At 36.6% G+C, this 72,089-nt stretch overlaps 1 protein-coding gene across 1 annotated transcript; it reads right to left on the minus strand.

Annotated features, from left to right (window-relative positions):
• Positions 1 to 14,462: 14,462 nt before the first annotated feature.
• Positions 14,463 to 39,630, minus strand: LOC137010764 (neurexophilin-1). Its single transcript, XM_067373060.1, has 2 exons — positions 39,238 to 39,630; positions 14,463 to 15,260 (listed from the first exon to the last, which is right to left on the minus strand). The coding sequence occupies exons 1-2, from the start codon at positions 39,289 to 39,291 to the stop codon at positions 14,463 to 14,465; spliced, it is 852 nt and encodes a 283-aa protein (XP_067229161.1). The 5' UTR covers positions 39,292 to 39,630.
• Between the last annotated feature and the right edge of the window lie 32,459 nt (positions 39,631 to 72,089).

The raw sequence follows: 72,089 nt of genomic DNA on the forward strand, positions 1-72,089 counted from the left end.
AAATAACCCTCACTCCATCCTATTCTGGGTAAAAATAGGAAAAATAATAATTCTCTCTGAAAAACTTTGATGTTTTTCTCCAGTGTACAAATATGTACAGGTGTTTTTTTTTTTTTTCACAGTGGATGCAAAAGAGGCACATATTTGGACTCCATGTTTGATTTTGACCTCCAGACATAAATAAAGACATTTTTGTCAGAGATTTTTATCATAATAATATATTATTTAAAAATAAATACTTAGACCTTTCTAATTATTTATAGTCATAGGCTGCTTGCATGTTAACAGGTAACCCTGCATTATTATTTTCTAATTATTATAGTTAAATTTATCCTTAAATACTCTAAAGCTAACAACTTCTCATCAATATAAAAAGTCATATTAAGATAAATCTACAGTGACAAAAAAAAAAAAAAAAAATACTGAGAACTTTTATAGTTTCAGTGCTGTGTTAAATGTATTGGCAGTGAGAGTATTTAATTATTCTTATTGATTAAATACAATAAAATCAAACTATTACTGTAACTACATTTTCTACGAGTCCAAAAAGATTTGTAAACATGTGTATGTCTCTAAAGTTGTTCACACATAAATTGCACATTTTAGATGCTGTCAATACGCTAACGATGTACATTTCAGTGTCTTTGCAAACATAAGGACCCTATTTTTATGATCCAATTTAGGGCTGTCAAATGATTAATCACGATTAATCGCATACAAAATAAAAGTTTGAGTTTGCCTAATATATGTGGGTGTACTGTGTGTAATTATTATGTATATATAAATACAAACACATTCATGTATATATATGAGAAATATTTACAAGTATATGTATTTATTTATATTTTTATATAATTTATATATAAATAAAAATATTTTGTACATAAATAACATATTTCTGTTAAATATATACACTAATTTGAGTGTATTTATACATACTTATTATTTACAAACATTACTCAGACATATATTATGCAAACTCAAACTTTTATTTTGTACGCGATTAATCGCGATTAATCGTTTGACAGCCCTAATCCAATTTACATTTATTCAGTAGGGATACTCTATATTTCTATTTCAAATAAATACCATTCTTTTAAACTTTCTCTTCAAAAAGCTCTGAATGTACAGTTTCCACTAAAGTATTAAGCAGCACAACTGTTTTCAACACTGATAATAAGAAGAAATGTTTCTTGAGCACCAAATCAGTATATTACAATGATTTCTGAAGGATCACATGACACCGATTGTGATTTTGAATTGTAAATCATACCAAAAATCATACCAACCCCAACCTTTTGAATGAAAGTTTAATGTACTATGTACGTATGTATCTTATCTCTGACTTTACTGTACATACATAGTCAGTGTGTTCACCAGAAGCAGTCGTATCCATCAGTACACTCACATACAGTAGAGAAAGACAGCATGGAAAGAGAGAGACATGAGTGGAGGAAGTGTGGCCCGAGGAACTGTCACATGTGTCTCTCTGAAGGACGGCTTCCCAATAAATGTCACTTCCCATCAGGCAGTGAGGCTGTCACTCTTTCTGACTATTACCAAAACTATGCCGCTTTACCTCATAAAAGAGAGATAGACAGAGAGAAAGGAACAAAAGAGAGGTAAATAAAAATGGGGTGTCCTGAGGAGGGTGGGGGAAAATAACAGAAAAGGAACAAAATGTGGCTGACAGATAGAAGAGAATGAAAGAAAGAGATGAAGGGTCATTGTGAATGTGTAGTCTTTCTACAGATGTTTATTCAAAGAGACAATTATCTTACAAGACGGAGAGATGGACGGATTGATGATGAAATGATCAAATAAAGTATATAGATAGAGGGATGAGGAGGCAGACGTTGTCTGACTTTCTCTGCTTTCTGCCTCTTTCCTCTTAGTAATTATTTCCTTCTTTTTCAATCTTATAAATGACCTGTCTTTTTTCCTCTCTTCTTCCTGCCTTCCTTCCTTCCTTCCCTCCCTCCCTCTTTCCCTCCCTCTCTTCCATCATTTTTGTTTTCATTTATTTATTAGTTTCATTTCATCCATTTATTTGTTCGTTCTTTTTGGCATTTTGTTTGTTCTCTGAAATTCAGTTATTCATTCTCTTCATTGCATTTGTTTTTTCTCTTTTGTTTGTCTTTCTTTCTTATACTGTTTGCAATGGTACACTACTGTTCAGAATTTACTAAAAGAAAAGTTATTAAAAGATATTAATACTTTTATTCATTGATCTTTTGAACTTTCTATTTATCAAAGAATCCTGGGGGGGGAAAAATGTATCACAGTTTTCATAAAAATACTAAGCAGCACAACTGTTAATCAGCAAATTAGAATGATTTGTGAAGGATCACATGTCACTGAAAAATACTGAATATTATTAGGCGCCAAGCCCTAAAAGGCCCTGTTGTTTTCCTTAGGTAAAAAAAATCAACCTTTCAGGCACTTTTGTATGGAAGAGGATTAGGGCCAAGCAATAATAAAAAAATAAAACCATCTCGAAATTAAAGTTGTTAAATTTCGAGAAAAAACTCAAGATAAAATTAAATTAAGAGAACAAATTCGTTCAATTATGAGAAAAATGTTGTTAAATTTTGAGATAAAATGTTGAGAATAAACTCATTAAATTATAAATTAAAGTCTTTAAATTACTAATTTGTTCTCATAATTTAACGACTTTTTTCTCGTAATTTAATGACTTTATTCTCATAATTTAATGAGTTTATTCTCAACATTTTATCTCGACTTTTTTTCTCGAAATTTAACAACATTTTATCATAATTTAACGAGTTTATTCTCAACATTTTATCTTGACTTTTTTCTTGAAATTTAACGAGTTTTTTCTTGTAATTTAATTACTTTATTCTTAACATTTTATCTCGACTTTTTTCTCGAAATTTAACGAGTTTTTTCTCAAAATGTAACTGTTCAGCGGCGCTTCAATATGATGACATAAAAAAGACAGCGTATTGCAAAATAATGGCAAGAAAACACGCCTTTCAATAAGCTGCATGACGGCTGCACGCGCACACAGCGCGCCCAGTGTAGTCAGCTTCATTAACAAATGACTCTTATGAACCGGTTCTTTGGGAGTCAAGAACAGCGCAGCCAAGTTCACTTACGAATTGTTTTCCATTTGTTTGTGAATCGTAAAATTACTGCTTCTCGGCTAACTCAGAAGTCCTCGAATTTTCGTAATTTTTTGCGAGCTGATTCACCGACCGCCCGCTCCACTTTCATCATGGATAAAGGTCTTTTTGCCATCCGACGAAACGGTAACATGAAATCAATAAGAAGATCCCGATCACAGAAGATAGTTAGGTAAGAATCTAAATGTATTTTAGCTTTTCCCGATTGCTAACACCTTATAAGTGATTCAGTTGGTCCAGTTTCCCAAACCCCAGTTCTCAAAACAAAGACACATTTCTCAAAACGTTTAATGACTACATTAGGTAGCAAAACTGATGACACACCAGTCAAAATCTGAGAGAGAGCTGAATGAATAATTTACAGGGGTTTTAAACTTACACAGTACCAGTACTTTAGATGAGGGAAATTTCCACTACAGTAAACTGTAGCACGCTGTACACTGTTGTTATACTGTATTTTTGCAGATCTGAGAAATGACTGTCTTGTGTCAGAAGACCAATACACTGCTATAGTACCTTATATACTGTAATAAAATTTGGCCAAATGTGCAGAGGATGCTGAATTTAGTTTTACTGTAATTGACAGTATACTGTATTGTGGTGCATACCAAGTTCATACATATCTACTGCCAGATCAATTTACAATAGTAAAATGAAAAAAAGAAAGAAAAAAAATAATTGCTGTATTTTACTGTATCTGTAAATTTATTTTTGTATAGTGTAGTAGACAGTGAGCTGCAAAATAATTCCTGAATCCCAGTAAGTGGTATTTTTGTTACATTGTTACATGAATTGTTCTCACTAGTGTTCACTGGGCAGTGCAGTAGTCTGTGTATTTGTTAAGTTTTGTGTGTCACCTGAGGCCAAAGTTTGATTTTGTCAGACAAGAACAAGTTTTTGACTAAAACATTTTCTTTTGACCTGGAAGTTTGAGGTTTGTACAAGTTGGTGCATAGTTTTGAGATTGTGTTTATAGTTGTGAGAAAATGTTGAATTGTTTCATTTCAACTAGATTAAAAAGTTTGAAAGACTAATTTATGCTGACATGTCATAAAGCCAACTTAAAGTCTTGTTTAAAAAACATAAATAGTTTGGTCAGTTAGGCCAGAATATATTATATTATAGATGTTCTGGGTGATTGCTAAAGTGTTGCTAGGTGGTTGCTAGGAGATTCTGGGTGGTTGCTAGGCTCTTGCTGCAATTGCTGGGGTGTTGCGAGAGTTTGTAGTTGATAGGCTGTTCTGGGTGAACACACGCAGACATTCCCACCTCTGTTAATAACAGAAACACAAAAACTGTTTGCAAAAAACAAGTTTTTTTTGTTCTTTAACTTGCACTAAAATGTGATTTATGCCATCGAAGTAACCTGTGTAATATTAATAAAACTGCTCATCTCCTTTAGTGTTACAAGCTCAGACTCATTTTAAATCTGTTGATGTTTTTCATATAGTGCCTTTACTTGGTGCCATGATGGATATTGAAATCTTTGAAATATTTATTTTGGTAATGCAATGTTTGTGAACACAATTGTGTATGTCAGGCCATAAATCTCCAAAAACTATGCATGGGCGCTTGCTTTGGTGTTGCCACCCCTCATAGACGTCATGCCACCCCTTTGCCACCCTATAAATAATTTTCTAGATCCGCCCCTGCAAATAAATGCAATCTTAGTAAGTGTGGGAGACTTATAAACATTATAAAAATCTTGCAGAAACCTAAACCTTTGAACAAGTCTAGGGAAAGTCTAAGTCTTCAGTCTAGGGAAGCCTGTAACATATTGTACTGCAGGAGCTTTATACTCTATAGAGTGATTCACTTACAAACTTATTTATTTACTTACAAACCTTCATTGATTGTAGAGCACTATATACCCACTCACCTCCGCACATAAACCACACCTATAAATAAGCTCATACTCGATAGAAATCCCTTCACTCAGATATAAAATTCATAGAATGTCTCTTTGCATGCACACACACACACACACACACACACACACACACACACACACACCTAGGCTTCTTTTAGTCGAGTGAATAATTACTTTGCCAAAGGGCACAGCTATGATCCCTGGCTGGTATTTAAAGTCCCGTCAGTGAATTTAAATCACTTCCTCTGATTCACGGCACCTCACTCTGAAGTGGAGATGTCCTTTACAGCTGCCCCACAGAGAGAGAGAGAGAGAGAGAGAGAGAGATCTCTACTGCTGTCACAATGATCGACTCACGATGCCTCTTTTAGCTTTGTATGTCTGGAGGCATGTAGGTGTGGTGTGAGATGGCAGTGCTATCATAGGGTCTGTCTGACAGAATGTAAAGTTTGTCCATGTGTGTATAAAGGTTAAAATAGGGAATTCAGCATCAATTGTAATTAACACTCACCTGTAAGCACACATTCTACATTAAATTGACCAGTTGTTACTTTGATTGGCAGCCATAAAGATCCTATAGTTATGCTAATGAACTATATTACTTAGAGGGAAATGTATTACTGGAGTTCTGTAATAAATATTCCATGAGATTCTGTGAGTTACTGTACAATGATTGTACCACTATTAAGGGGGTTTTAGGCACTCCAATGTGAATCATGCCCAAGAAACATCCGTTGCCTGTTGTAAAATCACTGCGTGTTTTTTTTTTTTAATGATTCTAATGATTTGTCAGCTCACATTTATTGTCTTTTCAGCATCTGAAGTAGACCAAAACAAGCCCTTAGTTATTTGAAAGTGTCTGAGTTGGGTACAGGAATTGTTCAAGGCTTTGTTATGTGTTTGGTTGGCCTCCTCTGTAGTCTCTAGAGGAGATTTTGTCAAGCCAGATCATTAAAAACAGACCAAATCATTGATTCAAGGTGAAAGGTAGTGTGACACTGTGGAGACAAACACACATTTGTTGTAAGAAGAAAAAAGAAAAGCTATGTAATCTTAATCTATGTTTCTTCCGATGGTCAAAGGATTTTAATGGCTAATGCAATATCTAGAAACCTAGGCCAGTATAATGCTAATAAATACATAAGAAGGTCTAATGAGATTATTATTGTACCCATCAAAATTCACTAAAATGTATTTAAAAATAGAAATTATCCATTAATGAAGCTGTCGGAAGAAACTAATTTTCTATTTCATCAAAAGATGAGCTGTTCCAAACCATCTGTCAAACGATTCAAGTCTCTGGTAGGTTTTAAAAGGTTTCAGATCTTTTGACAGCAAAATTAAAATCTTCATCATTACAATTTGATTCATCTTATTACAACCATTGTGAGGTCGAGTTTTCAGAGCAATGGTATATTGTACTCTCACTGTATAATCCAGCCATTAATTGAATTTGCAAGGTCTGTGGGAGATTATTGTAATTAAATTAGAATGATTAGTTTATTCATGTCATCTTATTCTGGCCCCTGGGGCTGTTTTTCTTCTTTTACTCCTATCAGCCTCACAGATGCTCTTTCATTTTTTTTTTTTTTTTACTTTACGCCAGATCTCTCTCTCTCTCTCTCTCTCACGCTCTCTCATATTTTTTCATCAGGTCTTTGGTTTTTCTCTCCTTCCATTTCGCTTTCTGGCCAACTAAAAATCAGCCTTTACTTTCTCTCTCTCTCTTTCTCTATCTTTCAGTATGTGTTTGAGTAAATATTGAGGAAGGGTTTTAAGTAGCTGTTGGATTGTGTGCTAGTAACTTTATCTTTGTGAACCCAAGCTGTGCTAATCTCCGTTGTTGACGTCACATTCACCTATCCCTGCCTCGGCCCTTTCCCAGTGTCACGCCGATCTGGAGAAGCTATTATAAATGGCTATACATGGAAACACTTTGAATGTGTTAGTGCACAAGAGTTCTGCATTGTTCACAGTTCTGAGGCAAAATATCGTTACAGAAAGTACGAGACAGAAAAAAAAATATTCACACATATTTGAATTTGATGAGCAGAGCTATGCTAATGACTAGCCCCTGGACTCTTTTGGTTTCCAGGTAACTGCTATCCTAATTGGTTTTCATAGGTCTTCGTCGTCATACTCATCCTCTTTCTTGCTCACTCTCTTCGCCTTTCTTTTCTCCTGCATTGGACTGCTTTTCGTTTGATGCCTTTTTTTTTCCTTTGAGCATTCGAGAACCTTTTTGTGGATCCTTCAGGTTGGATCATAAACTAGAGAGAGCCCATCAATATTGATGATTCGTTACGAAAATCAGGCCAGCGGCTCATGGCAAAGGAAAAATAGCTCTCAGCCCAACAGTACTGAATTCTGCCCACTGTTATTCCCAGATTTGTCAATCTATTCCATCACGTCACAGTTCATAAACAGACAGAATTTGTGGCATAATGTCTGTTACAACAGGAAGCAATCTCCCAGATTGTAGACACATCCATCCAAACTGTAAAGATTCGTACGATAGAAGGTTTGAAAGCAGAAAACAGTACGCAACTCTGTCTCATGCCAACATGCATAATATTAATCTTGTGATTATTCTTTTCACACTGTATTTTAATGTATACATCCAAGTGACTTACTTTAATTGTGATTTATTTATTTAGCTTTTTTTGTTGCCATTTTATGCACCTTTTTATTTAGCCTTTATATTTAACTATTTAATTAGTTTGCACCTTTTTATTTTGCAATTGATTTATTTGCAATTTATTATGCAGTTTATTTTCTCTATATTGTCATATTAAACATATTTATTTATTTTTTAATAAAAAACAAAGAACAAACCAATAGAGCTTTTAACCTGGAAGATTCCGTTAGGAAGTGGACATACCATCCATTATCTTCCTCTGTGTGCCGTTCTCAACCCAAAGTCCCATCCAACAAATTTGCGCATAATAATCTGTGCTAGTTATTCACTTTAATGAACATGTTGTGTATCCTAAGTAATGCCGGTCTGTAATTGTTGTTGTGGGCTTCCTCTCATTGCGCTCCTGAGGCTGTAGTGTTATTCCTGATTTCACACCTCACCGCGTGTTTATTAAAACTCCCAAAAGAAGGGTTAGTGTTTGGCTTCATGCTGCATGGACAGATTTCATGGTTTGCAGTATTGTTTATTTAAATATCTGAATTTTTAAAGTTTCTAGATAAACTTCAAGGGTTAGTTCACCCAAAAATGAAAATTCAGTCATGAATTACTCACCCTCATGTTGTTCTACACCCGTAAGACCTTTGTTCATCTTCAGAACACAAATTAAGATATTTTTTGACAAAATCCGATGGCTCATTGAGGCCTCCATTGACAGCAAGATAAGTGCTAAAGACATATTTAAAACAGTTCATGTGACTACAGTGGTTCAACCTTAATGTTATGAAGCGACGAGAATACTTTTTGTACACCAAAAAAACAAAATAACGACTTTATTCAACAATATCTAGTGATGGGTGATTTCAAAACACTGCTTCATGAAGCTTCGAAGCTTTACGAATCTTTTGTTTCGAATCAGTAGTTCAGAGTCACATGATTTCAGTAAACGAGGCTTTGTTACATCATAAGTATTTTGAAATTTCAATGGTTCACGTAACTTTGGCAGACATCTTTTTTTTTAACTATAAGACATATAAGGTGCGCTCAAGAATATTAATTGTTATTTATATGTTGCATGCAAAAAATGTATTTCATCAAAATATGTATATACAATATACCGAAGCCCGAAGAGGCCATGCATTATTATTTTTGTCTTTTTTTTTTTTTTTTTTCTTGTGATCACTGTATTACAAAGTTGTTTAACTGTGATTTTTCATGATTTTCTTTTACCAATTTGTCTGGTCGTTCAAAGTCTCTTGAGTTGACTGGCAGTAAAACTGACCACATATTCAGAGTCACTATAGTTTTGCCTCCTTCACAAGTGTCAGACACTGAACTTGAACTGCTTTATCACTGACAGACATTGAGCAGCTTTTATATTGCACTTAGAAATGGCTTTTGTGACCTCCAGAACAAACTAAAACAAGATCGTGAAGAATAACGACTTTAGGTCGAATTCACATAAAACAAAACAAAACAAAAAAATCTGGATCTGGAGAAAACAGCTCTCCCGAGGTCACAAAATAACAAAATGAAGACAGAAACAAATAATAATGCATAGTTGCCCTCTTATCATCAGATTACATGCATATTCGTTTAATAATACAGGCCAGCTTTTAAGTGACCGTAGGCCGTGACATGATCCAAGGAAATAACTCAAACTAGTGGTCTGATGTTCTGTTATTTATTCACTGCATACATTTCAGAAATTTCAACTATCTTCTTCTTTTTTCTCTTTACTTTTTTATTGACCTCCTGTACTCCTGCCCTCTTTAGCATGTTTATATGCCCTCTTATGTTTCACTCTTTTTGTCATTTTCTTTCTGCTTTTCTCTCTGTTATGTTCTCCCTTTGCTGTCTGATGTGCTGTGGGGCGCCACCGCTGGTTTGTTTTGAATTATGTTATTAACGTTGGGTTGAGCGGGAGCTCACAGCCGAAATTAGAGCGGTTTCATCACTCTCTCCAAGGTTATCCTCAGGCAGGCTGTGCAAGAGGCCGGATTGGGAGATGAGAGGAAAGAGAGAAAAAAAGAAGAGGGTGGTTAGGGACGTGAAATAATATATATAAAGACAAAGAGAACAAAAGGGGGAGCGGACGTTGCTGTCAGATACGACATTGTAATCGTTCTGCTTTACGACGATCATTTCAGCTCATTTGCATGTTATGGAATGTCAGGTTTAATTGTGATTCTGGACAGATTTAATGCCAATTATGTCCACATTTTCAGAGAGAAAGTGAGAAAAACTTTGTAGCAGTAGACGTTTAAAGTTCACACTGACACTATTTAAGTGCAATTTATTGTATAGTTACACTGTTTCAGTAATTCTGTCACCTCTTTCTCTCTCATTCCATCTATTTCTCCGTTTCCCTATGGAATATTGCCTCCTGTTTTCCCCGCTTCTTGCCATGGGCACTGAATACAAGTATGCAAATAGAGTGATAACATAGACTTTCATGTCGTGCTCATGTCATCCCCCCTGTCAATCAGCAGTCAAAACAAGATGAGACCTGAGACGACAGTCACTTTAGCCCTCTGAGCTCAGGAGCCAAACTCAGTGCTTTCTTTCTAATTTATTCAGGTTTTTTTTGTTTTTTTTTTGTCAGATGTCAGAAAACCACAATAAATGCCACCATTGTCATCCATACACTATATCAATATGACACACACGGAAAATAAACAATGTAAAAATAGAGAAATAAATGATAAACCTGAAATGAACCAGAGAAAAGTCCACTGTATGTCTGACATGTAATACAGCTTCATCCAGTTCCCGGGAGTGTATATAGATTGTATATAGTATCTGAATTCATATATATATATATATATATATATATATATATATATATATATATATATATATATATATATATATATATATATGTATATTTATAAATATTCATTTATTTATATATGTATGTGCAGTATATGTCTGTTCAGTACATTTTGTACCACATTTCATTATACAATTTCTTGCTTGCAGAGGCTGCTAGCTCAGTTCTGGTTCTATGGATTGACCAGGTGTCCGATGCTCCATCCAAGCCCGACAGGCCAGCCAAGGAGCCTGTCGCTATGACAACTGAAGAGTTCCTCCACTTCAACTTTTATCCTTGTCTTGGCAACGCCCAGCAGTGCGTGACAGTGTAGCCTTTTTATCCCTCTTCTGTAGTCAGAGGGAGATTCTGAGTTGTTTTGGACGCATTTCCCTTGGATATAGTGGTATCTAGTCCTGTAGGAGACTGTGTAATGTATGGGTATAAACAGATTTGTAGCCCGCTTTGTGGGTAAGTAGCATTCAAAGTGGGACTATTACCTGAAAGCAATTAGAAACAAATTAAAATTGATTTCTAAACTGTACGTTTTTGTGCAGCACTGTTGTGCTCATGTTCAGCGGTTTAATATAGACACACAATAGTCAGCGAACTCTCGTACGAGAGCACCAGGGGAACACTTAATGTTCTGTTATTAGCTATGTGTGAGTGTAGTATAAAGGAGGGATCCACAGCACTCTGTGGCCATGAGAAGAGTGAAGGGAACCACTGGGGGATTGCTGAAGATGTTTCTTGAGGATCAGACAGAAAGAGAGAGAGTAGGAAAAAGAGAAGGAAGGAAGATTGTGAAAACAAGGATGGAAGGAAGAAAGTACAAAAGAAAGAATGAATGAAAATTGAGGCAAACAAATGAAAAGAAGTGAACAAACAAAAAACAGAAAAAGAGAAAGAATGATTGACAAAAGTAACATTCTTTCTGTTTCAGACAGAGATAGGGAACAGTAGGAAAGCAGGAAAGAAGATAGAAAAGAAAGTGAAAGAAGGAACAAGAAAAAAAGGATGGAAGGAAGAAAACAGATGAAAATGAACAAACAAAGAAAAGTACTTTAACAGAAGAAGGAACGAACAAATGAATGTGAAAACAAATGTCAAAGAGCAAACAACAGGAAAAGAATGAGAGACTAACGATTGAAACGAACAAAATGAAGTTGAACGATTGAAATAGAACTAACAAATGAAAAAGATTCAAGAATGAACAAACGAAAGAGTGAGACTGAAAGAAACGAAAATGAATGAAACAAACAATGAAGTCAAACGATTGAAAAAGAATGAACAAAAAAGAACTAATGAAAAAAGAAAGCGAAAGATTCCTGCAAAGTTGAGCAATTACACTGTTGTGTGTGTGCGTGTCCGTGCGCGTGTGTGTGCGCACTTCTGTGCAGGCGGTAGTGTAGTTAAGCTGCAGGAGATTAGGAAGCTCAGTCCAGACCAGCGCCTGAGGGAGAAGAGAGCAGACACTGTGAGCCCCAGTGCTCAGTTCACCAGCAGGGCAGGCAAGACATGCTGCACTGGGCAAAGCCTGGAGCACCGACAGAGGTGTTTTATTTTAAACGTGTCTGTTCTGAGAATTAGACGGAGGCAAATTTGATATGACTAGACTGGCCCAACATTTCGACATGGCTGCATGTTTAAGAAGCAATCGAGAGAGATCAAACCATCACAGTCTGGATCAAACGTTCAGTTACACAGATCAGACACAGACCTGTTAGAGGAGTCACGGGTGACTCTTCTGCCTGCTTTAGCAATTACTAGGTACAAAATAAACACTGAGAAGGAGTTGCAGGAATTTGTTTAAGTCGGATTGTAAGAATGATAGATGTAAGTGATGTAAAAATCAACTAAGTTTAATGTCTTTATCTATGATGTGTAACGTTTTTATTCAACTTCATGTGTAATTTTGGACCCTAAGCACTTGTCATTAGAGTAGGATGACAGTGTTACACAGGCTATTGTCAATGTATTTTACTGCCTCTTTCCTTGTATGTAAAACAATACATTTCAGAATAGATGGAGATAAATAGTATGTCTTTTAAGAACATGGTTAAACTGATCTATCCAGCAGGATATTTCCGTCTTTGTAACGCTCTAAATTGCGTGGAAACCCACAGGGATATATTCACCATACTGAATTTAACTTCAGGCAAAGAGGGTTTTTTTTTTTCTTCGTGGGCTCATAAAAAGCTTCTTCCCCCCAACTCTCTCGGTGAGACGACACTTTGATGTTCCATATTGTGCTTTTATGTTACTCTGTTTAGCATCCTGAGTTTGTTTTTCAGTCCTTTTTCATGATTCTTTCCTTTTCCACTCCTCTACATTCATTCTGTCCCTTCCTCTTCTGTTTGTTCCTGGTCCATCTCCTGTTAGTTTGCTCATGTTGTGTGTCACCTTTTTCCCCTTTCATATCCTCTTTTTCTTCTCTTCACTCTGTCATGTACACCTGCTCGTCACTGCAGACGTCATAACACCCACTGCTCTCTTTTACCTTCCTTCCATCCTTCCTCTCTGTCTTTTCTCTTCCCTCATTTCTCCCCCTGATGAGTTCAGTTCGTCTGGTCTGTTTTCAGTTGGTCTTGATTTGGCCAGTAACATAAAAGGTCTGCCCTTGTTTTATCTAAATCCACTTGAATTTTATATGAATGTTTTTCCTTCACAATAATTTTCAATAAACAGTGTGTTCACTGAAGGTCAGCTTGAATTTTGTTCATCTAATGTGGTCATTTTACATCCAGAGAAGACCTTGGCCAGGTAATTCTCAAAATGTACTGCAAGATCTCCCATTTAGCAGTGTGATTAAATTATGCAAAATTAACTTGTTTTTTTTTTTCCTCAACGATAAACCAGCTGACTGTGAGGGAATGTTCAGACAAGGACGAAGCAATCGTGCGTTCAGCAGAACAGTTATCACAGCACAAAGTCAGGAATCCTGACCAAACAAAACCTCTTTTCTGCTCTTCTGTAACAGTCAGAACAATAGAGCGATTGGGCTCAATGCAGACTCAACATCTCTTTTTTTGGTGCTGTATTTTCAATTAAAGTGCTTTCTGTTCTGCTTTCGTTCTTTCTCATTGATATTAAGGGGGAAGCTTTTATCTTTTTGTTAAATCTGGTCATTTTGCTCTTACTTACTTGCTACACTGCATTCCTACAGCACTAACTTTTTTTTCATTCTTTAAGAGGTGGAAAAAGGTGTCAATGTTGTATGTTAATGTCTTGTGTTGGGTTGTGTAAGCTATTATTTTTTGGAAAAATAAGCTACACTCTTAAAAAACAAAGATTCTAAAAGGTTGTTTACAGTGATGCCGGTGAAACCAACATTTCTGGTTCACTAAAAAAAAAAAACTTTCAATTAACAGTTCTTAAAAGAACCATTTTTTATTAGTGTGAAGAACATTCCATTTTAAACAACCTTTTGTGCAATGGTTCCATTGATGTGAAAGAACCATAGTTGCTAAAAAAAGAACCATTATTTTTAAGAGTGTATACCAAATCAGCAAACACTTATCAGCCTGTCGTGACCAGTATGATTCTGTATGATTTCTTGTTCCTAGGTATTAATTACAAGATCGTAACACCGGGCACTGATGAGCACAGCCAATCAGGGACTCGAATTGATGTAGCGGATCCTCCCACACAGAGCACCTGGGCCTGACCATTTGGTTTTGCATATATTTGTTTTTGCAGGTCACATTTGCCAGGTTGCTTAAGAGGTTCTTCAAGACATAAACCGCAGCACATTAAATACTGTACATTCACCCTTGGAACCACCTGTGATGTTCAGGCCATCAGGGGGTGTTCCATAACATCTCAGTTATAAGTTTCTGAAGAGTCTTTAGCTGAAGACCTGTGTGTTCTTTAAAGCCCCCATCCCAAATTAACATTTCACATTCATCTTCACATCCGTACTAGAACCGAACCCTCATATTCTAACTCCTTCCCCCATCCAGCCCTCCTCGTCCCTCTGGACAACTGCTCCCCACAGCTCTACCCTGAAGGTAGGTAGGGCATCTCGTTGTGATAGTTATAGTCTGGACAGACCTTCTGCACCAGTCGGTAGTCTGTGCTGTAGAATGAAATGTAGATACAAATGACCTTAAAGGGTTTGGAGCAGATCCAGGACACGTGGCTTTGTGTCTGCTCCTGGAAGCAGGTCTTGGAGGGGTCGTAGTTGCAGAGCGAGGTGCGTTTGCTGCGGTCCACCTTCTCGTAGTCTATGCGGCAGTTGAAGATCTTTGAGTCTTTAGGGTAGACCACGCTCTGGCGCTCCAAATCGAACTCCACGGCCTTCACCGGAGGTACCAGGCTGACTGAGATGTTCCCCTGGCCGGTGGAATTGTGACGGAAGTAGACGCTGAAGGTGCCGTTCCCATGATCCACGATCTTACCCGTGATGAGCAAGTTGAGGCGCACCGTCTTGATGTTAGAGTAGAAGTCGCCCCAGCCGAACATCTTTTTAAATTTGCCTGTTTTGACGATCGGGGGACGGCGCTTGACACGGGAGTTCCCCGACGCATCCGTGTCCGTTTTGAGGAGGTTGCTACCCAGCATTTCCCAAAATTCCTGTTTGGAAAAGGGCACCGGAGAATGATAGGGTAGCTCCATTGTGGAAGTGTTGGCGGCTCGGCCACGGCTGTGCATCACCCAGCGACTCAGGGGTGAAATCGAACCCTGAGATCCCAGAACTCCTAGAGTTTTGGAGGATTCTGCTGGGGATGAGGACTTTGACGTAGATGAGGGGAAGGAAGAAGATGACAAGTGGGTATCTTCCTGTCCTAGAGCCAGCTGGAGGAAAGAAAACAGGAGCAAGAGTGAGCCGGTGAGTGAAAGTGTAATAGAGATGATGACATTTAAAGACAGAGGAGGTTATACAGACAGGAATTTAAATAGAAACTAGATTTGTATTTCTCAAAGGAAATAGGGCTGTTTGCACAGCAGCAAACGAATGCTTAGGGTTTAGACTTTGTTTCTGCAAAAGTGAGATGTGAAGTTTATTAAAGCCAAAACAGGTCGCGCACCTAAGGCTGAAATTTGAAAAAACAAAGTCTGAATAGATTGAAATTATTGAATGTATGTTGATCTGTTCAAGCTGAATTGACTGCAAAAAAATGTCGAGAAGATGAAGAATAATAGAATTTAATAGAATAGAAAGAGGAATTTTAATGCAGTGCTTGCCTTGCAATATAGCATGATTTGAATGACTGAATTGAAAGAAGGAAAAAAAGAGCTGCTAAAAGGGAAACATCATTAGCACTTGAATCAACATTCACCCACGGCAAAGCGTCACTGACACCTCATACAAATGTCCAGGACACATTAGACTCCCGTCAACAGGAATTAATCTCTGCAGTCTGACCTGTCCTCTACTCTCACTGGTTCAAGATATTGCTTTAGATATTGCGTGGGAATGATTCGATCCCTTTATGGCTTATCTGTTTTTACAGGAGATCTGTAGGGCTCCCAGAGTTAATTTAACTAAGAGAGAGAGAGCGAGAGAGAGAGAGAGAGATTGTTAGATTTTAACGCCATCCTCAAGAAACACAGTGTTGAATAGAGGGCATTTTTATTCAAATTAACATTCATTTTAAAATTAATTTTAATATATTTTAACATTTTATTTATAAAGCAAAGCCACGAACAGGGGTTGGGGTTGGATGGAAGTAGTCCAAGAGGAGAGAAGGGTGTTAGTGTGTTCTTAGATAAAATTGTGTGTGTGTCTCAGTGTTTTTACTGTATTATAGAGAGTTGTGGAGGTGGAAGAGATGCCTCTTTATGTGGGCTCATGGATGGGTGAAGAGCCCCAGAGTGGGTGTAACTGGTAATTACGGGTTGGTAATGATCTATTTGAAACACCTCATACACAGATTATCCAACAAGAGCTCTTATACCTTGGATCAAATAGTTGGATGTGACACTTCACAAGTTTGTATGTGTGTGTGTGTGTTACAGCGTGTCAGAGAACAATGATGCTTTGATGTATTGTTTATTATCTGATGATCTCTAAATTCTGTTTGGTCTGTTTCTCTGAGCCATGGGCCTGAGCTGCATTGTATCCGCATGGTCAGGTTCAAAGCGAAAACTTCCCCAAAAGACACATTCATTTCTAGGAAACAGTCTCATGCTGTACCGAAGCTTTCTGACTTTACCAGAGACAGAACTCACTTCCAGGTTTATGGGTTGCAGAGACCTTGCGAGTTGTGGCGATATGGACCGCAACCAAGAAAATTAATTCCCACTTCCAATGGTGTCCAAGTCAACTGATGCCATCTCACACTACCTATAGTCTTGTGACCTCTGTCTTCACCTCCATCTGTTCCAGGGCATAAAAATATAACTGTGACTTGCCTCTGGAGTGCCAAGTGTCTCTAAGCCTGAGGTAGGTTCAAAGGGAGGACACAGTTTTAGTTTGATTCACCAAGGTGAACATTTTAGCAAACCAACAGTGTATTTGGATGGTGTATGTGTTTGGATGGTGTATTTCAGTGTACTACTTGATGAAAACTGATTGATTGTTTTAACAGTAATCACTTGTTTTTGTAGCAAAATAAACACTTGCTATAGTTAAATGTTTTTTAATAAGTTACATAGATTGTGTAAAGTGTTGTTTGGTTCCAACATGTCATATGAAGGAAATTACTTCATTGATTTTTCACAGGTGTTTCACCCATATTTTAAATTACGCATTGTGTTGCGTTTAAGGGTTAAAGGAAATGTTTGTAAACTTAACAAACAATGTCCTGACAGACAAGCCAGGCATGATAAACAGACATGAATGAGATGACTGATATATAGTAAGAGTGTAGACGAGCTATAAAATTGTTGTGGATAGCATATCTCAGATAATCGTGTTTTGGGAAAACTTTGATGTGAAATGTTTGGGTTCATATTGAAATCTGTGGCTTTTTAATTGGAATCTTTCAGCAAATCTGAGCACAGTTTGGGACATTGCTGTGATTATGAAATTACTGGGGTATTTTTCCTCGGACAAAAACATATAACCATTATGCTCTCAGGTTTATTCTTGTTTTCTCCAAAAACAATTGATATATTAAAGAGATTTTTCCTACGAGTAGGTATATGATGGTGGTTTTGAATGCACAAAGGAAAAACAAGGAAGGAAGGGAAGAAAGAACAGAATAAGGTATGCCTTTAGAGACCTTATTTGAAACCCACATTTATTTCTCAGCAGGTTGGACTTGGTATATTCCAACCAGAATATATGCCAGTCCACCCTCACAGTAAATGTATGCAGTCATAGTCAGTGTTTGAGAATTCTGCCTATCTTTGTGTGTGAGAGAGATCCTGCTGCCAGACTATATAAGCATGTATATTCAGACTGTGTGTAAGTGTCTGGTGTGTGTGTGTGTGTGTGTGTGTGTATGAGTCTGTTCTCACTGTCAGGGTAGGCCTGATCCACTGAGCTTAAGGATCTCTCTCTTCCATAATGTATGCTGCCCTGTCTCAACCCTGATCCTTCAGCCCACTCTGATGCTTCCCGCCCATCTCATCTCGTCTTACGCAGGCTTATTCCGGCTTAATCAGGCTTACTCATGCCTGATACTCATTTTACTTTACTCTAAGTGCCTATCTCCAATCTTGATAAGACAGACTCAGTTTTATACAGTACGGATTAGCGCAACACGCTCTGGCTAATTCAGTCTTCTGTAGTCGTGCCCGTTTTTCTTCAGGTTCTCAGTCACTTTGCTTGGATTTTGCGTGGACTTCTTTGTGCTCTATAAAAGAGGTCTCTATAAAAGAACGCGTGGATTAATAACCGGCCTTGACGAGCGTGTAACGCCTATACAGACTGAATAATTCTACATTAGCTCCGTTGCAGAGCTGCTAATCTGCTCAGCAGCTATGCAGAGCAGGTCTTGCATCAATGTCATGCTGGCTAATTGGAAGTATAAATATTAAATTGCATTATTCTGCTTGGAAACACCTGTCTTGACGAGACATTGTATTCGACATGCATATTGATGACTGATAAGTTTTGTCAAATTCTGCCTAAATCTTATGAAAGTGTTCAAGTATTATCAGACATATTATATATTATACAACTATTTTTGTATAATGAACACTTTTATAAATTACTGCTATCCCAGGTAAATGATTTCCTACATTGCTGTGCTAGTGTCGCGCACCACTTTGTGGCCAATTTTTCTGACATATTAAAATTATTTCAATATACTTTATTTTATTTCAGCATGTCTTAATCACTTGCATGTCAAGGTTTATTTTGTGATGATGACCTGCTGACTGTACTGTACATTATCCCATGTTGTCAGTGTGACCGAAAGGTTTAAGGCATTGATTGTGGATTGCATTGACACAATAGACTGCAGTGTGAAAATGATTTATATCTCAGTCTGTTTTATGGAGTCCTGTCTTACAAACAAATCTCAAAACTGTTTGTAAGATTTGCTTAAAACACTAAATTCTTTTATTTCTAATTCATTATTTCATTAAAAACAACTGACAAATACTACTGCTTATGAGTGCTCTACAGTCACACACATTCTTTTCTGCGTCCCTGCGCTGAATGATGCAATGTTGTTTTCACCAACTAAAAGCTTTGTTCTTCATCCCATACTTCTCTGAGGAGTAAACACTCCAGTCTGGATACACTTTTCTGATTCGAGTGATGTTTCTTCCAGAAGGCAGAAGTAATTCTATAATGTATTGTATGATCAGTTAATCAATCAATCATGTCCTTTTTCAAGTAAAGTTAAGATTTTGGAATGTCGCAATTCTTCGTCTCTTTGCATCCTTTTCTTTTCCAGAGCTTATTTCACTTGTGCCGCTCAAACCACCTTCCGAAATGGCACACAGGGAGGACCTGCAAGTAAATCCCATTTCTCCCATATCTCCCTGGAGAAGCATCTCAGCCCCAGATTAATAATGAACAAAAATAAAAAGCAGGTAGACATATTGATTTTAATCTATTCAGACTTCACTCTCATTTTCTTTCTCTTTCTTTTTCCTCACAGAAAAGAGGATGAATGTGAAGCAGATTCAATGGAGGAGGGGTGAGGAGGACCAACCGCACCATTACCTCCTGTTCCTATAACCTGATCTCAATTTCAGTCTTCATCTCTCTCGCTTTCTCTCTTGCTATCTGTCTCTCCTTTACTCCCAATATGTTGGGAAAAAAGTTGACTTCGCATATTGATCTGTGGCCAGTTTTCTCCAACAAGCCTTACAAGCCTTGACCTCATCAAGAGCAAGTAAAAAAGCTGAACTTTCTTTGTTTTAAAAGCTGTAACTTTGATGGCTAATAAATGTACTTATTGTCAATATTTATAGCCATAATAAGAGCCACACTATTTGCAGTACACAATGTCAGGTTTAGAATACTAGAATCTTCTAGAATAATCTTCACATGCTAAAGAAGAAATTAAATGAAAAAAGGAGAAAGACATTATCTTATTTTTTGGTGGATGGTTACTGCACATAAAAGTGTTTAGTGAAGAGACACTGAAAGCACTTCCGAGTCCTAAAATGGAGACATCCTCGATTATATTTTTGGTAAAGGAAACTTCATTTCAAGGATTCTGTTGAGAAATGTCCAACCATAAATAATAAGGAGGGGACGGTGGGGAATTGACAGGATATTATAATCCACACTACGAATCAAGTGACAAAATGAAAGCATCTCTGAATGAGATGAATTGGATTTTATAACTTCTTTGCCCTCCATGAGAAATTAAGGACATGATTCATCCAATATCACTGTAATTTTCTGCACCTCTTGACAGGGATGTTCCTCCGCCTGTTATTAATAAGATCTGTAACTAAATCAACCATTTCATCATCCTACAGACTTGATGTGGTTTTGACTACATTCGCTTCCTTCAACCACTTAAAGTGAGCAGTGCAAGACAGCGCAGCATGCTAAACACTGCGGGTGGAATAACACAATATGTTTTTTTTTTGCCAGATGAAACTCTCATGGGAGGGGAGGAACGCAGCTGGAGGCATTGGTACTGAAAGTGTAATGCTGTCTAGATTGACCAGCTCTCTAATCCTACACTCAGCTTTCATGTGAATTACGGTGGGTTGAGAAAGAAAGAAAAGGCTAGATGTGATAAACAGAGGAGGGATGAAAAATAGCTCTGTGGTGCAGGCTCAATTAGGGGAGAGAGGTTCTCTGTAATATAACTCTGTAGTAAAAGCACAGTAAATCCCATTTATTCATTGAGTATTAATTTGTATGAAGTCTTTACGCATCAGTGACTTGTTTATGGGATCCCAAATAAATTTGGACTTTAATGAGTTTATGGCGATTATACTTGCTTTGAGTCGCAAAACTTGTTTTCTAAGTATTCAAAACCTCTGTTGTTACACAAGGACAAAAAGCATAAACGGCAAAACAAATGATAACATATAGGGCCGTATTTTGACTGTTGCTAGTTTATTGACAGATGAAAATGGTCGGTGCACCAGGCACATGGTCCAAAGGGTTGTTCCTAGTCTCTTGATGAGTCATGAGTTTTTTTCAGGCATAACGTGCAGTAAAACAATCAGAGTCCCATCTCTCATTCCCTTTAAAATCCAGTTGCGCTTACACCATGGTGGATTCGCTATTTGCAAGCGGAAAGACTGAACACTTCTCCAGAGAGGAATCCTTTTATTTTTAATATCTAAAAATGTTTGTGTGCTGCTGCACGTCCCTGTGTATGCAACAAGAGTGTACGCATGTTGTGCACCCGCCTATAGCCGCATATTACTAGTGCGCCCTTTAAATAATAAAAAAAATACTGCGTCATTGACTTTAGACCAGGTATTTGTTGGTCAATGACGCAGTCGTTTTCGGTTGGCTCAAAATAGCAATGCGCCAACAATGTGCCTAAACACATCTCATTTTCAGACCAGCTCGCCCATGTGGCATGAAAATTATATGTGCGTCGGGCTGAAACTAGCAAAAAACACTTGTGCCGTGCCTGCCGCCACATTGTGCCAGGTGTATGATACAGCCCATAATGAGCACTGATAGGCATACACTTTGAACTGTTTATCACAAGTGTCAATTGCGTTGCTTCATTCTACCTTTACAATATGTACATGTGGACAAAAACAGCTGGAACATTATTCAAAATATCTTTGTGTGTGTGTTCAGGAGAAAGAAATGCTTACAGTACAAGATTGGAAATGACATGATGATGACTAAATTATGGCATAATTTTCATTTTTTGAGATTTTCAACCTTTTTTTTTTTTCTTTTTTTTTAATGAGTCCAGCTCCTGTTATTTTCTGTTTATTTCTGTCCTTCCTATTATTTCTTCCTCTAGTATTACTGTGAATTAAATATGACCAACAGAAAAACAAATATATATATATATATATATATATACAATGTTGTGTGTGTGTGTGTATATATATATTCATATATACATATGAAGACTTCAGATGCAAAAGCCTCTAAGTGCCATCTGAAATTTTCTTCTAAAATAAGCATTTTTATCAAGCTTGTATGTTTATGTTCAGTTATTTAACTTTAATGGCAATGAAAAGGACCTATTAAGTGCCATTAAAATGAAATTACTGAACCTAAACATACTATCTTGATAAAAATGCTTATTTTAGAAGAAAATTTCAGATGGCACTTAGAGGCTTTCGCATCTGAAGTCTTCATATATATATAAGCATCGAGTCGATGTATGTTACAAGAATAACTGTGAATAAGCCTAAATAAGTTATGAAAAAATAACTTTTGAAAATGTAATCACAAATGCTACCTATTCTCAGTAAATATGATGTTTACAATTTGCAAAATTCAGTGCAAAAAGGAAAGTGATTGTATACAGTATAAATTATAACATGTAAGATGAATGATTATAATGAATGAATGATTATTATGAATTAATGTTTTTCAGGGGGTTAGGGTCCAGTTAGCCCCTGCTGGTACATTCTGTAACTGCACCATGGAGTTCCTTTTGCCTTTTGTGCCGTTAGCAATGTAAGCATCTGGCCGGTCGGTGTGTTTAAAGAGACCTAATGGATGATTAGCTGGGTGATAAAACAAAAAAGGACAAGAGCACTGCTTTAGGCAGCAGATGGTAAATAGCTGAGCAGAAGAAGGAAAAAAGAACTAAAGAAAGAGCTGAGCAACTGAGTCACAGAGCTAAAGGTTGCATAAGAGGGACGGGCGAAAGGGAAAGAGAAGTAGTGAGTGAATGTGAAAGCTTCTTTAGAGGTGAGCCCATGTGGGCTTTACAATTTGAAAAGATCTGCTATGATGTTGACGAGTGCAGAGCCGGATCAGGACAGGTAACACCTCAGAATCTTATTTCACAGAAAATACAAACACAGAGGCCAGCAGTTCAGGATATGATGTAAAATCTAAATAGAGGATTGGATTAGATTCCACAAAAAAAAAAAACATCATTTAAGTTTTGTGGCTATTAGTCCACGTCTGTTAACTCTGACTTCATCTATGTGCTAATGCACACCTAAAAGTTGAGAAAATTTACTAGAAATAAACTACCATAAAAGAATAAACCATCTGTCCCACCCCAATGTTCTGTTTCAGTGGAAAACACCAGGAATGAAAAACACTCATTGAACAATTTTACAAGGCCTTTAACAGTACATGCTATATGAATAATGAAAAAAAAGAGCCATTTGGCTGAAACTGGGTTGTGTTTTTGCCGTCTGGTGTGTGTCATGTGAGTCATAGAGAATGCAATGGGGGTGGGGGTATTTGTCATTGTGGTAAATGTGACTCATTTAGAGTTATTGACAACTAGCCTTAGGTGCTTCTCCAGGCGACAGAAAGAGAAGATGATTTTTAGGGTTTCATGTTTTGGAAGCAGGGATGAAGGAAGAGTTGAAGGAGCAAAAATGGATGCATTGACAGAGAGAATAGTATACTATAGTACTGCACTCTAAAGTATGTAAACTAGTGTTGAAAAGCTTGGGGTCGATAAGATATTTTTGAATGTTTTGAAAGTGCTCACCAAATTATTTATTAGATTAAAAATACAGCAAAAACTGTAGTAATATGAAACTTTATTAACATTTAAATTAATATATTTTAAAGTGTAATGTATTCCTGATGTCAAAGCTGAATTTTCAGCATCATTTACACTCTATTCTTCAGTGTCACACGATCCTTCAGAAATCATTCTAATATGCTGATTTGGTGCTCAATTTTTTAATTAATTAAAATTGGTTAAGTTAAAAGTGGATAAATCGCTTTGTTGTTTGTTAGATGAATAATTGTAATATATATATAGTGAGGAAAAAGTATTGCAAATAGTTTACTCTAGTTTTATACTGCACAGTTTGCACATCAGAAAACTTGTATACTGTATACACACTGCAAAAACAGTATAGTATGGCTTTCCAAACATAGCCTGAGGAGAGAGAAGGTGGTAAGAGCTGGAGGAACAGCATCTCCGATAATGAAGAAGGCATCCGGAGAGCAGGCAGATGACATTCAAAGCCAGAATGAGACAGTAAAGTGAAGAAGAGAGAGTGGGAGCTGGGAGAAGGAGAACAATGCAAGCAGTTTAGAGAAGAGTAGGGAGATGACCGGTGTGGGCCTGTCAGCTCCAGAGGCAATAAACAGGCATTTAAAGCGACAGGTACACAGTTTCACCCCAGCCAATTAAAAACAGACTGGCACAACAATCTACCTGAGTCTTTTAAAGGGACAGCTACAGTGCTCTACCGAGGCCAATTAAAGAGACGACAGCATCATTTTACTCAGCAGAGCTCAAGCGACTGCATCTGGGAATACCACTGATTCTGCTGATTTATCCGTATAGGAGAATCTGTGACTGTTCTCAGTGCCATGAGGATCTGTATTCCATGGGCTCTTGTCTGAAAACGTTGAATAACGCTTTCATAAATGTTTTACAGTTGAGTAATGGGGCTTATTGTAGCTTTCTAATTAAATATATGTTGTCTCAGACTAAGGTGTCAGAAATGAAAAGAGTCCCATCAGCCATGAAAAAAGAAATTCTTAGCAACAAATATGCAAACTGTTTTTCATTTTTTCACAATATTAATTATAATAATAATGCTGTAGGGTCTGATTTTCTCAATATTGCATGCATTTTCAGTTTTTATTGCAAAATACTGAAGCAGTTGTTAATTAAATATGTGTGCTTATTATCATATTGTTATGAAAAATCTTTGTTCAAGGAAAAAAACACTTTGCATATAATAACTTGTCGTCTTTGAAGTGAATTTTTCAATATGGATTTAATTTAAGCTCCTATCAGAGGTAGGATTGCAGGCTGCTGTGGGTAACCTTTTAAAACAGCAACCTTTTGGCCTCAGAGGGCTGAAATATTCCATAACGAGTGTGTGAGAGTGTGTAGCCAGCTCTGGCTCTTTGAATCACATCTCCCCTGGCAATAGTAGAACAGACAGATACACTATTACAGAGTTTCAGACTGATAGCACTGGAGAAAGAGGTACACGTTTTTGCCTAGTCGTTTAAAGAAACAGGCACTGCAATTAATGTAAACCTTCCTGAAGGGGAGAGGCGACGTGTCCTAACTCAAATTCCTTTCTGAAACAAAGAATATGCCAGTTTGTTCCAATGTCCAGACTTGAACAGCAACATGAATCAAAATTTAGTGTAGAGATCTTACAGTCCAGTATATCAGAGAATGTTATTCTAAAGGTATGTTTTCACAATCTTTGAATCAAAATGCAATATCTTTCTCTCTCTAAAACCTTTCTTTTCTACTAATTTAACCAATGCTGAGGAAGAATAATATTCACCTATAATTTCATAGCCTCCCCCCCCGCACACACACACACAAACCAGTCACCTAATTAAAAAAGGCAGCAATAGATGCTATTTACACTAAGTAAAAATAGCAATATATTCTATTTACACTAAGTGACAATAGCAGCATTTTCTTAGCGATATGCTATTTACACTAGGTGAAAATAGCGATAGATTCTGTTTACACCATGTAAAAGTTCTTTGCAATATGAGTAAATTTTAATTAGATGCTAATATTTGCACCTCAGTATTTTTGTACATTAACAGGATGCAGTAATATCATAGAGTGTAAATGATTATATTTATTAAAATTATTAAAAGGATGCTGCCTCTCTACACCTTCCCTAACCCTACCCAATAAATACTTTTAATATTATTAGTTAGTTAGTTAGGCAGTTTATTTCCACTTTTTAGAACATTATTTTCATTTTTTTTTTTTTTTAATAATTGCCTTTCTGATGTAATATGTGATGGGAAAATGGAGAAGAACGAGCTTGGCAAAAAGTAGATTCGAACCCGCGTCGATCGCGCTAAAAGCCAGGTATGTAAGCTTTACTCACCACTGAAGACGCTGAATTCAACGCATCTTTTTTAAAACTTGAGTGGCCCAACCAGACATTGGCGGGCGGAGCTAGTGTAAATAGCAAAACACTAGCTTCGTTCAAATTTTTTGGGTCAGTAAGATTTTTAAAATGTTTTTGAAAGAAGTCCCAGTTACACTTTATTTCGACAGTCCACTTTTGACATTCTACTAACTATAAGTACCTTTGCAGCAGGGTTGCCAGGTTTTCACAACAAAACCTGCCCAAATGCTACTCAAAACTAGCCCAAATATACCCCAGTTGCATCACAAAGTCTCTTTTGCTCTCCAAGGCTGCATCAAAAATACAGTAATAATAGTAATATTGTGAAATATTATTACAATTGAAAACAGTGCCAATTTGTGGGGGGAAAAAATGTGATTTGTGTTTTCCTAGATTCCCTCTTCTAACAAAACTATTTACTGTGTGTTTACAAAACACAGGTCCCTATTCCAGTACATTTCCTCCACTATGGGCCGAGTTTAAGAAGTTAAGCACTACTGTCAGCCAGAAAGAAGTAAATAACACCAGCCACTGCATATGAATCCATGAAAGAAATATATTGCCATACTCGTGATCTTTACAAGTCTCCAAAGAGGAAAGTCGAAAATGAATCAAGGTACCTGACAAGTGCATGTCAATAAGTCTGACAATATGTCTTTAATTTGGTGGTATGATTCAGGTGATAAACTCCTCTGAGTACTCAAGGTACTGCACACCGACAAACACACACTGTATTATGTCCCAGTGGAAAGACACTGTGCCGTTAACCTGAGTGTCAAATTAAGTTTGAATATTATGCAGAAAACAATATGTATGAGATGAGATTTTCATTTTCTAAATCACTCCCTATAATTGAGGGAGAGGATGGGAAGCAGACAGGGTGCAATGAAAACTACCTCTCTCGCGCTCTTACTCTCCGTCTCTCTGTCTCTCAATAAGAGCCGTGCGCTCCTGTGTTTCCTCAGGCTGTTGGATTGAAATCTCCATCTCTAATATGACATCAATTTTTAATTAAAGGCCCCAGATCCCACTCAGATTCCTGAGTGTTCGCCGACACATTTATTTCTCTCACTCTTTGCAACAGACCTCATCCGCTCACACTGGGAGATTTCTCCTTCTGTTACATGATTAAAATCTGCAAACGGCTCTGCCCTTAGAACTAATTATTCCACACCAAGACAAGAGGCGCAAGGGAGGGAGAGAACACAAAGGGGAGAGAAAGGTAATTTCACAAGAAACAAGCCGTTTGACTCTTAATGAATAATTTATGCCGGCTTCAAGGGGGTCACAAGAGCCCAATAAGCAGACCCTTACACCCACCTATGACCTCAGTCCCAGCTACAAACATCAGTCTCTTCTTTGCTCCTCCCCACCTCTGTCTACGTGCCCCTTTACATGGCCCATCTCACTTGAACTGACCATCTGAAATTATTTGGATGGGTTCAGTTCAGTGATGCTCGCTGGATCCAGGGCTAATTCAGTATTCACGGTGAGATGGCGGCGCATGAATTGGCTGTCAATTTTTTTGCATTATGCCATATTGACAGAGAGAATGTGCATTTGGGTGCAAATCAGCACAATCTGTTCTGTGCAAGGTGAGGCAAGTATATACAGGCCAGGAAGAGAGAGGTGGGCTGGGTATGGAGAGAGAGAGTGCTTGTTTTTGTGATTTATGAGGACACAAATTTGTATAATGACATGGGTATTACACTGGTATTACGACGTAAACATGAAATATGAGGACATTTCATGAAAAAAAGCTTTAAAATCATACTAAACAATGTTTTATTAAAAATGTAAAAATGCAGAATGTTTTCTGTGATGGGTAGGTGTGGGGGTAGTGTAAGGGGATAGAATGTACATTTCGTACAGTATAAAAACCATTACGCCTATTGAATGTCCTCACAAAGATAGCAAAACAAACCTATGTATGTGTGTGTGTGTGTGTGTGTGTGTGTGTGTGTGTGTGTGTGTGTGTGTGTGTGTGTGTGTGTGTGTGTGTGTGTGTGTGCCAAATGTCCAAATGTCCCCACGATGTAATATAAACCTGAGTTTACCTACATCGTGGCTGGTCCCCACAATGTAAATTAATTAATAAAAATAATAAATGATGTTTTTGTGAGAAAATAGAGGTGTGCACAGTTTCCTGTGATGGTTAGGTTTAGGGTTAGGGGTAGGGTAGGGGGATAGAAAGTACGGTTTGTAGAGTATACAAAACTGGTTGATTGGAATGTTGTTCCAGGATCAACAAGGAATCAAAAGGATCAAAGGATTTATTTATTTTTTTAAATTAATACTTTCATTCAGCAGGTATGCCTTAAAATGATCAAAAGTGATTTGAATTTAAATGAACACTGTTTTTTTTTAAACATTCTATTCATCAAAAAATCCTGAAAAAATTGTGACAGGTTCCACAAAAATATTAAGCAGCACAAAAAAAACTGTTTCTTGAGCAGCAAATCATCATATTAGAATGATTTCTGAAGGATCATGTGACACTGAAGACTGGAGTAATGATGCTGAGAATTCAGCTTTGTCATCACAGAAATAAAATAGATTTTTTTTTTCTTTTCTTAAAATAGAAAACTGTTATTTTAAATTTGACTAACAATTCATAATTTTAATGTTTTTACTGTATTTTAATCAAGTAAATGCAGACTTGGCTGTGCATCCAATTACACTCAAACATTTTGTGCGACATCTTCAGAAAATCATGAACAAAACTAAACAAGAAAGAAAATATAATGTAAATTAAGTGTGCATTCACTTGCAATGTGTAAAAACAGACCATATTGTGTTTTATGATTTTTTTTTCTTGCCGAGTGCCAAATGCATAATCAAAACTATGTTGACATATTGGTTACATTTACAACAATATGAACTATATGTTAACTGTGCACATTGTTGGGCCTATTTAGTCTGATTTCTTAAACAAAGCCAGTTCAGAACCACTGTTCATTGTACCCATAAACATGTTGTCCTGGGCCCTGTGAATTTTAGTGATGGATCTGTGAGTGAGGTAGGATGAGGCTGGGTGATAAAGGGTGACAAAGTAAGGTCCAACAAGGCTATGTGTGGCAGCAGTGCAAGACAGTCTAACGGAAGAGGTTTGATTTTATGTCATCGACACAAACACCATCCTAAACTACATCTGTTCTCTCTCCCTTCTTCCACGACCGAGAGCACAGCTGATGTGCAAAGTAATGGGATTCTCCATAACACTATAGGACAGGCTCTAACAGGCAGTTTAGATCTCATCTATTTGACCCCATTTGCACTTGTTAGGATCATTCATGGAACACACTGAGAATCAGAGAGGGAGAGAGATGCAGAGAGCAGGAGAAAAAGAAGGGTGGGGAATGAAATTGTGCACTCCTTTGATAAATTCTCTAGTAAGAAATGTCTGGTATTAAGGGATGACTCTTGGAGTGATAACATTTCAAAGGTAAAGTATCATGAACATGATCATTTCAGTGCTGTTACTCCAATGTTTTACATCATTCAGAATGTCTGAAGATCACTAACCACTTTTTGCTCCATTCTAGGCCTGAACGGGATGTTCTTCACATCTGATATAGCAAAAATCAAGGCTGAATTTAAACTCTCTATGTCCCCAGTACATCAGTTTGACAACATTTCAATTTTTTATTATACAGTGCTCGGCGTAAATGAGTACACCCCCTTTGAAAAGTAACATTTTAAACAATATCTCAATGAACACAAAAAACTATTTCCAAAATTTAGACAAGAATAAGATTTATATAACATCTGTTTAATTTATAATATGAAAGTAAGGTTAATAATATAACTTAGAGAACTAAAAATTCAGTTTTACTCAAATTAGGGTGATGCAAAAATGAGTACACCCCACTTAAAGTCTCTGGAGCAAAGCTAAATTTTAGACTACAAATGTCTAATTTAACAAGAATTCAACCACAGGTGAGTCGAATGATTCATTACACAGGTGTCCAGCAGACAGTTGACTATAAAAGGGTGTTAAAACCCCCTTTTCATTTCATGCTGTCAGCAATGGCACCACATGGAAGAGAAATGTCACAAGACCTGAGAAAGAACTTAATTTCTTTACACCAGAAAGGTGAAGGCTACAAGAAGATAAGCAAAGCTTTACTTATCAGTCAGAATACTCTAGCAAAAGTGGTACAACAATTTTAAAAAGTTGGAACTGCAGCCATCTCACTGAGACGTCCAGATCGTCTACAGAAGTTAACATCTCGACAGGAGTGTCTTCTGATGAGAAGGGTTGAAGAAAATCGGCATGCAAGTTCACTGCAGTTATCTAAAGAAGTAGAAAGCCAAACTGGGTTGACTTTGCAGAGGAATGGCATGCATGGGTGCCGTCCACGAAAGAAGCCTCTCCTAAAGCCCAGGCACAAAAAAGCCCACCTAGAGTTTGCCAGGGCCCATGCTGACAAAGATGAAGACTACTGGGACTCTATACTCTGGAGTGATGAGACCAAGACAAATGTTTTTGGAACTGATGGCTTCAAAACTGTATTGCGTCACAAAGGTGAGGAATACAAAGAAAAATGCATGGTGTCTACAGTGAATCATGGTGGTGGCAGTGTCCTTATGTGGGGCTGCATGAGTGCTGCTGGTGTCGGGGAGCTGCATTTCATTGGCATCATGAATTCACAGATGTACTGCTCTATACTGAAAGAGAAGATGCTACCATCACTCCGTGTATTTGGTCGTCATGCACTTTTCCAACATGACAATGATCCTAAACTCACATCTGGAGGCCACTGCTGGATTTCTGAAGAACAGGGTGAAAGTGATTCAGTGGCTCCTGATCTGAACCCAATCGAACACCTATGGGGAATTCTGAAGAGACAAGTTGAGCATCACTCTCCATCCAGCATCCAGTCTCTAAAAGAGGTAATTCTTGAAGAATGGAAAAAGATAGATGTTGCAAAATATCTCCAGCTTGTTCATTCCAAACCTAGAAGACCTGGTGCTGTCATTAAAAATCATGGAGGCCATACAAAGTACTAGATGTAGTAGTTTTTGTTGTGGGGTGTACTCATTTTTGCATCACCCTAATTTGAGTAAAACAAAAAAAATGTGTAATCTAAGTTATATTATTAACCTTACTTTCATGTTATAAGTTAAACAGATGTTATAGTAAACTTAGTCTTGTCAACATTTTGGAAATTGTTTTTGTGTTCTTTGAGATATTGTTTAAAATGTAACTTTTCAAAGGGGGTGTACTCATTTACACTGAACACTGTATATTTTAATATTAATTATTTGTGTTTTACAAATGACATTATTTATTTAAGCCATAAGTATACACTTTTCTTTAGACACCAGCCATTAAAAAAACACATACTATTCTTAATGTTTTCAAACAGTATTTGTTACCAGGCTCAGAGCTAATCCTTGAACTGACAACTCGCTTAGTAATTAAAGACTTTAAAATTTCAAGAATTAAACATTAAGTGGACACCATGGGGGAGGAATAAGAAAAGCAATATAACTCTGTTTTCATCCAGCCTTGAAGGTTTCGCCAGCAGATGCCTGTGTCACACCCTAATGATGTCAGCAGATGCCTTTGTCACACCCTGATGAGGTCACTGCAATGCTCTGGTAGTACAATAACCATCTGTCTACTTTCACAGATGGTGACAGATGTCCATGCTTCAAATAAACTGGATGTAGCACTGCATCCATGAAGAAACTCATCTTTTCCCCTCTCTACAAGTCTATTTGAAGTCCAGAACCTCCTCAGACATAAACAAATATGTCCTGCTTTCCAAGTCATAATTGGTCCAGCAGATCATTTGCTTTCGATGAAAATGGATTGATTCAAATCCAAACTAGAGGTAAACCTTAAAGCATAATTTGAACGTGTTTGTGAATAGCAATAATGTTAAAAAACTCAAAAGTACTAGTTATTTTCCTTAATGTATGGAAATGCAAAAACAGACACATTTATAAACTGTGTCAGGTTCATGTAAATTAACAATGTTGGTTAATGTATGTACATACACATACATTTTTAACATTTATAAACCGTATAGACCCATCTGGAGCAGACGTCACAGTTACGTTACTTGCAGCTGTGCGCGCATAGTGGTTGCAGGAAAATAGTGGTAGCAAGTGGAGGAAAATGTGCAAAATCCACAGAATAAAAGAAAAATATTTTGTTGTGCCTCTGGATGTCTGAATCGGAATGCAAAAAATATAGTCTTCATTTTTATAGAATACCATCGCTGAAAACGCCCTTTGAAGCTAAACACAGATGTTTATGCTGCAAGTCACAAACTGGACTGATAAAACCTGCAATTATTAGTCTACTACTAAAGCATGAATTTGATGTAAACAGTAAGTCTAGATAATATTCACATATGCAGTTCATAAGGGACATACATACATAGTAGTTACAGCATATAATAATATTTAAACCTATAACATTTTACATAGATAACTTTTAAACATAGCCTATAACAGTTTTATTTCACAATTCTGACTTTTTTCCTGCATTTACGTGTTTATATCTCCCAGTTCGGACGCAATTGTGAGTTTATTTCATATCTCTGAGGGGAAAAAGTCAGAATAATGAGTATATCTCACAATTCTGTTTTTCCTTCTAAGAAATGTGAGATATAAACTCAGATTTGTGAGAAATAAACTTGTTTATTCTTTTATTCCATGGCTTCCATAGACTGCTACTCTCATTTTCTGCATATAAGTTAACATTAAAATTTACACATTTTGAACTAACATCAACATTTAACAACAGGGAATAAATTAACAAGGCACCACTTCTTTGGTGAATTAAAAGAACACTAACTTTAAAGATACAGGTTAGCAATGTTGCAGGAAAGGGGAGTAGATTTTATATTTTTACATTTTGGATGTATTATTATTTGTTAATGTTGAATGTATGTAGTTTTTTTTTTTTTTTTTAAGATGCTTCACGACCGTCACGTCGCAACCATTGCAGTGTCCAAAGAAAATTTCACATGCTCATAGTCTAGTTTGATGGCCCTTTTACTTTGCCTTCTGTCCTGACATACATTTGACCATAAACGGTGTCATTCTACAGTCAGTATGGTATATCATGTCAGCTACTGTCATAGTATAGCTGTTTGCCCGAACAACACATCTGGTTTAATATCACAGACATGACATGACATGACAAAGGTAACTCTGTCGCCCCCTTGAGTACTGAGTTTTCTAGGGGTTTTTTACCACAGTAACCCTAGAGAATATGCACTTGCGATGCATTGTGTATGTGTTTGCACAGAGTGTTTCTGGTCTTAAGAAAATGGTCCTAATCACAATGACAAGAGACTGTTACAAAGTCCACATCTTGCTTTTCTTGCTTAGTATAATGTAAGCATGATAACTACCATAGCGTTAGTTTCAATTAAGCAGTGTTTTAATATTTATACAGTGGCATTTAACTGAGATATAATTGGATGTTGACAGTAGGGCTTAATAATCTATACATAGAAGCTGTGCCATTTAGTTGTCCTGTAGCTTATCTTGAAAAGGGAGAGCCATGCCAATGATGCCCATCTCTGGGAAGGAGGTGGATTGGAAACCTTTGGTACTGTGCTTTGTGCATTGTCTGACTTGTTTGTCTTTGAGTGACTAACTTACTGTCTCAAGATGAACTGTGGGTCGATCTAGGGGACAGTCTCAGAATTTTTTTGTACAGTAAATCTGGCCAGACAAGGCAGCAGACCGTGAGGAACAAGAGAGGCCTCGTTGAACAGGTGAGTCACAGAATATCTGACGGTTTATGGCATGCAAACAGATTTTTAAGAGCTGTTTAAGCAACATTAAAATTGGACACTGTCAGACTTCAAACACTCTCTCTTTGGGTCTGTTGTGTAATGGCTTTTTTCAGTAATTTAGTTTTAGGAGCATGTCGGTCCAGTAAGAAATGTCCCTCTAAACTGAATGGGTCTGAAAACACAAACAGCTTTCACTCATATTGATCACATGCATTAAAGAAACAGTGTGTGATTTGATGTTTTGTACACACACACAGGCATACACATTAACACACAGTCTTTTAATCTTTTCTGTGTATGCCAAAAACCAAAGCTTACTGCGCTCACCCAGACAGATGGACTGGAGTTGTCTGATTTTAATGTCAGTGTTTAGTTTATTTTCCCTCATGACTGTGTATAGAAAGTGGACTGCCGACTTTGAAAAATGACATCTTGTAACTGTATTAATTTAATGAGCTCATAATGAGAATGATGCTAGGCCAATATCATCAGCATAAACGCATTTAACGCGGTAATTGCCTGCAATAAGCTCTTGACTGCATGACATTGTTCTGTGGAGAAATCACTTAAATCATCACAATCAGTGAAAGTGAAAAGAATGAAAGAGGGTGAAAAGGATGGCTGTTAAAGAACAGAAAGGAGTTGGCTACCTTAATGTGCAAGTATGGACATTTTTTATTTTATATTGTTGTGTATTATTATTTAAAATGTTTTTGTTGTTTTTATATTTTGGTGTGTTTACTGAGATGTGTGCAGTATAGATCTGTTCAGTGTATGTTCACACTGCAGCAAAATATTATTGTCACTTGACTTCCTATCGTTGTCAAGTCAAGAAGCAGCAGATCTTCCTTTCACATTGTGAAGTATACCCGAGTGATATGGATTATGGAAAAAGAAAAAAAAAGTAGGTAGGAGACTTAAAGGCTTAGTTCACCCCAAAATTAAAATTCTGTCATTAATTACTCACCCTCATGTCATTACAAACTCATAAGACTTTTGTTCATATTTGGAACACAAATCAAGATCTTTTTGATGAAATCTGAGAGATGTCAGTCCATCCACTGACTACCTTTGCAACGGCCACTTTGAAGCTTCAAAAAGTTCATAAAGTAAAAAAAAAATCCATATGAATGGTTTAGTCCAAATTTTCTAAAGAGACTTGATCTCTTTTTCTGAGCAAAAGATTTAATATAAGCTTTTACTCACATGTAAATGTCGATCAGCGAACATAAGCAGAAGCTCAACCGAACCTGTATGACGCACAAGAACAAAACCTCTTCTGGAAGCTCAAATGAGCTGCGTAACACACGAGAATGAACCTCACTTGTTGTGGAGCACATTTGAGCTTCCGGAAGAGGTTCTTGTGCATCATTCAGGTTGGGTTGAGCTTCTGCTTATGTTCGCTGATCAATGTTTACATGCGAGTAAAAGCCTAAATTAAATATTTTTTGGACTAAACCGCTCAATTCAAATGGATTAGTTTTATGATCTCTTTATTAACTTTTTGAAGCATCAAAGCGGTTGTTGCAAAGGCAGTCTATGGATGGACAGACATCTCTCAGATTTTATTATTAACCTTCTGGTGCTCTTCGGTCATTTTTGACTGAAAAATGTTACGCTTTGTTTTTTTTTTTCAAATATTTTACTTAATTGGAATAGTATGAAAATTGGTAAAGTTTTGGTACTTGCTATGTGAACGTACACACACACACACACACACACACACAAATCAAGGACATGATTCGAGAAGGTCACTCCTCGTGGTCAAAAATGACTGCACTGGAAATTAATGGGAGACAAATTTCATCTTGTGAAAATTTTTGGTACTTCGGCCAAACAAAATCTTACTGAAAGCTCATTTTTTGAGATATCAAGCTCAAATTTGGAATACAACTTGTTTAGATTTATGGCTTTGATTGTCTTGCAATTTTAGAGTAAAACATGCTTTGAAAATATATATATTTCATCTAAAATTGGAAAATAGTATTTAACAAGCGTTACCTCTGAAAAGAGATCAAATTTAAGTCTGTGCTCTAAAAGCATTCAAAATTTATGACAGGAAAATTAATTTTCCGGTCTATGCTGAAAAACTGAATAAATGGATTATAACTACAGCGTAAATATAATTTAGTACCATAAAATCTCCTAAAATTACAAAATATTATATAAAAACATTATCAAACTAAAATATAGTACATTTATTTCATTAAAAATAAAAATAAAAAATCTGTAATTTTTGACCAACACTCAAAGAACACCCTCGAAGAGGGTTAAGATTAAGATTTCACCCTTTAATTCTATCCAACGGTTGTTGATTGTACAGAGGCAGATCTGAATGCAAGCTTGCAGTTATTTGTAAGAAAAAGGCAGAGATTAAGCAGACTAAATGATAGGAGAAGTCTGGAGATTTTGCCATTGAGAAGTCAGCCTTTTCACCGCAAGATTAAGTTTAAAAAAAATGATGAAAGATGAATCATTCACAAACAGATCAATAAGATGCATTAGGTATAGGTATTTCATAACGACTTTCAGTCTATGTACTGTGTACAGAATCAAACTGAACAACTAATTAAAATATAGAAAACATCAAACAGGTCAAAATAGCAAATACATTGCTATGGTTTTCAACAGTATATGTCAGCTGTCAGGATTTCGAGATTGGTTTCTGTATTCAGTACACAGACAAAATGATAATTATGTGGATTCGCTCCCATAACTTGTAATGTGTATGTGGCCAGGTTTTAGATGTTTCCTACCTTATAAGCATCAGTTGATTTTCTTAGTTGCTAAATTCAGTCAGCTCATGGCAAAGGGCACAGATTTAATAAAAGCTCCTGAGTTTAACTAGGTGGACACTTAAAGGCTTTATTAAAGCAGGCCCTTTAGTTTCAATAAATCCGCTGAAAATTAGGGTTGATTATTAATGTGCTCTACATGTCTATTAATAATAATGGCATAATAGTGTTTAATAAGGGATAATTCATGGATTGCTCTATAATTTATCACTGTCACATGGTAAATGAATTACCCATGATGCCCAATTTAGGTGTGCGAACACATAAGCCATTTTCTTGCGTCTGACTCCCCTCAGGTTTTAAGTAATGTGGCAGATAAATGACCTAACGCCGTAAGCTAAATTGGATAATTACATTATTAGTGTCTTCCTGACGTAAAGTATGGTTATTTATCTGAAGGTATTCACTGACAGCATTCTGCAGGCCACACGAAGAAAACCAAGTATGGCATTTTAATTAAATTCCTTATAACCTTCACCTGTAATTTTATGAGTCTGCTCTTTTCAGTCTGTTTCTTTTCTTTGCAATATATATATATATATATATATATATATATATATATATATATATATATAATGTTTCATATCGTGAAGTAAAATATGAACCATTTCTATAAGACTTTTTTTTCTTTAAGCCCAGAAGATTGGTGATGCCCTGGTATGTATGCTACGTATTTCGCTCAGGACTGCCCCCCATCAAATCCAAACTTGGGTTACATATTTAAGGGAATGTGACCTTATTAAATTTCCTCTCACCGGCAGCCCCGCTCAGTTAATTACACGTAGGTGTTTTGTAATTATTCTAAGGAAGATTTGTCATGGTTATTAGTTGTCCGCCCCCTTCCGAACAGACAAATGTAAGTAGCCAAATGGGAGGCTTTACAGCAGGAAGCTGGATTTGTACTAATGCAACATCCTTAAAAAGACCCTGTATGTGGCATAATTAAACTCTACAAATAAAGCAATGCTTGTTTGTTGTTTAGATTCCTAATTCTGATATGCTTCTGTTTTTCCACTTTAATGACATCATTTTGTATCCCTGCAGAATACAAGAGGATTAAAACGTGTCAAAGAAGAAGTCATGAATTATTCCAGCTACACAGCAGATAATTGTAACACAGAGACTGCCAGAGGGGGATTAAATTTAGACTGCGGGTGTTAAGCTATAACACCCTCACAGCAGGTGCATAAAAAACAGGCACCGTACACAACCTTTGCTCTAAAGTTAAATTATGGATATTTTGCTCATTGATATCAACCATAGGGACAACAAGAGCCGTGTAAGACTCTTACAGTGTGTCAAGACAACAACTGACTCCAACCCCTACAGGAATTTTTCATTAGAATGTTAGCTGTGGAATTTTTCTCAGAGCTCTTATTCTCAGAAGTGCCATGCCTATTTAAAGGAGGCACAGATTGTTACGCAAAGTGGATTTTGAGAGCTGCTAAATAATAATAATTATTATTAGTTTCACAAGTCAGAAAAAAATGTCTAAATATGCTGTTACAGAAATCAATTTTAATTCAATTGAGTCATACCTTTCACAAATTGTTTGCCCTCACCTAAATAATAATAATAATAATAAATCATTATTAACCGCCTTGCAACCATTTTAACCCTTTTTTTTTGCAACGGAAACAACATTTTGGCAAAAATTTCCAATTGTCCAAATTATAATTTTCCTATTATCACTGTGAAGCAGTTTGTAGCAGAATACTTGAGTGTATTCATGGTCTTGCAGACTAGAGTATGTGAGTGGTGCAAAGTGAATTTTTATTTATTTTGTAATGTCATAGTGTTGTTGTTTTCTCTGGATTCGTGAAATGGCAAAATGGAAAACCTGGAGTAGAATATTCTAGACCGGCTTCAGGCTGTGCTTTTCTTAGTGATAGAATATTCCCTATTGTGAAGTATATCCTATAGTTAAACACTTACTAGACAAGAAAAAAAAAAATGTAGGGCCATCGGGAATTGATTGGATTGTTAGATTGTTGTGGTTTGCTATTGCTGTGATCTCACATGAGTGACAGGTTGTCCCGCCCTCGCGCCAGTAAACACGTAATCAGAGAAGAGAAGAGATGTCACTGCAAGTGGGAGGGGAAGTTATTTTGATTAAAAAATAATTTGTAATAAATGCTGCAATATTCCATAAGGAAAACAAGAACTGTCAATTTTGATTTCATGGTGACTTATGGTGAAATATTTTCGTTGACAGAAGAGGAAGAAGATGATGATTTTGGTTACTTCATATGAATTACTTTTAAAACTACAAAATCACTATCACACTCACAACTGAGCTGTGTAAATAAATGATTCAGCACACTTGATCATGTGATACTGCTTAAATATTTTCTACAAAAAAAAAAAGTTTTTAGCATTGTTACGTTGTGTTTTCTTTTTATCTCTCTCTTTATTCTTTTCTTTATTTTTTAAATATATATTTTTTTGGTCATGTCATCTAAATATGGCTCCATGTGAGCCTGTTCGGTCACTGGTGCTCCCTCGGAAAATTAGGATCATGACGCCCCTGAAATTTCTCACCGTATCTTTCTTTTCCCCACCGTTTTCCTCCAACACAAACTCACACAAACTACGCAGAATAGGCATGGGACCCCTTGCGCGCGAAGCGAACCATGACGTTCAAGAAAGAGTCAATACGCGCTCGAGCGAGTCCATCCAGAGCTCGCGCCCTAAACTCCCGCCCTCGAGCGCACGGCAGGAAGACGATAACGACCACCCCTTGACGCACAGGTGACGGCCACGTGAAGCGCACCACTCAACCATTGACAGAGACCCCGTTCGGTTCGATAAACACAATACTGAAACTTAATATAACCCTTTAGACCTCAAAACACCCCCGTAGCCGCTCACCAAGCACGCTGTCCCGTTGAGGAGCAGCAGGATGAAGCTGTGGTCGGAGCGCATCTCGTCGTTGTCCTGCTGTCGACAGCTCTTCGTTCAAGAAGACGCGGTTCCTCCGGTACCGTATCCAAAACAGCCGAGACTCGGTCCCATGTCCAACAAAAAGTCAAGCGCGAGCTCTCCTCTGAGTGGAATCCCACCTGCTGTCTGTCACGATAAACTCCCGCTACTTGGAGCTCGTCACATCCAAAGGTGTGTGGAAACTGACAGGGCACTTCATCGCTGCAATCTGCGTACACTTTGCTCCGTTTCGTGTTGCTGTGTGAAGGGAATCATCTCCGTTATCCGCGCTTTTATGTGCTGGTGACGGTTAGGATCCCAGTGCGCGAGCCTGACCGGAGCGCAAACTCCTCGAGCGTCGCGCATATCAGTACATGCAGACTGGCAGCAGGGCTCCTACATACGCTGACGTTTTAAACCCCCCTCTCTCTTTCTCTCTCCCTCGTCAGAGCCCCAATCATCCTTTTTCACTCTTTCTCTTCTTCCCCTTCTCTCTCTCTCTCTCCCCAAAACCCCCATCTATCTATCTCTCTGTCTTCCCTCCTTTCTTCCTTCACCCTGTCAACCCCTTCATTCCTTCTCTTTTCTAAACCTACATCACAATAGTCAGCTTCAGTCTTGTATATGACAAAATCCGCAATGATGCATTGCTTGGTAAATGTATCAATACATTATCCCTGGATATGAATTCTTTGTTCTTCCAGGAACAACATTCCTGTTAACCAATCATTACCCATTAACTAAAAGGATAGTTCACCCACGGTATATTTCTCTCCCCGCATTTAGTTACCCTCATATAGTTTCAAACTTTATTTCACCCTCAGTCACAATTGGCTTCCATTGCATCTTTTTCCTCCCATGCAGTGAAAGCCAATAGTGACTGATGCTTTCGTTCGCGTTTTCCTCAGAAAAAGAAAATAGTATATGGTTTTGGATCAACATTAAGGTGTTATATTGAATGCTATTGGATAACCTATTGATAAGTGACTAACATGCACCTTTGTCTAGGAACATGTCCTTCTCTCGTTGTGCTGACAGAAGGAGCGTCACAGGTTATTAAACCTGATGCCAGCGGTACTTTGACACAAGGAACAAGTCATTCTTATTGGTTTGTCTGCATCAGCATACCTCTGTTATCTGTTTTGGGTTATTTGGCTCTTTTTGCCATCCAAGATACTCTGCCCTCCACCTAACTGGTAATTGGCCCTGGGAGAGGCCTACTGTGTGTATTGGGATGCGATTTGTTTAGCCTTATTGATTTGAAACAGCCCGGTATCCTCTGCCTTACTATGTGAGTCTAATATGAAATTAGATCACTTGCACTATAGAGCCAACTGAGATAATTTATTTTCTTGTCTGTGTCTTTTTTGGGACCCGGGTGATAATTTCCCTCTTTTTAAATGTTATTGCTTTTCCCTCCCTCTGTGTGTGCATACTTGAAAAGTGACCTTTGACCCTCTAAGGTCACTGTGCATCCCTTGTCAAATATTAATATTGGGCATTAAAGCAGCATGTGCGTGTATGATTAAGTGGAAGTCTGTGTTGGCTTGGTGATGGAAAGGCGAGAGGGCAAAGGGTCAGATTCTCTGATTGAAACCCTGGAGATTGAGACACAAAATGTAAAGATCGAAAAGCAATGAATCAGAGAAACTGCAAAGAAAGAAAAGGAAAAAACACACAAGATCAAAGCAACAGACTGATCAAGCCATTTCTTCTCCAAATCAGCTGTTTCCACTAACATAACTTTTAATAGAGAGTGATAAAACACACACACATGCTTTCATCCATTAAAATGTGTGTATTGCTATTCATAGTGAGATACTTTTGTCTGACTCTCATGAAAACTGACAAGAACATGTCCAGGTTATATTTCACCCCAAAATCAAAGAACTAAATAAATTATGTAGTTATTTACATCATGGTATTTATTGTATATGCCTTTATGTTGAGTTAAATAATAACGCTGTTTTACATTCTGACTAATGAAAATAATGGCAATTACAAACAATGTAACATACAAACATCCAAATGCATCACTGTAATATAAATATAACCCGTTAATCTGCAGGCCTGAAATACTTTCATTCAGTACTGTTAGTTTTAATGTAAAATAATGCAATTAACTTGACAAACTACATCACTAAAATGGTCTCAGACTCATGTCTCTGTTTTACTATAACATTTTTATTTCTATATTATAAAATGCTAAATTTTCAATAAATCTTATTGGTCATAAAAACAGGCTTTTTTTTTTTTGTTATTCAGTATATACATTTACATAGATTATACATCTATATACATGTGGGGAAATGTGAGGTAGACATGTTTTATAAAATTCATCCAATTCAATTTCTTCTGCAGTATTCAAATTATGCATAAGGATGATGTTACAAGCCATGCAGAGTGTGTGCATCTGTGATTGAAAGCGATAGCATGTCTGTGAGCCTGCATTAGTGTAGGGATCAGGACTGAGGGCGTTAGTGGCTTTATCTGGTTTCACAATGCTAATGTCATTTGAGTGTGCTGTGTTGGAGACAGTGGGCAATCCACTGAAGGAGACACTGTGCCTGCAAATTATGTACAATAGAAAGGTATTTACCTCCATCTTGTGTTGATTTTTGTTACTACAGCCATGCTGGAGAAAAAGGTCCAATTGATTGTAAATGACTGTTTGAAATACTAACAACTGTCTTGCTGCCTTGGTGCTCATGATAATGTTATGTTTAATGTCTAGAAAAAATTTAACTTAAGTGAGCTTTAGAGGTGAGACTAGAAAATATTTAATGAAGACTATGCTTATGTACAGTACAGTCCAAAAGTTTGAAACCACTAAGATTTTTAATGTTTTTAAAAGAAGTTCCGTCTGCTCACCAAGGCTACATTTATTTAATTAAAAATATAGTAAAAAACAGTAATATTGTGAAATATTGTTACAATTTAAAATAACTGTGTACTATTTAAATATATTTGACAAAGTAATTTATTCCTGTGATGCAAAGCTGAATTTTCAGCATCGTTACTCCAGTCTTCAGTGTCACATGATCCTTCAGAAATCATTCTAATATGATGATTTGCTGCTCAATAAACATTTAATGTGTACAATTGTACAAAATATTTGTGTACAATATTTTTTTTCAGGATTATTTGATGAATAGAAAGTTCAAAAGAACAGTGTTTATCTGAAATCTAATCTTTTGTAACATTATAAATGTCTTTACTGCCACTTTTGATTGATTTAATGCATCCTTGCTGAATAAAAGTATGCATTTCTTTTCAAAAAAATAAAAATAAAAATTCTTACTGACCCCAAACTTTTGAACGGTAGTGTATAATGCTACAGAAGCTTTGTATTTCAGATAAATGCTGTTCTTTCCATTCATCAAGGAATCCTGAAAAAAAAGTACACAACTGTTTTCAACATTGAAAATAATCATAAATGTTTATTGAGCAGCAGATCAGCATATTAGATTGATTTCTGAAGGATCATGTGACACTGAAGACTGGAGTAATGATGCTGAAAATTCAGCTTTGCATCACAGGAATAAATTACTTTGTCAAATATATTTAAATAGTACACAGTTATTTTAAATTGTAATTATATTTCACAATATTACTGTTTTTTACTGTATTTTTAATTAAATAAATGTAGCCTTGGTGAGCAGACGAAACTTCGTTTAAAAACATTAAAAATCTCAAACTTTTGGACTGTACTGTATCTATAGAAATTTAATCATAATTACTACTTTCAACCATTTTATCAAATATCATTTTTATTGCATTCAACCAAGAATACATTCAGAATTGTCCTCTGTGTATCTTTCTTTTCCCTACAACCTCGTTCTGCCTACAAACAGCATCCAGATGGAGGCATCTTAATAGACAGGATGTTGTGTGAACATTACATTCAGATGTGCCTTGAGGTCTTCCTTCTTCCATATACTTGTTGGGAAGGGAGCATTTTTCAGTTTTCCTTTCTTAGGTTTGGTTTTCATTTTAGTAAAGTGATAAGATTTATTTATTTATTTTACATAACATATGTATTCATCCTGTACTGGTTTTATTTCAGCAGAGAAAAGGGTGTGTTTTACCTATAGCATCTGAAGAGGGCACTATTGGCTTGAGGAATATATACCAATATCAATATAAGTGACTTGAAAGTTTTCTTTAATTCTATTCTCAGCAGTTGACACAGCATGGGCTTTTTTTAAAGGTGGTTTGACATCAAACCCCAGCTCACTTATTCCAGCTCAAATTATCCTTACCAGCGAGTTGTGAATGATATGATGGTTATGTTTTGTTTTTCCAGGGGGAAAGATTGAGAGAGAAAAAGAACGAGGGACCAAAGCACAGAGAAACAGGATATAAATGAGAAAGGCAACCTGTCTGAGAGAATCGAGGTGGGCGAACCATCAGTGCCAGAAATATAATCACAGCTGCCTCTTAATGTTCAGGCAAGTTCAATTTGACATCACTAAATCTACAGTGGTACACACTCATTATGAATGTAAACAATAGAAGATGAGGAGAGGAAAAAATGTAGATCACAAATGTAAACATAATCAGTGGGGGGAAAATGCATATGATTGGTGTTTGTTTTGAGCTGTGACAAATTATGCTGAAACATACGATACAATCCCCCAACCCCCAATTCTACATAAGGCCAGCATTTACTCATACTCAGCTTTTGTAAAATGTCAAAATTACACTTAAGACTTCAGAGGAACGTGGGATGAAAAAGATAACATCAAGCAGGGGACAGATGGGACAAAAAAAGAAACATAAGCAAACCCTCAGCAAAGAAAAGCCTGCGTGAAAGACGTGAGAAAAGTGCAGATGAAGGATGAAAGAGCTGCAGTTTCAGTAAAAGGAGAGCAGGGATGAAGGTACTAGAGAGCTGGCCTGCAGAGGTCGAGTTCATTTCTCTTTGAGTTCTGGAGGATCAGGCTTCATCAGTACCTTATTCATCCTTTTTTTCTTTGTTTCTTCTGCTGCCCCTTTTCTGAAGGAGGGCACAGAATGAAAAGAAATGCAAGCTTCCAGTTTTTTGATGATAAAAGTTCTACTGAGTTTGATCCATTTGGCTGCTTTTAATTGGCAGGCTGTTACAGGTGTAGGTGTGCGATGGATGAGTGTCAGATGGAAACAACTAGGAATAATCTGTCTTGTCTGGCCGCATTTAAATGCATTCTAAAAAAAAAAAAATGCACTAAAATGCATTATGATCTTGACATATTACTGCTCAAAAGTTTGAGGTCATTAAAAAGGATTTTTTTAAATAATAATAATAATTCAATTGGTATAAGCCGATAAAAGCTATTATTATCACTATTGGCCATTGACCGTTTGTTTAAACAACAGCCGATGTTCAAGGCTGACTATATCTTGTCAATCAAAAGGGTGCGGAAAAACTTGATCAGACTGCAACTCATACTGTGTGTGAAAAAAATCTCTCGTGTTAAATTTTGTTAACTTGACAATAACTCTTTTTTTTTTTTTTTTGTATATCAAACATAATTAATAGCACCTCCTATCCAGTAATCACAAAGAGCTTTGTGCTTTGTTAGTTCTGATAAGAAACAAAGTCTCAGTTTTCAAATTCTGTCCATTTTATCACAAAATTCAAACAATAAATGGCGATTTGACGCTCTTAAATTTGACGTGACAGATCGCCTCAGTTCATGCAAACGTGCGGAGCGCAAGTTCTTTCTTCCACACAAATACAAGTTATATCTCGAAAAACATAATGAACATCAAAAGGTATGGTGAAAGATACAGTACAGCTAACTGGAATGTATCATGTCTAGTCATGTCTAGTAACTGATCTTGTAAACAGTTAAACTGTGTTTGAACCACAGAAAGGCGTCAATAAAACAGGTTGTGAACAATATGTCAGATAACGTCACATTTACCCCAGGAATGTTTTACAATGTTCAAAGTTCCTTAGTTAGCCAAAAAAAAAAAAAAAAAAAAAACACTAGAGAGGGGATTTACTGTTATATGATTGAATAAATTTGCCATGACAACAAGTGCTTATTAAAACTATACTGAGTTACAAATATTTCAGTTTTTATTTGAGTGTAATTATTTTATCTGAAAATAAATAGCAGCCTGAATACCTTTGTTGTTAATTGTTATCTCTAATAATATAGAGTAATAAATGAAGGTTCCCTGTATAGTTTGCAGCATTATTTGCAAGAGATTTTATTTCCTTAAGAAAAAAACGATCAGTATCTGCGTCAGCATCAGCCGATATCATTCTTAATAATCGGTATGGGCAGAGAAATTTAGTATCATGCATCTCTAAATAATAATAATAATAATAATAATAATAATACTTTTATTCAGCAAATTGATTTTCTGTTTCAAATAGATTTCAAATAGGAATAAATTTATCCTATATTAACATTTAACTGTTTTCAACATTGATAATAATAAGAAAATGTTTCTTCAGCAGCACATCAGCTTTTCTGGCATCATTAGATAGCTTTTTAGTAGTGGCCCAAAGATGTGTTTAACATAAACACCACTAAATAGCCTATATCCTTGTTTTAATACAATGAAGCTGCAAATTTTAGTTCTCAGAATTACTTTGTTATTACATATATGAATAATATTGCATGCAATTAATTTTTTTCTTTTAATACATACAGAATTTCAGAAACCTGACCAACTTAACCAGTGAAGACTATAGGGGACCAGCATGAAATGGGTGTGTATTTTGCCTTTTTCTCTCATTTTGAAGAAATTATTTCCAGACTTTGTCAAAGCCAAGCCCACAACTCAGCAGTGGTGTTAGCACTGTCCTCACTCGTTCACTTCCACCACATGACATTTCTCTCTCTCTCGCTCTCTTTCTGTCTGTTCTTCAAAACCTTCTGTTAGTTTCTCTGGTGGCTGTCATTTAAAGAGCACCAAACAACTTAATCAATATGACAATGAGCCAGTAGCCTCCAGCAAATATTCTGTTGGTTGAATCTGAATCCAACTGTGGGTTAGATCATGAGATGGGACCAGAGGGGCAGGCAGGTCTGTCCTCTATGGCCTCTATTGATCTCAGCCTTAAATGGACTTCAATAAACTGCATCAACATGCTAAATATAAGCACAGATGCCCACAGAAGACATAAAAAACATAGAGATAAAACTGCAATGTCGCCATAGTTATTTCATTTGTGTCTGTCTGTTTCTGCATGTCTCTGTCATTCTCTTGCTGTTTTGTTTATTTAGCTAATTATAGATTATACCATCTTATTTAGAGCCTAACAGCATCACCTTTCTGTTTAAATACATTCTCTTGTTTAAAAAGTCTTTGAGTTCTCTAACAGTGATGCCTGTCATCTGTCCTCTCCCTACTTCAAATGAACTTTGGTCTTGATATTGGAGAGGAAAGGGCTGGTGGGCCTTTTATATAATTTTATCATCCCTTCAGCATTAAAAAGATTTCTCCCGACACTTTTATGGCCTTTACCATCCTTTAGCTTTTTGTTTGATATCTAAATGCTTCAGTCCTTATTCATTGTAATTGCATGCTAATGTTCTCCTTTTGTGTTTTGCAGAAGATAGTCCTATGGGTTTTGAACATGAGGGTGAGTAAATGATTTTTTTATGAGAATTTTCAGTTTTAGGCACAAGTTGAAACTATTCTGCTAACATTTTGTTCTGTTAGCATTTTTGACAAAAGTAATAGGATCTCATGAGAGAGAGGCAGACCACTGACAGAGATGCACACATGCAGAGTAGCCTTTAGATATGCTTTGCTCTGTTGAAAGAGGATGAGAATCCTTTGATAAAGGTGAATGGGGAGCCTATTGAAATAGTTCTAACCCCTGCCACAGACATGCACACATGCACTCCGGGCCTCTGTGGAAGTGTAATTTGAGAGATCTCTGTGTATGTGTGTTTGTGTGTATTGCTCCCGCATCGCCCTTTTGCCATGATCAGGTCAAAACAGGAAGCAGCCATGACCTTCTAAAAAGGGTTAGACGCAATCTAAATGCTGACAATTGAATTAGTGTTTTCATATGTCTGAGAAAGCAGGAACCATGGCGCTTGCGATAGTTTTTTTTTTTGTTTGTTTTTTTAACATATATGTTCAAACACATCCAAAAGTCCAGACCCCACTAATTTTCTCAGGAAATTTGACCAAGATCCTTTAAGCATGAAGGTCATCTCTGTTCTTCATTTTCTGACTCTGTTATACTGTCAAAGATGTGGAACCAGACACAGTAGTCCTCATTAATACAACAGTGCTGCATGTTTAATGTCTGTCGATGAGGATAAATGGCTTTAAGAGACTTTGGTTAAAGGCGAGTGAATACACTTCATATAAAAATCAATAATCCCGGCTACTTATCTCCATCTGATGTGACTCATGCCGTTAAGGGCTATGGAGCCTATTCTGATGTTATCTCTAATGATGCAGTTTTTTGTTCATTTAAAGATGGGTACTTTGGAAAGGAGCATCTTCACTGACATATGGCTGCTTTATTATTAAGAAGCATTTTTGTTTGTTTTGTTTTGTTATATTGATTTTTTTTTTTTGTATATTTGTGTACTTATGTGTTTCAAATTGGTTAGTATGCACAGTCGGGTTTATGTCTGTGCGTCTTTCGTGGTGGGATGTAGAGGGTGGGGAAAGAGAGAGATAGAAAGACTAATGGAATTCATAATTAAAAAAAGCTTTTAGTGCAGGGAGGACCACTGAGGTTGAATGATCAGAGCAAAGCCGTTTCACGCGCACACTTACTCGCATCACTCATCCTGGCTTTGAATATAAGCATCCAAGCACTGCATATGCAGGGCTAATTCAGTATTCAAAATAACTGATTATAATTTTAGCTATAAAAAGTTTGTAGTTTTCTGTGTGTCAGCGATGAGAAGAGCAGGATCTATTCACAGCAGTTATAGATATATTAAACAAAAAAAATCAGAACACTAGAAAACTAAGAAACAGAACCACTGATTAAAACGCGACGAGAACAGATGATCAGAAAGAAACCAGAGCTTAAATTCACCGACATACCAATCAACAAAATGATTAACAGGTGCGCAAATTAATCAAACCATGAAAATCTTAGAAACAAACTGAAAACTTGGACAGAACTAAAACATACCCAGATTATCCCTTACACCAGTGGTTCCCAAACTGGGGTATGTGTACCCCTGGGGGTACGTGAGGTGACAGAGGGGGTACACGAACAAAATGGAGTTTTGCTGTTCATTTAATTATAATCTTTTATATCACATATATTTGTATAATTGCCCTTACTTTTACCATTTTATAGATATTTGTTGTGTTGTGTCGCGCCCCATCCATTGTAGACAGCATTACTGATTATGTTGGGTTCTATTTGCTTTTGTTGCATCTGGTTTAGGCTAGGGGTGTAATGGTTTAAATTATTACTTACGGTTTGTATCATAGTTTTAGGTTTCAGTACGGTTCCGTATGTGCTATGTTCAGGGGAAAAAAAGGACTACTGTCAAATAAAAATATGTCATATTAGAGCACATGCCACTCCTGACAAAGTTTACAAAGAGTGACTGTTTTGTCCACGTTTTTTGATCATCACTATTGTAACATATTGGGAAGCCAAAATGCATATCAATCGACAGAAACATACATTACCCGAAGTCTGTCTACCTGTTTTACATATTGTTATTTTCAACAAACCATATTATTGATGTGTCGTCAGATTTAAAATGAACCGTGGTGCATCATATTAAAAAAGTGTATTTTTCAGGCTATATTGCGCGTTGCACTTTCTCCCATTTATAAGTAATATGAGTGCATCGTCTTTGTCTAAAGTTTTTGGTCAAACACATATACCCAAAACATGGCATGTCACAATCTGTGACGAAGCAGATGAGAGCCAAAGGGCGTTTGATATAACTGCCGTAAAACGTGTCATAAAGCAATGGCAATATAAAATAAAATATCATTATTTATAATCTTAATAACATTAAAATAAAACACGTATAATCTTAATATCAATCTAAATAACATTAATATTATTTAATGATCTGTCTAATAATGTCTAAAAAATATAATAATTATATGTCTACAAATCTCTGATAATGTATGGATTATTATATTAATTGATAATATTATATTAATAGATGCGCATGATCTCCAGACTTCATCGCTAGGGAAACAAAGACACTAAAATGCAATCACATGCAAAAGCACTTCTCTACTACTTATTGTGAAATTAAATTTGCTATTAGTATTATCCACACTGCAAAATCCTTATGTGTTTATTCAGCTATGTGTAGGCCTATCATTCGCATCATTTTACCTTTAAGTACTGGACGATCCTGTATTTTACGGGATGGGTGGCAACTCTATACAGATGCATTTTGGGGTGTGGTAGCCTTAGTCTTGTATGATTTTGTTGTTGTTTGTCCTCTGGCATAAGAGCTGTGTATCATGACCATAAAAAGCTAAAATTACCATTTGGTCTTTACAGTCTGTAATTTCAACAGTCAGTTTAGCATGTTGGCCATAAATTGTTTACAAAGTGTCAAGTACATTATTTCCATATGCACTATGTAATTCTTTACAGCTTTTCATTGTGGCCCCAATGAGACTGCAAAAACAGACTGTGGAAAATGTAAATATTTATCATGCTGTTGGTTGTGAATAGGTTTGTTCTTTTTTTTTTTTGTAACAATACATCTTCAGATGCCTGGTAGACTGCAGTCTTTACCAAGCTGACCTTTTCCAGCAAAAAAAAAAAAAAAAGTAACACATACGTGCAAGGAGCAGCTTTTCATGCCTTATACTGTACAGTACATATACATGTACCTACTATTTACCTAATAGATTTTGTTATAACTCTTAAATGTCATTAACCAGAAGTATATGCCTACTAATGAAGAGGCACTGTGTATTTGAAGATGAATACATGGATGTTTAAGGATGTTTAGGCATGTGTTCAGTGACTTGGCTAAGTCTCATCCAATTTTCAGCTGTAAGCATCATTTGCAAAATCATTAGAGAATCAGGAGTTACAGTACACAATAACAGTGGGAGAGCATTAACAGCCAAAGCAGCTTAATTTCCTGCTAAAGAAAAAAAGAATAGGGTGCCATTGTTGTCGAATTTTAGTGCTGATTTGAAATATCATATTGAAACAGAATTGTTTCAATGAGTTCATTATTTGTTAAAGTGTATGAAACTATTGTTGCCAATGTTGATGATATTGGAACTTTATACACTAAAACATTTTACTTTAAAAAATCTAGGCTTGTGTCCTAAAGTTTGCAAAAAAATACCCAACTCTAGCCCTCGAGGCTCATTTTTCTGCAGTGTTTAGCTCCAATTCTAATCAAACACATCTGAGCAAGGCAAGCAAATCAAGGGGTGCGTCTCAATCACCTCCCTAATTCAGTAGTCAGGGAGGGCACTGAACAGGAAGTCGGCCACTTTAAGGGCTGTCTCAACTGCAAAATCCTACTAGTGAACTGACTTGTTTGCACCATAAAAAGTCCCACAGTGCACTGTGAAATCCAGGGAACATCAATTCTCACTATGTTCCCTTAGTGGAAGTTCTGAAGTGCAGAGCAGAAATCGCGTGAACCAACAGTTGTTGTTTAATTATATTTCATCATAAACATACATCGCTAGGTAGGTAATGAACATAATCTAGCTAACATTTATAATTTATTTGCAGCTGAAATGTTGCACGTATATGTAACAAGCAAAGTATTTATCATAATGTACTTTAAATAACAAACAAATAATGTCAGAAAGATTAGTTATGCTGTTGTTCATAAATACTTGATGTTGTACAATAAGGACATTGTCATGTGAGCCAGAGTCCTTAATGTCCTTAATGTCCTTACCAGTGCCCGAATTCATGTTCGCGATATACTGATTCACAGCCTAGGATGCTATGGAGCTGATTTAGATGCACCCAAGGACTTCATGTAGAAAGCTACAGGCAGGCGAGTTTGATCAAGTTTGGAGCTAAACTCAGGAATGTGGACCTTAAGGGCCAAAGTTGAGAACCCATTAAAATAAATAAATAAATAAAATGTCTTAACTAAATTAATTACATTTTTATAGAATAAAATTGTGCTATTGATAATTTTTTGGCCTAATAGGACTGATTAACAGATTTATTTTTATTTTTATGTGATGCATGTGCATGTCCCTTCTGAAACACACACTCTTGATGGAAATGCGTACCTGTGACAACATTTTTGCAAAACGCAAAATACGTACCCTTACATATTACTGCAGTTTCCAACAGAAATAAACATTACAGGCAGTAAAACAGCAAGCACTTTTAATCCTTTTTATACAAAATTATGATTACAGATTATGATTGACAAAATGTTATATTATGATCTCAAAACACTTTTTACCATAGTGTATGATATGTAAACGAATACATTTTGGAGTTTGCATCACATAACCAGCTCCATATGTTTGGCTTTTCTGGTATACTAAGCTTGCTCGGTAGCTCAGCTGGTGCAGAAGCGCAGAGTATGAGTCCTGTTAAACACGAGTTACGACAAAAGAGCTCAAAGACTTGTAGAAACAAGCTAAAATGGCATGGTTGCTTCAGCAATTGCGTTTTTATCTCACATTTGCTTTTGTTAACACTGTCGAGTAATTGTAGGTAATTGTAGGTGTGTGTTATTTTAAAATGCGATGGAGGATTAACCTCAGTGTTGTAGTCGAGACCAGCTCATTCGAGTCTGAGTCAAGACCGAGTCCAGAGAGGGTCGAGTCCGAGTCGAGTCCGAGACCAAAGAGGGTCGAGTCCGAGTCGAGACCGTGTCCAAGTTCAAGTTTACATAAGGTTGGGTCTGAGACAAGACCTAAAAAAATCTAAAGACCTAAAGGAATATGTATATGTTTGGTGGAAACAATAAAATTGGCACCATACTCATCAAATATACCATGGCATGTACACTGTAATTTATTTACTTAGTGTGATATTGGTTTAAAAAATATTATCAGTTAAGGGTAAAAAGGCCACATAGTAGGTGGTGTAAAGGTAATTTGTTAGAAAAGATTTCTGTTTTAAATAAATGCTGTTATTAGTTAATTTTAACATTTTTAAATAAAAGATGTTTAATTCAATCGACTAAAGGAACACAGCATGATATAAATAATACTAAGCAGCACAACAGTTTCCACTTTCCAACTTTGAAAATGAATCAGCATTTCAGAATGATTGCTGAAGGATCATGTGACACTGAAGACTGGAGTAATGATGCTGAAAATTCAGCTTTGCATCAAAAATAGGCTAAATTATATTTTAAAGTACATTCAAATAGAAAACCATTATTTTAAATTGTAATAATATTTTTAAAATATATATTGATGTTTTTGATTAGATAAATGCAGGCTTGGTGAGCATAAGAGATTTATTTCGCCACATAAGCTAATAATTATCAAAAATGGTAATATTCATGTCACCATTTCGCCAGCCTACACATAATAGGCCTGTAGGTGGCACTTTGGCATCATTAACTATGATAGTTTCATCAAATAAACGGTGTATAAACACTATGAATTGAACACTACTTACCATTAATGCGACTTCTCGCTTTGTGGTCAGTTAACATCCATTTTGTCAGCGATGCAATTTAATTTATAAAATGAGACAAACAGCAAAAATCGCTCATCTGTCCATGTAATTTCCACTTCACATTGTCTAATGAAATTCGAACTTGTTGTGCCAGTCAGATCACGATTGGTTGGGGAGTTAAACATGACTAACCGGCATTGGTGAATTATGTAATATTTTAAAATATAAATAAAAATAGATTTTTAATTAAATTGACACGAGCTTCCGTCGAGCCATAGGCACTCAGTGAAGGAACCATATATGGCTCGAGAGAAGTTTCGAACACTGTGGAAAATCAGTCAGTCACTCACGCACGCAGCCCATAGCAACGCATTATGGCAACGCCTCACACTGACATTTGACACAATATTATCATTGCTCTTTGCCTCCCAAACATTAAGCGTGAAATATTTTGAATGGGACTCGAGTGGTCTCAGGAATGAGTCCGAGTCCTAATATGTACGAGTACGAGTCAATTCCGAGTCAATATGCACACGAGTCCATGACAAGACCGAGACCGTTACAATATGGTCTCGAGACCGAGTCCAAAACCGAGTCTGAGTCTCGAGTACTACAACACTGATTAACCTTTTAGCACCACTCACAGGACATTTAAATTTAGAACTGTGTACAAAAAACAATGTAATAAAATGCCAGATTCGTGTTTATCTGTTTTGTATAAAACTGAACGCTTCTAGCACCACTCACTGGACATTTCAGTTTGAAACTGTTGTGAAGCATGCACAACGCAACGTAATGTAATTTTGCAGAAATGTTGCCACAAGTAGGCTATACGTTTTTCTAATGAGCCTGGGTTTCCCTTTGTGCGCCAAAGGTTGCTGTTTCCAATAAAGCCACTGAATGAACTGACTTGCATTAAGTTACTTTTGCTGTTGCAGACCATTGTTGTTGTGTTCCCAGGCAGGGATTCTCATTCTTTAATCACTAACAAAATATGAATGCAAGGATAGAATATCATTCAGTGTTTATTCAATGTAAATCTTTTTCCACTGAAGCTGCACCTTTCTTTGACAATCCCTCAAGGAACAAACACATTGACAGGGTAACGTTATTCCATGAATTTGCATGCCAAAATGGGGCTCTACATGTTGAATGTCGGAGAGAAATGTCAGAGGCAGTCATTTAATCTGTCATCCCTCTTCTATTCTTAATTGGTGAGTGTGGCAGACCTCTGAGAGAAGAGAGCAAGATTTCAGCAAAAACAGTCAGCAGATGTTGTTTTGAGTAGACTAGTGGGACAAGGGAAGAATTGGGACTAAAAAACAGCCCTGGACCTTGACTAGGCCCGGCCCAAAGCAATCGGCACGCAGAAACTCAACAACAACAACAATAACGCCTGGCATGAGTGTCATAAGACTTTAATTGTGGCTCATGATACTATACCATCCAAATTATAGCAGTAGCACTGATGTTGACTAGATGTTGTGTTAAAAGCATATTATTCTAGATTAACTTGAATACTCATATAGAAAATTTTGCGACATTTAGCGGCTTCAGTATCTAAATTCCGCAATTTTTTTCTCTCTCGCCTTCTCATCCCCACCCTTTTCTTTCCGTTTTTTACCCGCGACCACATTATGCATATTGTTTGTTTGTTTCTATGTTTCTTCTATCTAACGTCTTTGCTGTTGGTTTCTTCCTACTCTTACACTTCTTCTTCTCCTTACTTGGCGACCACAGCCAGTGCAGCTGCCATCCAACTTAAAGGTGCATTGCTTCTACCTACAGTACTGGAGTGTGAAACAGATTAGTGGGGGAAAAAAACAGGTGATGACTGCGTGCATGGCGGGTGGTGGGTCGGCCCGCCGGCCGTTCTGTGATTCTCCAGATCACACAGATGGCCAGTTCGCCCCTGAGTGGGACGCTATCTTACATTAAATCAAGATAACTGACTTTCAGTGCCCACACCACATAGGCTTACAAGTAAATTGTGTTAAACTGTAACTGTATTTTGTTTGTTTAATCTCCTTCAGAATTGTGACTTTGGCTCAAACTCTTTGATACCTTAACCTTATACATGCTCCAACTATAAAGTTGTTCACACACAAAGCATAAATGTTCTGTCAATCCACAGAAATCTGTTGGCTTTCTTGTCTCATCAATACCAATATCAATACCAATCATCTATATCAACACCTCTGCTTGACCTGTCCTCTTTGGCTGCTCTCATCTGTAGACTGTTGCGGGAGTTTCATGTTTGTTCTTATGACATCCTGTGCTGGAAGATCTGTTTTTTCTTCCTTCCTCCAACATTTGTTTTTACTTAATCCTCATTGTACTTAATTTGCATTATTTTTGTTTCTTTATTTATTTTTGCTTCTTGAAATATCATTTTGACCACTTTAAATACAATATGCAGCAATGCCCACAGGATGCAGGGAAGAACACATTGTTACACCTTGAATTTGAATTTGAACCTGTCTTATCTTAGTGAATAAATGAAAAAATAATTCAAATAATCTGTTGGCAGGGATGGACACTACACTAGCGTTCAAAAGGTCTGTTTTTTAAAAATTAATATGTTTGTGCAGCAAGGATGCAGTAAATTGAACACAAATGACAGTATAGACTTTTATATTTCAAATAAATGCTCTTCTTTCTGTTCTGTGTATCTCAGTTTCCACAAAAACAGTAAGCAACACAACATTGATAATAATAATAAAAATTTCTTGGGCATCAAATAATCATATCAGAATGATTTCTGAAGGATCATGTGACAATGAAGACTGGAGTAATGATGCTGAAAATTCAGCTTTACCATCACAGAAATAAATTACAGTTTAATACATATTAAAATAGAAACCAGTTATTTTAAATTGTAATAATATTTCACAGTATTACTGTTTTTCCTGTCATTTTTATCTTATAAATACAGCCCTGGTGAGCATAATAGACTTTCAAAAACAAACAAAAGAAAAACGTACCGCCCCAAATATATAAAATAGAACTGTGTACATGTACATTTTTAATCATATGTATTCTTATCTTGATGTAGATATGGCTGTGGCCAAATTTATCCTTCATGCATAATTTGAGATCTTACATGGCCTGTTGTGTGTATGTGTATATGTATGCATATGCTTGTTTATTCAAGAGGTATCAAGTGAATATTATAACCAAGTGTGGTTATGATTAACAGACACTCTAACTCACTCAAGCTGTCAAAACATTCAAAATGACTTTTCATTTCTTCCAGATGAGCATGACACACGTACAAACACACACATTTGCGCACATTCTACCTACTGTAAAATTAAAACAAAGCTTTTTTTCAGTGACCCAGAGGTCAGAGGTCACACATGGAGGACAAACTGCAATCTCAGGCCATATTTTGCAGTGTTTTACTTGCACTAACAACACCCCAAACTTTTTCCTAGGGGGTACACAACATTCCCATAACATGTAAAGAACACCTTGAGCACCTCAGCTAGCCCAGCATGCTCCAGCACCACATGCTGTAAGGGAGAAGGGTTGATGTAGAGTTTAGGGGGACATGGGAAAGGTAAGACTCCCCTGGGCGGTTAGGGCTGAAATCATGGACAAAGACCCCTTCTGGTCCGTCTGCTGACAACTCAGGGGTCTAGTGATCCATTGCCAGATCAAGTTTTTATGAAAACTGAATTGACTGATGACTGGCTGCGCTCTATGTGTCAAAACGGTTAACCTTCAACATGCAGACGTGAAGAGAAAAGGAAGATGTAAAACCAAAAACAAAACCAGCTTTGCACTTTGGTCTTCCTCTCCAGGCACTGTGTGGAATACCTAACGCCCATTGCATGGGGTCCTTAGGGGGTCCTCATGTTCAGGAAGAGAGGGTTAGTCTCTTAGGATATGTGTAATTACTTTGTTTTGGTTCCAGTGGAGCTATTTATTTATGTGGTTCTGATACAATTTTGACAGCTCAAACTGTATGAACTCTATGTAAAATACACTGAGGACAACTAAAACAGTAGTTAAGGAGAGACTGAGGGAGAGAGGAAGTAAAAGAGTCTGAAGATGTAACTAAAAAGATATTTTACAGTAGAGTTGTGAATATGGGTGCATGCGAAATGAAAGTGTCAGTTTCTTTTACATTCTGTTGCCTTCTTTACATTGCCTTCTCTATAATTTGGCTAAAATTAAGTATTTTAGCAGGTGCCGAACATCTTTAGGCCCCGTTTACACTAGTGCATTTTTATTTTAAAACGGCGTTTTAAAATGAAAACGATACTTGTCTACACTGGCACTTCCACAGCGTTTCAGAAATTTTCTCCGTCTACACTACATGACCGGAAATGCGTGTCACATGACCGTTCATGCACACTGGGCATGCGCGTACAAGTGTAAACAGTTGCCTCTTGCGCATGTGGGCACCTGTAGTATTAAAAATATGCTGAGTTTAACTGCACAATGAATGCTAAAAATGACAACAAAGCCAGCAAAGATTGCAGTTCAGTCTCCATGTTATTGTTTACACGGTCATCAAGGATACGCAGAGCGAACGTGGGCAGCCACGCCATCTCCGTTTTGGTCTGTTTATGCTGAAACGCATGTTTTCGAGTTTCGAAAACGCCAGCATAGTGTAAACAACAGGCGTAACTGTAGCAAAACGTATGCATTTTAAAATTAAAACCCGCTATTGCAAAAGGGGCCTTAAAATGCTGCTTCCATACACTCTTAGAAGAAAAGGTTCTATATGGAACCTTAAAGGGTTCTAACAGGTACTTCTTAAAACCTTTTAGGGGTTCCATCATGGCATAAGTTTATGGATTTAGTTTTACCTTTAGTTTGTACCTTTTTTCTATTAGGTTTTGGAAAAGAGCAAAAGACAGAGAGAAAGAGTGGAGAAATGATTAAGGGTAAATATGTTTAAATGTCTGCATATGTAACATATCAGTCTTCTTTCAATGTTGCAATACTGAAGGGTTTCGATATTTTAGTACTGAAGCATGTGGGTGGTCATGCTGAACTTGCATGTGGAAGTTAGGATGTTTCAGTTCAAGTATCTCTTTAAGTGCATTATGTGCACTGAAAATCTGTCTGTGTCCCCATTCTTGTCATTGAGTTTGCCTTTGGTTTTGGTGACAACGTGACGCATTCATCTCATGCTTTTTCTGTTCTCTCTCATGCCTGCTCTAAACGCCCTTGAGCTGCACTTAAAAACAGCTCTAATGTAATAAAGCGATGAGTTTTGTTCATGTGCAAGACACGTTCTCCATCTCACAGACAGTGAAACGCCTTTAAGTAAGCTTGTTGAGTTTAGATAGCCTCATCTATACACATTCAGATACAGTGTATTTTTTATTTAGACTACAAATTCAGTTGAGATTTTCTACTTTTTTCAAGTTGCTGCATTCAGATATAGTTTTTCACAACTATTGTGCATGTTCAAAGTTAAACTCTCATGCACTCCACGTGTCTGGTAGTGCGTGATTAATGCAGGCAGAAGTACAAGGTATTAAAGAAGTGTGCTTGACTAAGCCCACCGTAAACAAGGTCATCTAGCAGACCTTTCAGAGAGAACAACTTCATTGCTTCCAGAGCTGAATTACTGATGGATGTCTACAGTTGATCCTCTGCAGGATATGAGACAGACTAATTGTTCTATTGACTTCCTCTTAGATCTTTTGCCATGAGTTACTTCTGACACACTTGTTTCTTTTTGAATATGTCTGTCACTCTGTCCAAAAGATCATTCTTTTTTTGTGCAGTTACTTTAAATTAATGTTTATTTTTATTTTATTTTATTTTTTTATTTGTTGGTAATTAAAATTCCAGAAGTAATAACAGATCAAAAAAGTAACTTGATTACTTGACACATGTACAGCAAGCATTTGCTCCTTTAAAGGATTAGTTCACTTTCAAATGAAAATTTCCTTACTCACCCTCAAGCCATCCTAGATGCAGATGACTTTCTTCTTTCTCATGAACACAATCGGAGAAATATTAATAAATATCCTGACGCATCTGAGCTTTATAATGGCAATGAGCGATACCAACGAGTATGAGCTGAAGAAAATGAAATGATTATTATTTATTAATATATCTCCGATTGTGTTCATCAGAAAGAAGAAAGTCATATACACCTTGGTGGATGGATGGCTTGAGGGTGAGTAAAGCTTGGGCTAATTTTCATTTGAAAGTGAACTAATCCTTTAACTTCTTTGTAGAATGCACATATGTGAGTTTTCTGAGATGTAAACTGCTTTTCCCAATAACACAAAGTTCTTAGAGGGTTTGGTTTTTTCTTTTTTTTTTTTTCTTTTTTTTACAATATCACAATTTCTTTCTGCTGAATTTGATTGATGTTCCCCCCAGACAATTCTGTGGGCATCACTAAAATTGTCAAACCAATTATATTACAATCTTCATCATTTGTGCGTCTCCACTTATCTCAACGCATCGTGTTCTGATGAAGACTGATGAGTACTTTTTGTACTTCTGGGCTGGTCCAGACAGTTTTGTCTTCATCTGATGTTTGTCGGCTTGGTAAATCAGGCTTTAGGTATCAGCTTTAAAAGGTGTGACGTGCATGTAAAATGTCAGTAATGACTGCCAGTCCTCTATTAATCAGAAAATCCCCCAGGGGGCAGATGATGAACAACCCATTCGAGCATGATTACACTAATTTATTCCACCATTAGAGGATGTAATTTAATTTTTGTAATAATGAAAAATGATCACCTTTGTCGTCTTGGTCCATAATGTAGCCCTTCCTTATATTCCTTGACAATCCAGACTTTTCAGTTTGCTAAGCCTCAAGGTTTTCTTTTTAATTCTTGACATTTTTCTTCATTCATCCAGCCCTGCTTCCCTCAGCTGCCCTCCTCTGCCTTTTTTGTATCAAATATCCAATATAGAGAAAAAAGAGAAGAAAAACAGAATGAAGCAAAAATCTTTTTGATAGAAAGCAGGCCGCAGTTTTGTTCCCCATGATTGAATACAGGCCTGTGCCACCCTCACAGTCGCACTTTAGCTGACCAGAATTACACTGATTGCCACTTATTACTGTGGTGACAGATTGTTGACAGACATTGAGGAAGGGGAGGCATGTCCGACTTAGCTGAATTATGGGAAGTGAAGTTCACCTTGAACACATACTGTAAACAAAAGCATCCTGCCAACCCAACATTCCCTGTGGCTAGTAATGGGAGACACCTTTTCATGTTGGGAGCATTTATTGTAATTAGAGGACTCTTTAAGCCTTTGGCATAGTGGCATAGTGCAAAATAACGATTTAATGTCTGTTATACTGTATACGATGGAACATTTAATTTTCCCCTAAAGATTTTCATGTGACCAATGGTTATTAAAAAGCATGTCTCCAGTCTTTCCATTTCTCATTCTGCACAACAAGTGAGTGATGTCTAAGAGTGATGACAGCAATACGCTTCAATCAGTATACATAAAGAAGACTTTATTTACACAATCAGTACCCTTGTCCTAGTATTACCCACCGAGAGCTTCTAGGCGTCTATCTGAGAGACTGATCTGAGAGGGTGTCCTCACCTCAGCTTACACCACTTTGACTTGATCCGCCTGGGATTTGAACTTAGCTGCCACTCCTGTGGCAATAGAGGTTCAGGCTTTCTCAACCTTTGCCCTCAAGAGAGATGGATGTAGTTTCTTCATCCTTTCACCTCTGATATATTACTTACCACAAATCCCTCCTGTCTGTTTCAGTATTCACAGTTTGATTTAATGCCTACAAGTATAGACTGAACAATATTTATTTTCACTGAAAGATACCAAAATTTTTTTTTGTTTATTATTATTATTATTATTGAACATTATTGTAAAAATGTGTTTAAATTATTATTTTTTAAAATAATTTATATTATTAATATTATTGATAAATAATATATTATGATATTTAGTTACTTTTATTATTATTATTACATGCTTATCTCAATGGCTGTCAAACTTTATTTTTGTTTTTGGTTTGACCTTTCTAATTCATGCTTCCTCACTTGATAATGAATAGTTGTTATTTAAAAAGTAGAGAAATTATTCAAACAAATTAATTCATTTATCTTTAACTGTGAATAACATTGTTGTGTGCTTTTCTTTAAAGGAACACTCCACTTTTTTTGAAAATAGGCTCATTTTCCAACTCCCCTAGAGTTAAACAGTTGAGTTTTACCGTTTTCGAATCCATTCAGCCGATCTCCGGTTCTGGCGGTACCACTTTTAGCATAGCTTAGCATAGTTCATTGAATTTGATTAGACCGTTAGCATCTCGCTCAAAAATGACCAAAGAGTTTCGATATTTTTCCTATTTAAAACTTGACTCTTCTGTAGTTAAATCGTGTACTAAGACTGACGGAAAATGAAAAGTTGTGATTTCTTGGCCAAAATGTATTGGAACTATACTTTCATTCCAACGTAATAATCAAGGAACTTTGCTGCCGTACCATGGGTGCAGCAGGCGCAATGATATTAAGCAGTGGCTGTGACCCTCTGCTTGCACAGGGAGCATGCCTTGCAACCATAGTGACATTTGTGAGAGGCAGTGCGTAATATCATTACGTAATTTATCATTTTAATAGGAAAAATATTGAAATTCTTTGGTCATTTTTGAGCGAGATGCTAACGGTCTAATCAGATTCAATGAACTATGCTAAGCTATGCTAAAAATGCTACCACCAGACCCGGAGATCGGCTGAATGGATTCGAAAATGGTAAAACTCAACTGTTTAACTCTAGGGGAGTTGGAAAATGAGCCTATTTTCAAAAAAAGTGGAGTGTTCCTTTAAAGAACCATAATATGGTACCATCAATCGATGAACACAATATTATCAATAAATGACAGGTTAAAAATTATTAAGTTGAATATCAGGCACACTCAAATCAATTATTGATCTATTTTTACATTCATGAAGTAAAAATAGCATTATATCATAGGTTTAATAGCATATAATCTGACCCCAAAGTATCGACAATTGTCAAATTTTTAAATATGTATAAATATGTCAAGTATTTTTCTCTGTCATTTTTTATTTTATTTTATTTTAAGCATTTACAGTAAGCCCTCAACATCTGGTTTAGCGGATGCTGTCAAACACCATGATACTGAATGTGAAGAAACCTGTTACTTTTGATTGCATTGGAGTCATCTTAAAGTCATCACATAATTGGATATACACACAAGCACTCAGCCACACACTGTTGGCTTCAGCCAATTGCATTATTTCCTTCACTGGCTTCAAAGACATGGTCATGTCATTTGAAAGTAAAATAAAGCAACTTGCACTGAACATTAAACATCTAAACCACTCACAGATTCTTGAGCCAGCAGGTAACGCTCATACATTTGTTTATTTTACTGCTTTATCGCAATGGCAGCCATCTTGAGTTCTGTTTGTTTTTATGGCACGTGAAATGGAGGGAACAAAAGACCTTGACTCCAGAGTTGGTGCCTGCTCAGTCGGAAGAGAAATGAAGAGAAAAACCAATAGAGAAACATGTTGGTGAAGATTGATATGGTGCTGCTGAGGCTGGGTGGCCTGGGAGGCTTCAAAGGAGCAGGACATCAAGTGAGTTATGTTTAAAGAAAGAAAGGAGGTGTATTTTCCTACTGTTGTTGAAGTGTTAAGACCTATTTTTTTTGTAGTTACTGTACTAACTTTGCTTCTGGTGTTGGTGTGGGTGTTGTGCTGTCTCCTGATGATCTCCAGATACATGGAAAATCACATCTGCAGTAACCTGTTTATCGAGGCTCACAGGATTCAGTTAGAAAGTATCTAAGGATACTGAAAGTATAATGGACAGTAGCAATAAACAACCATTAGCATAGATTTTGATGGTCACTCACACACCCAGTGCATAGGCAGTTTCCCTTTTGTTCTTGGAAGGGCAACATATATACAGTGGCCCAAAAAGCATCAGGAAACTTGTTATACTTGAAAATATGTGAATTTTATTGCATAGGAATCACACTATCAAATCATGTGGCATTTGCAAATAAATAATGCTAGAACTTTGCTGGACAGAATTTTCTTGTCTTAGGAATTCTTTCCAAAGTCTTTTAACCAATAGGTCCCGGGGCTATTTTTAGTAGATAGGCCTATATGAAGCCATTACCTACTTAAGAGTTTTCTACAAGTTTTCAAGTAGAATAACTACAGGTGTAGTTCAATACATAAATGGACATGTGCCACCCAAAAAAAATGTTTAAAATTGTGTATTAATTTTAAATGATATATATAGTACAGAGTCCCAATCAGATACTTGTATTTTCCTAGTGCTTAGTGCACACTTCAAATACATTCAAGTTATTAAAATCAATCCAATGTATACAGGGACATACAGAGAGTTTCTCAGGGGCAGGGCCTCGAATGTATAAAAGGGTGAATCTATCACTACCAGAGTGGAGCGGTAATATTTCCTCCAGAGCAGAGAACGCCTTTCTGAAGATTCCGCTCCGCTCCCTCAGTTCGCTCAGGGCCACTCGCTCAACCCTGTATGCTCTTTGTGATATGCTGGTTTGAGAATATGTGAAATTAAGCAATAGGTCTAAAGTTATGGAGTTCAAATATTGTTTTAATGAAGTTGCAAACCTTATACATAGCCTAAATGCATAGTAAACATCAAAGTTAAAAGAAGAAGGAGAAAAATTTAAAGGGAGTGTGGAGAAACTGAGTTAGCAAAAGTTCATTTTGAGATTTAACAGCAAAGTTCTTTTTTGCTTATGGATATGAGAAGTCTGAAGTACCTTTGCAGCACTAACACTGTTATTGAACAGCCCAACGTCCACACTGATAAGAGTTTAGACAAATATGTTAATATGTGCTGTGTGCTTTCCTCTCAATAACAAAATAAAAATACAACAAAAATAACAGTTGTGAGAAAACAGCAGTTAAGAAATCATCTGATCATAGTGATGTATGTTTGCACAAGCTCTGCAATTCGGCATTATCAAGTCACATCACATTTATTCATAGCTTACTGCTTTATAAAATATTGCTTTAAAGACACAAATATCATCTATCTATAGGTCTACTGTAATTGAGACATTTATTCAAGAAATTCAATACAAACAGAAAGATGTATCGTACAAAAAAATTTAATATCAGAGCGTGATTTGAGCAAACGTCGTTTTACTGGTGAGCGTTATCAGTACGTGAGTGTAGCATTTGCTTGGGCCGTGAGCCAAAAAAAAAAAAAAAAAGTGGATTTAAGGTTAGAAAGCATGAAGCTTGCGGTGTCAGAATGCCAATCTGTCAGTTCAAAGCAAGACAGAACCCATAGCAACACTTTATGGCAATAATGTCTTAGATACTTAGAACTCCTACAGGGGTTCAGGCTGTAAGGTTGTCGAGCGACTAAAGAAACTTTATCAGCAAGATAAAGAAAACTGTACATTTCTTGTCTATTACCTCCCACTGCAACTTATACCAATGACGGAAATAAACGCATAAACCTAAATGTGAGACATTTCAAACTGACCAATCAGAAGATTAAAACTTCCCCCAATGTACTAAAGGTGTGACCATTTGTAGACCCCCGATGTACATACATCTTGGCCTACAGGGCTTGATTACTATCAACACATTTGTGCCTTCCAAATGGCCCTTAGAGCAAAAGAGAGTTGGTTTGAATTAGTAAAGCAAATGTCTTTGTTCATTTTAAAATATCTTTAGATATTTTCAATCCTACAAATGCAGATAAAAATAAACAGTAAATAAATGACTTTTGAGTGATTTGTTACAAATAGGACTGGGCCGATAACAGTGTTAATTTTAACAGCAAATTTTGATTTAGTTTTAGTTATAGTCTTTTGACTAAAATGCCATTTAGTTTTAGTCATCGGAAATTGTTTTAGTTTTAGTCTAGTTTTAGTCGACTAAATATCAGTACAGTATATAGTAGTTTACTATGAATTAAATAGAAATTAAATTAAATTAAATACAGTTTATTTTATAAACAAAATAACAATAATGACCAGGAAAAAATTATAATTAGAAACCATCCCGAAATGACTGCAATGTCCCGAAATGTCTGCAATCTGCACTGTAGCAGGCTGCTCATTTAAGTTCAGATGAGGGAGATAAAATATGCATTCTTACAATTGTCTAAAAAATACTACCATATAAACATTGTGTAGTAAACATTGTCATTATTCATCAACTTTAGCTTGTAAGTAATCGCTTGGCATAAATGTGCACTATTCATTAATTGTGAAGCAGTCTGAAGTGCTGCTGGACGAGCCTGTAGGGCGCGCAACAGCGCCGCTTTTCCCACGCTTAGATCAGCACTTTACACTTCAAATGTGCGCATCTTCCACACAGGACAGCATTCCTGACTGGATATCTTGCCATATCGTCCCTCTCTATCATTTTCGTATAATTTTTATTCGTTGCTGAAAATTAGAGTAGATTCATAGTTTTAGTCATTCAAAACGCATTTTTATTTAGTCATCCTCTCATTTTCGTCTGTGAAAAATGTTGTTGGCGAAAATTATGACAAATTATTCATCAACGAAATTAACACTGGCTGATAGATAATGCCATCGTCCACTGCCGATGCTGACAGACATCATGATGTTGAGCCGGCATCATGATTCCACGTGATTTGAACTAAACCACTTATATTCAAATGGCGAACCGCGGTCCTCCGCGGCATGTTTCCATCCGGACTGCGGGACAGAACGGTAGCACCATTTTACTGTTTTTAGTTAAAGTGAGCAGCGCGTGTGTCACACCACAAGCACTCAGGATCATTTGTGGTAATGATATTTCAGTGCTACTTCCTCTAGAAGTTTTTTCTAAAGCCAAATGCGCTTCATTCAAGCCCTTCCAGCTCAATGCGTGTCCTTTCTTTCTCCAAACGCATGCCACATTAACGGTGCATGTCCACTGACGTGGAGCAGAGCGAGCGCTTTTAATTCATTTCAATGAATTAACCCCCACCCAGATGTCATTGTTCATTGCCATGTTTCACTGTAAACATCATCCGATACCAATTTGGTAGACATCGCCCAACCCTAGTTACAAAAGTGCTTATTCTTGCACATTGCACACACATTTGAGCATCTTTTCCTCTTATGCCGAGTTTATAGTGCACGATTTTAGACCCGATTTTCACTCGCCGACAGATTTTTGCAAAATTGCAGACAAATGCCTGAAATGTGTTACTTTTTAGGAAGTAGCGCAATATTGTAACACATTTCTTTTAAAAGTAACTTTACCCAACACTGATTACTAATATATCATTGTTAATGGTGTATTTCTTTGCAAGTGTCTTACATGTCCAAATATATTTGGGGGCCACTATACCACAAAAGTTTTTTTGTAGTTTTTTTGTCTGAGATTGTAATTTATATGTATTAAAGTTAAAGGGGGCATCTTTACACAGAATGTGGACACTTTTGGACTCTCACTAATGAGTTAGAGCTAGAAGAAGGATAGACTGTGGTGGTATGAGACTGAAGTGCCCATGTAAAAGCAGAACTTTAAGCCATCCAGTGATTTAAGTTAGTAAACAGATAGTATTTTCCTGTTTGACATTTCACATAATTTAACATTAGTTGTGTACACAAAGTGTAGACTTTTATTTTGTAGTCATGAAACAGTATGAATTTACACTTATAACTTACACTTGACTTGATAAGCATGCACTCACACACACACACACACACACACACACACACACACACACACACACACACACACACACACACACAAAATACGAGTGGATCACCCAAACAGTTCAAAAAGGTGTGCAAATCCTCCTGTCAGTAGCTCATATTAAATGACCAGGTGCAGGAGGGTAAAAGAAGAGAACATTCTCCATGCAGGAGGACTCGTACGAGTTAATCTCATCCCTGTGTGGGGGAAATTTTATTATCAGCCTCTGCTTCAGTTTAAAGTCAGATCTGTGTTGCCTCTCTGAGATCAGGCAGAGCCAATCAAATCCTGCCGCTGGTGTCTGAGCAGACACTGGATAATGAAGAACATAAGCTGTAGCTCTGAACTTAGTCACCTTATGTGGAAGCAAGATTCAACAGCTAATGTCAAAGGAAGTGTTGATTTGTGACTCTGCTGGTTATGTGCTGGTTATAGCGTCAGCATGCACATTAAGTAAACAGGCAGAACGACAATAAAGGTGTTTACAATCAGACCGAAATTGAGGGGTAAGTGGCAAAAGTGTAGGGGTTTGCCCAGACTGCTTATGACCTTTCCCAGTAATTGATTTAGGGATTATATTTTAAGAAAATGTACATAACACAGTTGGTTTAGTATTTTATGCATAATCATTGTAAGGTTTGCATGAAAATGGTGGGGAAGATGTGGCCTAATGGTTAGAGAGTCGGACTTGTAACCCAAAGGTTCTGGGTTTAATTCTTGAATGGCTACCCACTGGTCTGGGTGTGTGTGTTCACTGTTCACTACTCTAATATGTGTGGTTACAATACTTGGCCTTCACTTCACTTAAAAATACATCCAGTGTTAGGTTGGAATATGAATATTATATGCTGTTCAGTTTTAGAATTGTGTTTATTTTTTATGTCTCGTTGTGTTTGTTTTCTTTGTCCTTGCAATGAAAGCCAATGAGGTCCTATATTGGGATCCTATTGTACTTCAAAATATATTTTTTGTGTTTCGCCATAAAAAAAAATAAATAAAAAAAAACAGCTTTAGAACATTAATTTTTGGGTCAACTATTCCTTTAAAATCTGCTTTACATTGGATTGTTTATTCTATTTAAATAAAAACTTATGTATCATGTTACAATATTGCTAACGGAGAAATAATGGCTAAATATTTTAGGAAAAAAAAACACTGCATTATTCTTACATATCCATTATCATTTAATATTGTTTATTTTCTAGACTAGTCAAAGGTCAAAATAAAAAAAGAAAATAGCTTTATGGCTATGATACACAACAAATATGCTTTAATCTTAATTATATTACTGTTGATTTTGCTCTGTCTATTGAATCTGGATCAGGGTGGAATTGCATACTGTGAAGGAGACGTTAGAGGGTCAAATTCTGGCAGTGATGGGATGCATGTCATGGATAAGTTTAGAACAGAGTTATCATCTTTCAAAAACCATCCTTGTTAAGAACTGAATAGCATATCAAATCTAAACATTGATACGAAAAACAACATGCGTCCCGTTTCCTCCAGCTCTGTTCTTTCATATTACACGTGAAGTTTGTTAGAGCATATGTTGGTCATTTGGTGTGTGTGACAGTGAGATGATGTCTATTTTGTATGCTATGATATGCGGTGGTTTTAGTGATGTGGTGGCCCTGTCTAGTTTGCCTTTTGTTCATGTTCAAGAGTGTGTTATCTAGATTAGGTAAAATTCGATTAGTCCAGATTACAGCTTCACTGACCATACAGTACATGCATACACACAGATGTTTTCTACAAGACCACCCTTAACTTTCTGTCTAATTGTGACTTCTGCATCTGTGCAAAGCAAACATTAAATTCAGCTGTTCCTTTGCCTGCTCAACCAAGCTGAAATCAAGGGACTTTTCATTGTGTATGAATTACCAAACACACACACACACACACACACACACACACACACACACACACACACACACACACACACACACACACACACACACACACACGTGCATATTTGTTCTTTGTAGGCACATTCCTTCGAGTATGTTTACATGTATTATACTCCAAAATACTGATTACTATCAAAAATCAGCTTATAACAACCAAACAATGAAAAAAATGTTTTTACATGAGTTTTTAAAATATCAGTACAATGAATAATCTGACAATAAAATCACATGAAAAAATCAAAGTGCATTTAAAGGACTTGTTGTGGTTGGGTTATTAAATCTAATTGGTCAAAGGTCATACTTGTAAACACATTTATTGACCTTTTTAGGTACGTTTTTCATCTCCTAAACCTATCCCTCATTGAAACATGTGTGCAAAGAAACTGTACTGTGTACTGTACTGACCCCAAAGAAGTTTGAGATCAGTATGATTTGCTTTTAAAAGTGATAGTAAAGAGATTTATAATGTTCCAAAATTTGTTCTTCCAAAATTATATTAGGCAGCGCAGTTTTCAACACTGATAATAATAATAAATCAGCATATTATAATGATTTCTGAAGGATCATTTGACACTGAAGACTTAGTAATGACAATTCAGCTTTAGAACATTTTAAATTGTAATAATATTTCACAAATCTTCTTTTTACTGTTTTTTTTTTTTTTTTTTTGATTAAAAAAATGCAGCCTTGGTGAGCATAAGAGGCTTCTTTCACAAACATTTCTGACCCAAAACTTTTAAGCTATAGCGCAGTGGTTCCCAAACTGAGGTATGCTTAATGTTATTTTAAGGAAGCGTAGAATGATATGAACGGCAAAGTTAACATTAAAACCGACCACGTATTTCTAGCAAGCAAAATGGCGTAAATATATAACATCCAATCAAATCTACCTCATCTTTTGCAGTCAAAACTGACTGCATCCACACAAGCAGCGTGCATATGAGCAGATCACGATACATTATTGCCGTTTTCGACAATATAAATGTGAGAATGTAGCACTTACTAGCATGAAAAACAAGTAGCCTATAGACAGACTGTGCATTGAGATCGATTTAAAACTCAAACTCTCTTTGATATAAAAACATACCCTGTGTGAGTTCTTTTTTTTAATGTTGATAATATATAAGCTATAATGCATTTTTTCCTAAATAGCCACACGATTGCAAATGAGACATTGATTTTATATAACAGTTCAACAAACAGAAGGGTAATATTAAGTGTTTTTAAACAGTCCTCTCAGTATTTTTTGCTCTGTTTTGCAACAAAATAATAGTTCCAACGAATGCCTCAGCAGAACTGTTGTTTGTCTCTAATAAAGTCCCTTTAAGACTGTATATAAAGTATTTGGTCTCCAAGCAGCAGTGTTTCATGTACAAATCTGCAGCTTTGAACGAATCGTGAGAGTCATTGATTCAATGACCCATTCGTAAATACAGCCACTTGCTTCATTACTGAATGAATTAATGACTTGATGACTCACTCATTAAGACAGTGACCTACCACCACATTCTGGTGTTTTTCGTTTTAACATTTTTAACATTTAATATCTTTTATTTAAAACATAACTTATTTCATAAAGGTAATTATAAAGATAAAAATGCACTGGGAAATCAATTTAAGGGCAAATATGGTCTCTTATAGAAAAGGTGTGACTGAAGTCTAAGTGGAAGGGAGGGGGTACACAGAAGGATGTTAAATGCCTCATAGTGCCATAGTGTATTTATACTGTATATTTTCCATTAAGACACTATTTAGTATGCTTTTTTCCTTGTGAGAAACGTTGGTATGTCCTTTTTTCAGGACCCACCAGGAACCTGTCTTTCTCCTTTCCTTTCTTTCTTTCTGTAATGACTGTAATCATCTTTCCTATGGCTCAGGTCCCTATTCTTTGTGTAATCGACTCATCCCTACTGTACTCCCCATATAACTGGCACATACTGTGTCTTCCCGCTTTCCATTTCTTTCTTTCATTCTCTTTCCTTACAAGGCTAAAAAACACAGACCCTTTTCACTTGCACATTTTCGGTGGTGACACAATTTTGTTCAGTGTTAGATGCTGCTTTGATGAAGATGAACATTAATTACACCATAATATGTCTGACCTACATCTCTCTCATTCTTTCTCTCTGACTGAGGGTCTGGACTGGCCATAGGGAGCATTTTTTAAATCAAATAATTGGTGGTACACATTAATTCATCCTTTTGTAATCTAATTCTAGTGGATTTATAACAGGAGCAGGGTAACATTTGGTTTCATTTTAGTTACTTTTGGCAAAATACATTGCCAGAGCAGTTGCAACAGACAATGTAAAAGATTGAAAAATAAAATAAACAGTGAAAATTAAATTAAATCTTTTACAAATCACAGAAAGTTTCCCTTCAGAAATCTAGTTGCAGCGTTTTTAACTACTTGTAGTCAAGAAATTTGGGTCTTTGAGATGCCGTAATAGGGAGCTGCAATAGTCCAGCCGAGATGTAATGAAGGCATGGATTGCAATCTCTAAAGAGCCCTCCCAAAGGAAAGATTTAATTTTAGAACGAAGATAGAAAAAACTTTTAAGCTTTTTCAAAAAGTTTCAAGCTGTTGTCAATTACCACACCCAGATTCCTCACATGGGGAGAGATAAATGATTTTAATGACTCAAGATCAATTTGATTTTGTGTTATGGAGTCAGAAGGGCTGAAGACAATAACTTCCATTTTATTTGTATTCAGGAGAAGAAAAATTTTGCCAAAGCCATGATTACCAAAATCATGAAGCCATGATTGCCAAAGCCATGATTTAACATCGTCCAGACATGCTGATAGAGTATGTAGAGCACACTTGTTTTTCCTAGTTACAGGCAGATAGATTTGCATATCATGTGTGTAACAATGGAAAGAAACACCATGTTTCCCAAAGATGGAGCCCAAAGGAAGTAAATAAAGAGAGAGAAGGGTGGGTGCTAAAATAGAGCCCTGAGGTACACCACAACTTAGATTGCCTAAGGAAGAAGTGAAATTACCTACTTTAACAGAAAAACTTTGATTTGTTAAAAAAGATTTAAACCAACTTAAAAACAGGATTCCAGATGAGAAACAAGAATCTCGTGATCAACAGTATCGAAGGCTGAGGACAAGTCAAGCATAACTAAAATGACAGAATCACCCGAATCAGTAGCCATTAAGATGTCATTAAGGACTCTAACGAGGGCAGTTTCAGTACTATGCAGTGATTTGAACCCAGATTGAAATGTCTCATAGATGTGATTATTAGTTAAGAAAGACTGAAGCTGTAAAAACACAATTTTTTCCATTACCTTAGAAATGAATGGTAAAACAGATATAGGACATTAAATGGACATGGACATTAAAATCGCCTAGTAAAAGAATCTGATCATAATTAGTGATGAGATCCCCTATAAACTCTGTGAATTCTGCTGTAAAGCCTTTAATTAAATGCGGTGGCCGATATATCAGAGCTAAATCAATAGGGTCAGACCCGTCAAGTAGTAATAGCTAAACTTCAAAGCTCGTAAATGTGGTGGAAGGTAACGTCCGACATCGGGAACTAAAGTTTTTCTTAGTAATGATAGCTAGTCCCCCACCTCTTCCAATAGGACGGGGAGAGTTATAAAAACAGTAGTCTGTAGGAACAAGTTCTGAATAAGGGCTTAGATCTCCTACCTTCACCCAGGTTTCGGT

The sequence above is a fragment of the Chanodichthys erythropterus genome, chromosome 3 (genome assembly GCF_024489055.1).
Source record: "Chanodichthys erythropterus isolate Z2021 chromosome 3, ASM2448905v1, whole genome shotgun sequence".
Classification (NCBI taxonomy): domain Eukaryota; kingdom Metazoa; phylum Chordata; class Actinopteri; order Cypriniformes; family Xenocyprididae; genus Chanodichthys; species Chanodichthys erythropterus.

What these genes read in the sequence shown, in the direction of transcription:
- LOC137010764 (XM_067373060.1), bottom strand. Translation starts at nt 39,291, where the DNA reads ATGCGCTCCGACCACAGCTTCATCCTGCTGCTCCTCAACGGGACAGCG. An exon ending in TCAACGGGACAGCGTGCTTG is followed by an intron (nt 15,261 to 39,237) that starts GTGAGCGGCTAC and finishes TCTTTCCTCCAG; the next exon opens with CTGGCTCTAGGACAGGAAGA.